Source organism: Camellia sinensis, chromosome 3 (assembly GCF_055761805.1).
Source record: "Camellia sinensis isolate YWXY chromosome 3, ASM5576180v1, whole genome shotgun sequence".
Taxonomy (NCBI): Eukaryota; Viridiplantae; Streptophyta; class Magnoliopsida; order Ericales; family Theaceae; genus Camellia; species Camellia sinensis.
In genome coordinates, this window is record NC_138963.1 from 107,250,065 (window position 1) to 107,311,012 (window position 60,948).

Genomic DNA, 60,948 nt, shown 5'->3' on the forward strand with positions numbered 1-60,948 from the left:
AATTACAAGTATTTCTGAGTGATTTGAAGAAGTAGCAATCAATATTTGTTTTACTGATCGCCAGGATATAGCAGTATGCCCATAGGTAAAAACATATCATGTTTGTGATTTGGATTTATGTGGATCAGAAAGATATCCAATATCTGCATATCTGATTAACCGTGGCTTGGATTTATTTGAATAAAATAAACCTACATCTACTGTTCCACGAAGATAACGTAATATTTTTTTTACTCTATTCTGATGCATTCAGGTTGGTGCGAAACTATATCTTGCTAATAAATTTACAGTGAATGCAACATCAGGCTTGGTACAATTTGTAAGATACATGAGAGCACCAATTGCACTAAGGTATGGTACTTCAGAACCAAGGAGTTCTTTATTAACTTCTCAAGGTCGAAAAAGATCCTTTTTCGTATTAAGAGATCGAACAACCATTGGAGTACTCAAAGGATGAGCTTTATCCATATAAAAGTTCTTCAAGACTTTTTTTGTGTATGTTGATTGATGTACAAGAATCCCGTTTGGTGAATGTTTGATCTGCAGGCTAAGACAAAATTTTGTTTTACTAAGATTTTTTATTTCAAATTCCTTCTTTAAATATTCTACAGTTTTTGTAAGTTCTCCTAGAGTTCCTACAAGATTTAAATCATCAACATATACTGCAACAATTGCAAATCCAGATTTTGATTTCTTAATTAAAATTCATGGACAAATCGAATCATTCACATATCCTTCTTTCAACAGATATACACTGAGCCGATTATACTACATGCATCTGGATTATTTCGACCCATATAGAGATCTTTGTAGCTTGATTAAATAAACACTTATGGATTTTGAATTAAATGCTTCTCGCATTTTAAATCCTTCAGAGAATATCATATATATATATATATATATATCACTATCTAGTGATCCATATAAATATGTTGTAATTACATCCATTAGACGCATATCTAAATTTTCTATGATTACCAAACTAATCAAAAATCTGAATGTAATTGCATCTATTACGAGTGAATATGTTTCCTCATAATCAATATCAGGTCTCTTTAAAAAAAACCTTGCGCAACAAGTCGTGCTTTATATCTTACAATTTCATTTTACTCATTGTGTTTTTGAACAAAAACCCATTTATATCCCACAGGTTGTATCCCTTTAGGGATTTGAACTACAATCCAAATACTTCACGTTTTGTAAGCGAGTTTAACTCTATTTGTATTGTTTCTTTTCACATTGGCCAATCATTTCTCTGTTGACATTCCTCGACAGTTTGTGGTTTATTGTCATCATTACTTTTGATAATGTTTTCAGTATTACTTCTAGTAATGTCAAGAGCAACTTTAAATAAAAATATGTTGTCAACAACAATTTGATTTATATCCCAAACTTCTTCTGTACTCATATAATGTATTACGATCTCATTATTTTTAGGTACCTTTTCCACTTTAGGAAATAACTCTTAGGAGATTTCTCTTTTAGAGGTTCTTCTGTAGGTTCATAAATAGGAGATTTGAATAGACTTACTATAGCCTGTTTTGTGGTTCTAACCTCTTCAGGGATGCTTTCATTTATTGGGTATGTTCTCTCCAAGAGATCTATTTATGGTTTCTTCTAGAGTACCAACTGTTTGTTTTTAAGCTTTCCTCTTTCAAGGAACTTGTCTTTTGCACCGATGGGTCTTCCATGCTTCTGGCGTGCCTTAGACTCATTTGCTACTATACCCACCAATTGTCTGACAAGAAAATCAATTCTTACTGGGGTAGTAGCTGCTAGTATGTAAGATTTTGTCACATCTTTTGTGTCGATGAATGTATCTGGTAATTGATTTGCAATACTTTACAAATGAATGATCCTTTGAACTTCTAATTCACATTGATTAGTACGAGGATCAATATAAGATAACATCAAAGTATTCCAAGTGATTTCTTGTTGAGCTTCAGGCTGCGACTTGTCTCCCTCTAATGATGGGAAATTCGCTTCATCAAAATGACAATCCTCAAATCGTTCCTTAAACACATCACCAGTCAAAGGTTCTAGATATCTAATAATTGATGGAGAATCAAAACCAATATAAATTCCAAGCCTACGTTGTAGACCTGTCTTAGTGAGCTGTGAAGGTGCAATAGGAACATAAAAGTGCAACCAAACATTCTAAAGTGACTAACATTTGGTGGTTGACCAAATACAAGCTGTAATGGTGAGTACTCATGATATGCAGTTGGTCTAACATGATTTAAAGATATTACATGCAATATAGCATAACTCCATGCTGAAACAGGTAATTTGCTTTTCATAAATAAAGGTCGAGCAATCAACTAAAGTCTCTTAATGAAATATTCAGTTAAACCATTTTGGGTATGAGTGTGTGCAACAGGGTGTTCAATATCAATGTCAATGGACATGTAATAATTATCAAATGGTCAGGATGTAAATTCACTAGCATTATCAAGACGAATTGTCTTGATAGGATGGTTTGGAAAATGTGCTCGCAATCTAATTATTTGAGTAAGGAGTCTAGCAAATGCAACATTACATGTAGAAAGTAAATAAACATGTGACCATCTGGTTGATGCATCTATTAAAACCATCAAATAACAAAATGGTCCACAAGAATGGTGTATGGGTCCACATATATCCCCTTGAAGTCTTTGCAAAAAGAATGGAGATTTAATAATTATTTTTGTGGGTGATGGTCTGGTAATTAATTTCCCTTGTGAACAAGAAGAATATAAATAATGAATGGTAAAAGAATCTTCTGGTCTTTTAATGAATGTCCATGTGAATTTTTATTATTCGACACATCATTATAGATTCTGGATGCCCAAGTCGATTATGCCATAGCATAAATATTTTTGGGTCAGAGCACTTCTAGAGCATGACAATATGTGACTCAATCGTTTTTATTGTCGTATAATGTAATTCAGATGAAAATGCAAGAAGTTTTTCTAATACTAGCTTTTGTGTAGAATTAGTTGAAGTGATCGATAAATATTCTTCCTGACCTTTATTTATAGTTTCAATATGATAACCATTACGACATATATCTTTGAAACTTAACAGATTTCTTCTGGATCTCATAGAATACAAAGCTTTATCAATTCAAATTTTTGTTCCATTTGGCAACATAATACTAGCTCTTCCAGAGCTCTCAATTAGGTTTACAGAACTTGAAATTGTATTGACATTACCTTTTTCCATGACTAATTGTATAAAATATTTTGCATCACGTAAGATTGTGTGTATGATTACAATGTCCATTAGACAAATATCATCACCAATCATTTTGGAGTTAGTCAATGCATCAATGAAAGTCGTGCCTATAAAAAAAATTGAAATTCATTATTCAAAACTTAAAGTAAGAAACTACAAACTATTAAGCCCAAAATTACAAACTTCAAAATCATAATCAAAATAGAACAATACATCATGATATCTAGAAAATCAAGCTAATCAATGTAAACATTTTCATCACCAATTAAATTGTCACAACCCAAACCTGCCCCTAAAAGTTTGGTCCATGACAGGCCTGTACATCGGCCTCAAAACAAAATTTCATGAATATTTATTCAAATATGGGGCCTTAAGTGGAAGCAAATACCAACAAAAAGATAATGCCCATTGAGCTTGTGCATACATGAAGACTTAGATTAATTTAAGCATTTAAATACACTTTCCATATATACTCATAATCACAGAACTTATATAGATCTCACACACAAATACATAAGATTTAATAAAATACATAATTCTCTAATAAAAGTTAAAGCCTCGACATAGAGGCGTAACCCAGGCGGCTTGACAAAGAGATGGACCTCGATACAACTCTAGTGTGGTCCCTGATGGCTCACCTACATATATATAAAATAAAGGTGTGAACTAACGCCTAGTGAATAATATTAAAGTAAATAGGTTAATGAATGGTGTCCTTAACATTAGGAAAACATATTTCACAATTTAGAAACGTATCATAAATCTTTTCAAAACAAACATGTATCGTATCATAATCCATACCTTTTCGAATGGAATATATAATTGAACTATTACAAAACATTTTACGTGGTACGTGGTACGTGGTACGCCCACTTAGACAAAAGGTGAGAAGTACATTTTAAAATAGGACATCCATTCATGCATATAAAATAACACATCATAACATGAGTCATATAGCGATGTCAAAACCTTTGTGTTCATATGATATGTTCTGAACGACCTCGGGTCCATGTATAACAAAACGGCCTCGGGACCAATCATATATGAAAATGACCTTCGGTCCAAACGTATCATATCGTATCATTATATCTGATCATGGAGTAGATGGAACATCGACATGTCTCCACCTCTCCTTGGGCCCAATTCATGTATGTATGGATCCAAGAGGTGACTCCCACTGTAGCACTTAGTTCCGTACAGCACTTTGTTCCATACCAAAAATCAATAGGTCTTAAAGACCGAACAATTCATATCATACCAAAACATAAATGGAACAGATAAACAGAATGGCCTTGGGCCCACCATATCATATTATAAATAATTCGCGTTTCTTGTTCATAATTCATTTCGTATTTCTTGGAAACTTGTGCATTTTAACAAAATACGATATTTAGAGAATCATGGCATACATAAATCAAAATAGATAATGAAAAACATATCTTTACTATACTATTACTCACAGTGATGGGCTCCTAGTAGTACTGGGACGATGTCCTCGTCTTGATCTACAAACACAATGCACATAGCGCAATATATGAATATAACCGATCCCTTACTTTGCTCTTTAACCAATTAGTTATGTTGGTTCTAAACTCATAGGTCTTCAATGGGTCATAATTCATATCAAGGAAAATCGGAAGAAATGAAAGGAAACTGGGTTAGGAGAGAAAATGGCATGAAATGGTTGGATAGAAAGTGAACAACCCTCATGAATTTGGACATATCTATTTGTGTACTTTGAATTTTGGAGTGAGACCACCACCATTAGAAATTATACTTTCGGGGCTTGAATTTAGGCTCAAGAATCACTTAAAATTGAATTCGGATGAGAGAGAGATGCTTATTTGAAGTTGAGCTGAAATAGGGAAGTGCCGCACATGCGGAACTAAATCCGCACGTGCGGGAAATCCAGGGCACGTGCAGGAGCACGTTGTAGACATCCCATTTTTGACCGTACTCAAGACTTGGACGTCATCATTTGAACATTCGATGATCATCCATGCTCGTGTTCGTTTTGAGTTCTCGAAGGTCTCGGCTACGTGCCTTGCCTCAAGATCTCTCAACTTGTCTGTTTTGTGCTTGGTTGTGGACCAAACACTTGTGTTTTTGCTTCTAAGGAAAGAGGGTGGCTTGTTTTCCATACCCTCAACCCACCGGCCAAGGCTTGAAGCCATCGGCCCTGTTTGGTCAGCCGGCACTTATGTTGGTCGATCGGCCTTTTTTGGTGGCCGAACCCTATTCATCTGCTTTATGCAGATATTTTGTGCCAGCTGGCACAGCTGGCATCCACAATTAACCCCCTCCATACACATGTATGGAGGGATTTTCCCTTTGCTTAGCTTCTCCAAGAAGCTTTACAAATTGGATTTCTATAAGAGGGGAGGCCCTCCTCCCTTCTCAGAGGTTCTGAAAATTAGGGTTAGAAAAAGTTGTATCTCTCGCTATCTCTATATCTCCCTATCTCTATCATTTGTGTGTGTATTTGTGACCTAAAGTGTTTTTGTTCACACTATTGCACACAAACACCTAGCATTACACCATCCTTGGTTGCTGAGGTTCTAAAGAGTTGTTGTTAGGGTTGTTGGAGTGGTTTTGATCAGAGAAAGTTGCTAGTATTGTGTTCTTGAAGGTGTTCTTCAAGGGTGAGCATTCTTGCATTAGATACCCCTTTCTTGCTTAGGCTTTTAGCCCTTCTTACTTATTGTTTTAAGCTTAGCTATTAACTGATAAAAGTTCTGTTTTTACTTGCTTATAAACTTTGTTTAAGGTCATTTTGAGGTTTGGGGTTGTTTATCCCCTCCAAGGCCTTGTTAGGCCTTGTTTTAGGCCATCCCTTTTGGCCCTTGCTTTGAGCTTTGCATGGTCTCTCTACCACTGAAATCCAAAGGATTTTCAGTGGTGGAGAGGTGGTTTTGGTGTCCTAAATAGGCCCTCTCCTTGTCATCTTGAATACTAGCATAAGTGGCTTATGTTGGTGGCTTGTATGCCTAGCTTGTTTTAGCTTCACTTCAGCAAGTATTTGGTGTTGTTTTCCCATGATTTACCTCTATTTAAAGTTGGTTTAGTGGTCTCTTGCATGCACCATATACTTACCTTGCAATCCCCCATTTGCCTTAACATGTATCTAGCATTTAGACTACCATGCTTGCATGTTTTGGCTTAACTCCATGAAGCTTCTAGCTTTGTTTTAACATGCTTGAGCTCTATTTTTCATTGTTTTGGTCATGCTTATATTATTTTGTATAGCTACCATGCAATCGAGCTTGTTAGCTTTGGATGTTTGAGTCACTAGCATGCTCTATTCGGATCATTTCAGTGGTTTGGCATCACTTGTAATATTATTTCAATCCATATAGTATGCTCATGTACTTGCATTTGACACTCCTTTAATGCTTTAAAGGGTTTGTGTTTTATGCCTCATGAATGTGTCATTGTGTATGCCACCATGCTTAGGTCTTTGGGATGCCATCTAAGTGAGTTTTTGGGCTTACTTTGACATGCCATAACTCTTTTTTTCATTGCTTAAATCATGCCATGTTTGGTTTTGACAGGCGTAGTGTAATACCCTCTTTGGTAGCCTTGCATGCCTCATGTTTTAGCGTTGTGTTCTAGCTTGTGTTGGCTAGTTTCGAGCTTGCTTTCGGTCTTGTTTGGACCTACCTTAGGATTGTTTTAGGTCCTCTTGGCCCTTTGGGGCTTGCTTTGTATAGCCATGGTTTGAACCCTTAGGCTAGTTTCAAGCTTTAAGCTTTCTTGCATGCTTTGCTTTGTACTTTGGTCGGTTTGGCACCTCTCCTAACATGATTTCAGAGCTTAACATGTTTGCCTAATATCCATGTTTGTCTCTTTTTAAGCGTTCTTAAAAATTGCTCTATAATGCTTAAGGTAATAGACTAAGTAGCATGCATGTTTATATGTGTATTTCATGCCTTTGTTTCATCACTTTGGCCACTGATTTGGACCTATTTGAGAGCTGTCCATTTTGGTTTAAGACCCTCATCGTATGTTGTTGCATGCTTGCCTTGCACATTGTTGCATACTTGGCCTGTTGCATGTTATTGCATGCTTGAGTTATATCACATTTGGCATGCCCCTTTTGTTAAGTTGCTTTGCATGTTTGCATGTATTGTCCCTTGCATGTTGTTGCATGCTTGCCCCACATGTTGTTACATGCTTGCCTATCCTTGAATGTTGCCACATGCCTTGCATGTTTGCATGCTTGTTCAGGTTGCATTGCATTTGGCATACTTATTACCATTAGTCTTGTATGGCATTGTATGCTTGCATGCTCATGTTGCATTAGATTTGTATCATGCTTGAGTTGTTTGCATGCTTAGGTTGCATTGTATTATGTGTGCATTCCATTGCCTCTTGATCAAGCATGATAGAGGTTGGGGTCCCTTATGTGTTTTGTGCATTTCATTCCATATTGAATTGCACATTCGGCTCCTTTGGCCATCATGCATCGAAATGCGTGATTGGTGGTCCGAGGGTCAAGGACTACACTCCTTTGAGTTTCAAACATGATAAGGAGGGTGGTCGTGAAAAAATTGCCTTGTAAATGTATTGCCATGCTCTGTTTGTCCTCTGCTGCAGCAACACAGCATTCTACAAGAAGATATGGCCGGTCGGCTACTTTCAGTGCCAGTCGGCTAAACATTGTTGGCCGAGAGCTTTACATTTGGTCGATGACCAATTTCCCATGGCCGATGGCCCCATCTCTTGGCCGATGGACTCTCAGAAAGTCCCCAAGTTGGTTCAGAAGTGTCACAGAAGTTGGCACAGTTTTCAGAGGTACAGAGCAGTGTAAACAGAGGCAACATGTGACATGGCGATGGATTTTCGAGTGAAGTCGTTCGAGCATGATGCATCCCTCTTCTCGAGGCTGTTTTTACTGTTTTCATAGCTTGGTTGATTTGCTTAATTAGTTAAGTGTTGTGTAATAATTAATTAGCTTGTTAGTTAGTTAATTATGTAATCTGTATTATTCTTTCAGTCCCTCTGTCGAGAGGGCGCAATTGTGTAATAAGCGTGCGTGTGTGTGATGCATGTCTTCCAACCTCCACTTCTTTCTTCCTTTTACTTAACCGCTTACGATGGTTAGTTCTAGGGCATGTCTCAATTAGCATCCTTATGCTATGCATGTTTGCATCATTCATTTGTATTGCATGCACCGGGCTCGGCGTATCATACTAACTGCATTGTATTTCAATTCTAAGTTGAATACATGTATCGAATTGTCGCATCTCACATGCCATTTTAGACTAGCCGAGCCTATTCTAGTTGTATTTTGTATGTGATGCATTAGCCATCTTAACATAGACTTGGATCATACATTGATTACTAACATGTTCTTTGTTTTGGCTCGGAGTACACTATGAGTGTTTACGCTTTAGCATACTGCATATGTGTGAGTGTTGCCATGATAGCATGCTTGCCATGAGACTAATTGCTTATGTGATATAACTACCTGAATGCCTATGGGTGAAGGTTGGATTCCTTGAATTAGGACAATTCATTGAAATCCGTGTTTTAGCATACTCGTGAGTAGCAAACTTCAAACCATTTCCAAACAAACAGATATGCAATGCTTTGTTCCAAATTAGGCGATCTAGTCTATGCTTGTGTGTTGTGCGCATCACATAGTAATTCTAGCTAATTAACTAGAATAAGAACACATATGTTTTCAAAACAAAATATCATGCTTAGTACAGGCCGATCTTCGGATCGGGCGAGCGGGGGTGCTCATAGATGACCTTCCCCAATCGTACCCAAGTTCTCGAGCCGAGAAAACTTTGGTGATGACGGACACGTGGCCTTAGGCAACGAGTCAGGGTTTCTTAAATTTCCAAAAAAAAAAATATTTAGGTGGCGACTCTGTATCTGGCAAAGCAGTCCATGTTTAACACTTCTTTCTTAAAAATCAGTTTTCCAAAACGATTTGCCGGATTTGGACTCTTTGGTGATTTATCGGTCTTGCATTGCACTTTGCAAGATTAGATTCAGAACCGTGACATTTTGAGTCCGAACTATAGTAGCATGAGGCCCTCGGGGCGCGTCTACAGTTTCTGACTCATATAAAAGCGCATAACAATGCAAGAGATGGAGTGCCCTATAACGCATATAGACGTGCATAACAATGCAAGAGATGGTGCGCTTATTACGAACATGACAAAGTATTGCAATGCAACGTATTTAAAGCAGTTTTCGAATCTCGCAAGATACCAAAGGATACGAAAAAGGATACACCTTTTTCTAACCCTAATTTCAGAACCTCTGAGAAGAGAGGAGGGCCTCCCCTCTTATAGAAATCCAATTTGCAGAGCTTCTTGGAGAAGCTAAGCAAAGGGCAAATCCCTCCAAACACGTGTATGGAGGGGGTTAATTGTGGATGCCAGCTGTGCTAACTAGCACAAAATATCTGCATAAAGTAGATGAGCAAGACAATGCCGATTATAGGGAATGTCGGACTACGCAAATAACGAGCAAGACAATGCCGGTTATAGGGAATGCAAGACTACGTAAATAATGAGCAAGACAATGCCGGTTATAGGGAATCGAGTAGCGACCTGTCCTAGTTTGGAATAGTCACTATGGATTCCGAATATGCACTAGGTCGAATGGTCAAAAAAAAATGGGTGCCCCGATAAAAATCGGGGTTTGTGTTCCCGTCATGGCAGAGCCCGCAACCGGTCAGCCTTATGGCACGCTTCTCAAAGCATGCCTCCTGCAAACCGTTTAGGAATAGCATACGGAAAACACGGTGTCCTAAGCGCACCAATGCAAATGCAATGCAAAGAGACACATAAATCTAGTCAAAACAAGATATCATGAGTTCAAGTCAAGTTCTCTAACTCCCCAGCAGAGTCGGCAGAAACTGTAGACGCGCCCCGAGGGCCTCATGCTACTACAGTTCGAACTCAAATGTCACAGTTCTAAATCTAATCTTGCAAAGTGCAATGCAAGACCGATAAATCACCAAAGAGTCCAAATCCGGCAAATCGTTTTGGAAAACTGATTTGTAAGAAAGAAGTGTCAAACATGGATTGCTTTGCCAGATACAGAGTTACCACCTAAATATTTTGTTTTGGGGGAATTTAGGAAACCCTGACTCGTTGCCTAAGGCCACGTGTCCGTCATCACCAAAGTTGCCTCGGCTCGGGAACTTGGGTACGATTGGGGAAGGTCATCTATGAGCACCCCCGCTCGTCCGATCCGAAGATCGGCCTGTACTAAGCATGATATTTTGTTTTGAAAACATATGTGTTCTTATTCCGGTTAATTAGCTAGAATTACTATGTGATGCGCACAACACACAAGTATAGACTAGATCGCCTAATTTGGAACAAAGCATTGCATATCCGTTTGTTTGGAAATGGTTTGAAGTTTGCTACTCACAAGTAGGCTAAAACATGGATTTCAATGAATTGTCCCAATTCAAGCAATCCAACCTTCACCCACAGGCATTCAAGCAGTTATATCACATAAGCAATTTGCCTCATGGCAAGCATGCTGTCATGTTAACACTCACACTCATGCAAGATGTTAAAGCATAAACACTCACAGTGTACTCCGAGCCAAAACAAGAAACTAGTTAGAAATCATGCATGATCCTAGTTCATGTTAAAATGGCTAATGCATCGCATGCAAAGTGCAACTAGAAATAGGCTCAGTTATTCTAAAATGGCATGTGTGATGCGACAATTGAATGCATGTATTCAACTCGGAATTGAAGTACAATGCAGTTAGTATGATGCGCCAAGCCCGGTGCGTGCAATACAAATAGATGGATGCAAACATGCATAGCATAAGGATGCTAATTGAAACGTGCCCTAGAACTAACCATCGAAAGCAGGTAAGTAAAAGGGAGAAAGAAGTGGAGGTTGGAAGACATGTACCACACACACGCACGCTTATTACACAATTGCGCCCTCTCGACGGAGGAACCGAAAGAATAATACAAATTAACTAATCAACTAACTAACAAGCTAATTAATTAATTACACAACACTTTGCTAATTAAACAAATTAATTAAGCTACAAAAGCAATAAAGAGGCCTCGAGAAGAGGGATGCATGCATGCTCAGACGGCTTCGCTCGGAAATCTATCGCCATGCTTCACGTTGCCTCTGTTTGCACTGCTCTGCACCTCTGAAAACTGTGCCAACTTCTGTGACACTTTTAAACTACCTTGGGGAAATGTTGAGAGTCCATCGGCCAAGGGATAGAGTCATCGGCCAAGTGATAGTGGTCATCGACCATATGTAAGGATCTCAGCCAACAATGTTTAGCCGACCGGCACTGAAGATGGTCGGTCGACCATCTCTTTCTGCAGAATGTTATGTTGCTGCAGCAGAAGACAAACAGAGCATGGCAATACATTTGCAAGACAATGTCTGCACCACCACCCTCCCTATCATGTCATGAGCTTAAGGGAGTATGGTTCTCGACCCTCGGACCACCAATCACGCATTCCAATGCATGATGGCCAAAAGAGCCAAGTGTGCAATTTAATGTCAAATGAAATACACAAAAACACATAAGGAGCCCCAACCTCTATCATGGTTGATCAAGAGGCAAGGGATGTATGCTTAACCTAGACATGCAAGCAAGCTAATGCAACATGAGCATGCAAACAAGCAATGTGCAATAGGCATATAACCTAAACAAGTAAGCATGCAAGGCATGTAACAACAATGCCAATGACAAACATGTAACAACATGTGAGGCAAACATGTGACAACATGTAAAGGGACAAGTATGCAACAAGCATGCAACATACTAGCATGCAACAACATACAAGGTACTAATTGCGCAACAAGCATACAACAACATGCAAGGCAAGCATACAACAACATGCAAAGGACGGACTTAAACCAAAATGGACAGCACTCAAATAGGCCCAGATCAGTGGCCAAAGTGATGAAACATAGGCATGAAATACACAAATAAACATGCATGCCAATGGTCCATTACCTTAAGCATTGTAGAGCAACTTTTAAGAATGCTTAAAGAGAGACAAACATGGATATTAGGCAAACATATTAAGCTCTGAAATCATGTTAGGAGAGGTGCCAAACCAACCAAAGCATGCAAGAAAGCTTAAAGCTTAAAACTAGCCTAAGGGTTCAAAACAAGGCTATACAAAGCAAGCCCCAAAGGGCCAAGAGGACCTAAAACAGTCCTAAGGCAGATCCAAACAAGACCGAAAGCAAGCTCGAAACTAGCCAACACAAGCTAGAACACAATGCCAAAACATGAGGTATGCAAGGCTACCAAAGAGGGTATTACACTACGCCTGTCAAAACCAAACATGGCATGATTTAAGCAATGAAAAACAAAGTTATGGCATGTCAAAGTAAGCCCAAAAACTCACTTAGATGGCATCCCAAAGACCTAAGCATGGTGGCAAACACAATGACACATTCATGAGGCATAAAATACAAACCCTTTAAAGGATTAAAGGAGTGACAAATGCAAGTACATGAGCATACTATATGGACTGAAATAATATTACAAGTGGTGCCAAACCACTGAAATGATCCGAATAGAGCATGTTAGTGACTCAAACATCCAAAGCTAACAAGCTAGATTGCATGGTAGCTATACAAAACAATGTAAGCATGACTAAAACAATGAAAAATAGAGCTCAAGCATGTTAAAACAAGGCTAGAAGCTTCATGGAGATGAGCCAAAACATGCAAGCATGGTAGTCTAAATGCTTGATACATGTTAAGGCAAATGGGGGGATTGCAAGGTAAGTATATGGTGCATGCAAGAGACCACTAAACCAACTTTAAATAAAGGTAAATCAAGCAAAACAACACCAAATACTTGCTGAAATGAAGTTAAAACAAGCTAGGCATACAAGCCACCAACATAAGCCACTTATGCTAGTATTCAAGATGACAAGGAGAGGGGATGACCCTCTCCTATTTAGGACACCAAAACCACCTCTCCACCACTGAAAATCCTCTGGATTTTAGTGGTAGAGAGACCATGCAATGCTCAAAGCAAGGCCCAAAAAGGATGGCCTAAAATAATGCCTAACAAGGCCTTGGAGGGGGTAAACAACCCCAAACCTCAAAATGACCTTAAACAAAGTTCAAAAACAAGTAAAAACAGAACTTTTATCAATTAATAGCTAAGCTTAAAACAAAAAGAAAGAAGGACTAAAAGCTTAAGCAAGAAAGGGTATCTAAAGCAAGAATGCTCACCCTTGAAGAACACCTTCAAGAACACAACACCAGCACCTTTCTCTGCCACTCCAAGAACCCTAACAAAAACTCCTTAGAACCTCAGCAACCAATGATGATGTAATGCTAGGTGTTTGTGTGCAATAGTGTGAACAAAAACACTTTGGGTCACAAATACACACACAAATGATAGAGATAGGGAGATATAGAGATAGAGAGAGATACAACTTTTTCTAATCCTAATTTTTAGAACCTCTGAGAAGGGAGGAGGGCCTCCCCTCTTATAGAAATCCAATTTGCAAAGCTTCTTGGAGAAGCTAAGCAAAGGGCAAATCCCTCCATACACGTGTGTGGAGGGGGTTAATTGTGGATGCCAGTTGTGCTGGTTAGCACAAAATATCTGCATAAAGTAGATGACTAGGGTTCGGCCACCAAAAAAGGACGATCGACCAACATAAGTGCCAACCGACCAAATATAGTGCCGATCAGCCAATACTTTTGGCCAATGGCTTCAAGCCTTGGCCGGTGGGTTGAGGGTATGGCAAACAGGCCACCCTCTTCCCTTAGAAGCAAAAACACAAGTGTTTAGTCCACAACCAAGCACAAAAGAGACAAGTTGAGAGATCTTGAGGCAAGGTGCGTAGCCGAGACCTCCAAGAACTCAAAACGAACACGAGCATAGATGATCATCGAATGTTCAAATGATGACGTCCAAGTCTTGAGGACGGTCAAAAATGGGGTGTCTACAGTTGCCCCTCTTTGACAGAACTCGAAAGTCATAAAGATGACGAGAGTGAATGTCAAAACCTAGAGACGACCCATTTTTGACAAGGCCGAAGACTTAGACAAGCATGCAAGATAGCAAGATATGTGCCCGAAGGCAGGGGCAAGATGCAAGTGACATGCAGGGTGCCGAACATAACTTATGATCATGCAAAGAAAGTTGTAACGAAGCAAAACATGTAATAGTTTTAAGCAGGCAAATACAAATCTAACTACATTACATGCAGAAAGGATGTAAGAGAATTATACAATTCTCACTACGTCTCACACGGAGTACGCGATACCTGTCTGGTTCATCTGGTCGCGCCAGCTTCAAATGAACCGTACGTACAATATCATGCTTGTCTAGTTCGTCTGGTCGCACCAGCTTCAAATGAACTGTACATACAATATCGTGCCTGCAAAAGAAAGAAACTTAACAGGTACAATATTGTTAGAAACATGCATAACAATGCAATTTAAAACTGCATGACAGCGCAAGTAAAGTGTGCATAACAATGCAGGTAGAACATGCGAAACGACGCGAGTAAAAGACGTACATAACAATGTAAATAACGACCGTAACAACGCAAGTTAAGGGTATGCGAAACAACGCAAGTTAGAGAAGTTTGCAAAACAATGCAAGTTAGATGAGTTTGCAAAACAATGCAAGTTAAATAAGTGCAAGACAATGCAGGTAACGAGCAAGACAATGCCGGTTATAGGGAATATAAGACTACGCAAATAACGAGCAAGATAATGCCAGTTATAGGGAATGCAAGACTACACAAATAACGAGCAAGACAATGTTGGTTATAGGGAATGCAGGACTAGACAAATAACGAGCAAGACAATGCCGGTTATAGGGAATGCAGGACTACGCAAATAACGAGCAAGACAATGCCGGATATAGGTTTTCAAAACAATGCAAGTGAAGTATACATAACGATGCAATGCACTAAGAAGTGCAGGTAAGGTGCACAAAATAGTGCGAACAATGCAATGCACAAAATAAGTGCAGGTAAAGTGCGCAAAATAGTGCGAGAAATGCACTAACAGGTGCATATGATGTGCGCAAAATAGCACGATGCGCAAAATAGCGTGAAATGATGCAATGCACTAACAAGTGCATATGATGTGCGCAAGATAGCGCGATGAGCAAAATAGCGCGAATACAATGCGATGCACTAACAGGTGCATATGATGTGCGCAAAATAGTGCGATGCGATGATGTGATACGCATTCCTTACGGGTAGACACCCCATTTTTGACCGACCTTAAGACTTGGGCGCTACTGATGGTTTACTTGATGGTAAAAGATGTGCAAAGCAAAAAAGTTCGATTTCTTTGGCAAGGAGAGTCAAATTCTAACCTCACACCCCATTTTTGGACCAAAGCTATTTTGAATGGTTTTTAGACCTTAAAACCCTCTCTTTCAAAATATTTTTGAAATAAAGTTCCTACGATGTTCCGAGGCTCGCATTTTGTCAAATGTTGCGCTTTTCGGTAAACCGAGCAAGGACAAAGTGGAAATTAATGAAATAGAGATGAAATCTCTGAAAAATCTTTCAAAACACCTTTCTTAGGGGTTTGGAGTTGAAGAAAATAGGAGAAGAGGGAAGAAACCAAGTTGAGGAAGAAGTTGGGTATGAATCGCTAAGAGAGAGTCAAGCAGCCCTCGCTAAATCAGGCCTATCCTTTTAAATACTTGGATTTCAACTATGAGGCCACCACCGTTGGAAAGCTTAATTTTGGGGCTTCATTTTTCACTTAAGAATCTCCTAAAGCCGTGTCCGGATGGGGGAGATATGATTGGTTGTAGTTGGGCATCATTCCGGTTGGACCGAAACTAAGCAACCTTCACTAAAAGAGGGATATCTCTTAGCACACTTGGAATTTTGAGGTGAGGCCCCTCGAGCCTCGGCCTCTCCCTAGTCATCTTCCATCAAGTCATGACGCTACTCAGTACTGTGCGTACCATCAGTAAACCGGTCACAGCACCGACAATTGCTTCCGTCTTCGCCACGAGGTACAGGACTTGATTGACAACGAGGTCATTCTCCCACCAAGCTCAGCAAAGTCTATTGTCACTGGATTAGTGAACCTGGAGGATAATGTGATGTGATCAGAGGATGAACCACCTACGAGCGGCACTCAGTTTACTTCAGATGTGGCGTATGGCACACACTATTTTGAGCATTTGCGAATGCTAGCTTTTGTACTTTCTGACTTGGGTTTTCAGTCAATTTTGTTGTTTTGTATATAGTCAGTCTTTTTTGAACTATGTCAGTTAGGTCTGTCTTGTTGTATCGAGTCAGTCCTGTTGCATAGGAGTCAAGTGATTCCGGGGGGCGTTACCTCGGATATCACTATTTTGTTTTGTGTTTGTCTTTTTGTTTTCTTTCGAGTCTGTTTCTGACTTGGAGCCAGTTGTGCCAATAGATCTGAATGAAACAGCAATGTTTTTCACACTTTTGTGTTTCCTTCTGCCTTGCGCTGGTTGTGCCAGATGTTTGAATGAAACGGCAAGGCATTTTCACCTACTTCTTCTGTGCCTTTAAGTCATTGCATTAACCTAAGTTTTTCAAAACTTTTTGAACACTGTGGTGAAAACAAAGAGGAAGGAATTCCTCGGGATTTGCAAAAATTGATCAATTGAGAGAAAAAGAGGCCTACTAAGCCCTTAATGAATGAGATCATGTTTGTTAAACATGAGTACTGAGAAGGATCCTGGCTTGATCCAGATTGGTTCTACATTGTCTTCAGCGCGAGCGATTACTCACTTTCTTAAAAAGATTTCAAAAAATGTTTTACGCCGTCCTGCGAAGACCTATATGGAATCGCTCTTGAGATTGTGCAGCTTAGGATCGCTCTCAGCCTCGAGACTCAACCCCCTTACTTTCAAACCTTGAACCTGGATTCAGATTGTTCAACGATCAACCACAATGTGAGGCCTGTGTGGCTAGATTCGAAGCAGCCCTCGAACAAGAGGTAAGAAAGTCAGATCAAGAAGGTCAGACACCATCAGAAGAAAGCTTGCAAAGCTAGATCAGAAGCACCCCTCAAATTAGGGGCAAAAGAACTACAGATGTGCTCAAAGAGTGAAAAGTTGGGACATTTCTCAAGGTAACGAAGATCGGCAAGAATGCTAAATCCCATAAGGGAGGAAAGAAGAAACTATTGCTAAAGGACAACTGAGATCCTATCCATAACACTAGGGGCAAATTCAACCCCCCTATTGGATGGACTTCTACATCATCAACGAATATCAGCCATTCTTTTGGATACAGATGGCCTCAAGATCTTAAAACCATTTGACATGGACAAAGCTACACTTTTACCCATGAGAGGCTCGCTGGGCCGAAAATCCGGAAGGGCGACCTAGGCAAAAGTTAGAGCAATAAAAGAGAAAAGAAAAAATGCAAAGTTTGAAAAATAAAAAAAAAAAACAAAAAGAAGAAATGAAAAGAAAAGAAAAGAAAAACTGAGCTCACAAGGTTGAAAACCCAGAAGGGCGGCCTTGGCAAAAGTTAGAGCGTAAAATGAGAGGTTAATACACGAGTGTACCTTAACCCGAACTACGTAAGGCTTGATTCCCATGTTTGGGATACGTAGGCAACTTTATTCTGAAGTCCAGCCGTAAACACTTCCAAATTGATTGTGTCCATGCAATGGTTTTGATCATCTTAATTTTCTCTATATATCCGAGAGTGTGGTTATGTTCGTCACTCAGAGGATTGACTACAATACGCTGCGGTGCATTCAAACAAGGGGCGACTCTCCATTGCCCTACAATGGGGGTGTTTGTTTCAGCTTTTCAGAACCAACTTATGGCTTTTAGCTTTGAAAAAGTTATTTTGGACCGTTTGGTTAAACTTGTTTCAAACAGCTTCTGATTCTAATAGCTTATTTTAACTCAAAAAAAGCTGATTCTGAGAAGCTGCTCACCCCTTACTTCTGATTATCAGCTTCTGCTGTAGACATGTTAATTTATGATTATACTCTTAAATTTTTTTATTTTTTATTTTTTTAAAAATAGAAAAAGACTCAAATGGACTATAGATTATTATTAGTATTTTTTATGAGAAATGTAGACAAACAAAAAATAAAAATTAATTGAAAAAGCTATTTCACAGCTTATTTAACAAACACTACTCAGTAACTTAAATCTATAATCCAACAGCTACACCAAACAGATTAACAACTTCTGATTAAAGTCATAATCTATAATCTGTTAAGCTATAATCTATAAGCTGTTTTAACAGCTACACCAAACGGGGCCAATGTGCCGCGGTGCTATTCAAACAAGGGGCAACTTTCCGTTGCCATGCAGTGTCCTTCAGATAAGGGGCAGTTTTCCATTGTTATGAATCCGAGGTTGTGCATCTCAAGAGCAGGTTCCGTGCTCGTCTAGCAGTCGACGTTTGCAAAAACAGTTTTTGAGAATTTTTACTGAGGTTGGCTAGTTTTCTCAAAAATTATTTCATTCTTCCAAAACTGGACCATTTCTCGAACCCAAACAAAAGGAAAATTTTCAGTGCTCATAGCCTAACTTGCATGATTTTGAATCAGAAAAGTGAACAAGTATGTTAATCTAACTCTCATATTGGTCAAAATTGTTTTAGTAGAAAACCAACACAAAAAATGGTCAAAATGATGAACTAGGGGCACAGTTGAGTCAGGTGTTCTGTCTTTTCCCCATTGTCAACATACTTGCCAAGAAGGGCATTCTACCTGTCAAAAAAGGGCACAACTGAAGCCAAAAACAAAGGGCTGAAAGCTCTCTCATCCTCCGAGCAACGAGGTATCAAGCCAAGTGCGAAGCACAAATTGGAATGGATCAGGATATTCCACTCCCTCATCTGGACACATCTGATCACGTCTAAACTCCCCAGCAGAGCATCGTCAACCGATGTCAACTGCAAATCTGCTGCACACCCAGTTGTAGCGCAACCCCTCTGTGAGAAAGTTCACTGTGGTGCGCAGAAGAATGAGAATCTAGCAGAATGCTAGGGGCACGAGCCCACAACTTCCTCTTTATCCACCAATCATCCAAGGGATGGATAAAAAAATGAGAGATTGAAGAATAGAGAGATATGCGTTGAGAGAAAAAGTGAGAAAAAGGGCTTTTCAGAAAAACAGAGCCTGAGGGCCGAGTGATGTGAGAATCACAAATAAGAAAGGATGGAAACCAATACCCGAAGAAACTGACTCCTCGCGAACTGAGAGGTCTCTCGCCTTTGTAACACGTCTGAATGTCGTGTCTGTTGTTTAGTTTGTCTCGATTCTTGTTTTGAGTCATTTCGAGTGTTTCTCGATGGGTTTAGGTTGTTTACCTTTTGTCTTTCTTTATTGAGTCATTTTGACTACGGTCAATTGTAGACTCAATACTCGGTTGAGAACCCCTTTCTCATTCCTTAATTTTAAAAATAAAATATTTTTTTTTTTTTACTCAGAGTGCTGTGCCATTCTTCACATTTGTGCAAAACAGAATTCGTTCTTTCATAAAGCCGCAGGGTTCAACCCAGATCATGTCAGAACAGTAAAACCAGGACCTATTTGAAGTTATATGGGTTTCGGACTGCGAAGCGAAAGAAAAGAGGGAAAATGTCGGGCATCTGAGTGTGTCTCAACATCTGTAAGCTCCGTCTTTGCATCTCGTATGTTTAGATTGAGCTGTGTGTTCCCATGTGTTCAATATAAGCTGTGTGTTCTGAGTGAACTGTTTGTTCAGAATTCGCCGTGTGCAGAATAAACCAAACACTATGTCATGAGCTGTGTGTTCAGAGTGAGCAGTGTGCTGTATGAGCTGTATGCCGAATAAACAGAATACTGTGTTATGGGCTGTGTGTTCAGAATGAGCAATGTTCAGAATGGGCTGTGTGCTCAGAATGGGCTGTGCGTTCAGAGAAATAGAGTACTGTGTTATAGGCTGTATGTTCAGAATGAGCAGTGTGCTGTACGAACTGTGTGTTCAAAGTGAATCAAATACTGTGTTGACCGTTTCAGTATCAGAATCATGATTAGAAGTGCTCTCTCTGAGTACCAGTTCCTGCCAGAGGCACCCTAGTTGTGTTTGCGATGAGTTCCTAGGGGATTAATTGCGATGGTGAAAACTAGAGTTCGAATGGTTGTTGCCTAGAACACAAAGGATTGGAATTTTCGAGACTAAAGTCTGGTTTAAATGCCCAGGGGTGTATCCCCGGCTTGAAATCTGTATGAAAGCCCCATAGGTTGAGGCCGTGGGTATGCGCCTCGATCCTGGATACTGATCCAACCTAGTCTGTCACCCCGTTGAAGAATATGGAAAGTTGTGAGTATGATCAGGAAGAAAATCGACATATGTGGTTTCCCCAGTAAACGTTACTCCTTGTCAGCATTTCAGGACCTTTGTACTGCGAGTTGAAGGTAAGTGTTCAAGGAACACAAGGGGAGATCCCAATCGGAGTGGAGCGGTTTACCGCCACTCACCCTGTGAGGTGCTTTCTAAAAAGGAGTCGCTTTGTTTGTTTATTGCTTTCATTAGACATCATGCATTGTTTTGCTTTGTACTTATCTTGTTTCTTTCTCATTTATGCACAGTATTGTGTGTACTGTTCATTCAGAGAAGTTCCGGTTCAGTTTTGACTGATACCTTTCTCCTCTCGCATTCGGCATGCGTTTGGATCTACTCTTCTCCTCTCGCATTTGATACGTGTTTGGATGACCGTGCTTTCTTGCACAGTCTTTTCCTCTTTCGCGTTTGCTACGCTGAGAGGTTTTCCCCTTCGTCTCTCGCGTGTGATACGCTAAGAGGTTTACCTTTCTTCTCTTGCATGTGGTACGCTGAGAAATTGCCCCTTTCCTCTCTCGCGTGTGATACGCTGAGAGTTATGCATTGTTTTGCACTCTCTTTCTTTCTGAAACACAGGGATATGTCCCTATGTTTCTCTTTCCTTCTTTTTTCGAAATAGCAGGGATATGTCCCTATGTTTCTCCTTCTTTCCGGAACACGGGGATATGTCCCTATGTTTCTCCTTTTCTGGTTTAGAGCATTTGGAATACATTCCAATACTCATACCATGTCGAAACACTCGGATATGTCCCTATTTTCTTCTTCTTTGGTTAAGAGCACTTGGAATACGTTCCAGTGTTTGTACCACTCCTTTCTCTCTCTCGCGTGTGATACGCTAAGAGATATCCTGCTCCTTACGCGATTTTAGCGTGTTTGGAATTTATCTCAGGACACGTGACACGCGGGCCTAGGCTGGTTTTATCTCAAGTTGTGTTTGGTACACGCCTGGGCGGGTTATTTTGGACCTCCTCTCACAATTTCAGCGTCGTTTGAGTGTCCCATTCCTTACGAGATTTCAGCGTGTTTGGAATTTATCTCAAGACAAGTGATGCACGGGCCTGGGCGGATTTTATCTCAGGTTGTGTTTGGTACACGCCTAGGCGGGTTATTTTTGGACCTCCTCTCACGATTTCAGCGTGGTTTGAGTGTCCCATTCCTTACGCGATTTCAGCATGTTTGGAATTTATCTCAGGACACGTGATGCGCGGGCCTGGGTGGGTTTTATCTCAGGTTGTGTTTGGTATACGCCTGGGCGGGTTGTTTTTGGACCTCCTCTCACGATTTCAGCGTGGTTTGAGTATCCCATTCCTTACGCGATTTCAACGTGTTTGGAATTTATCTCAGGACGCGTGATGCGCGAGCCTAGACGGGTTTTATCTCAGGTTGCGTTGTATACGCGAGCCTGGGCGGGTTGTTTTGGACCTCCTCTCACGATTTTAGCGTGGTTTAAGTGTCCCATTCCTTACACGATTTCAGCGTGTTTGGAATTTATCTCAGGACGCATGATGCGCGGGCCTGGGCGGGTTTTATCTCAGGTTACGTTGTATACGCGGGCCTGGGTGGGTTGTTTTGGACCTCCTCTCACGATTTCAGCGTGGTTTGAGTGTTCCATTCCTTACGCGATTTCAGCGTGTTTGGAATTTATCTCAGGACGCGTGATGCACGGGCCTGGGCAGATTTATCTTACGTTGCGTTGTATACGTGGGCCTGGGCTGGTTATTTTGGACCTCCTCTCATGATTTCAGCGTGGTTTGAGTGTCCTATTCCTTACGCGATTTCAGCGTGTTTGGAATTTATCTCAGGACGCGTGATGCGTGGGCCTGGGCAGGTTTTATCTCAGGTTGCGTTGTATACGCGGGCCTAGGCAGGTTGTTTTAGACCTCCTCTCACAATTTCAGCGTGGTTTGAGTGTCCCCATTCCTCACACGTTTTCGACGTGTTTGGGATTTGTTTTTCCTCCTCTCGTGATTCCAGCATGGTTGGAGTTTGTCACCCTTTGCATCTACTGTATTATTTTGCATCATTGCATCGCATCGCATCGCGTTATTTTGCGCACATCATTTGCACCGGTTAGTGCATTGCATTTCATTTCACGCTATTTTGCGCACATCGTATGCACCTGTTAGTGCATCGCATTTCATTTCGCGCTATTTTGCGCACATCATATGTACCTGTTAGTGTATCGCATTGCATTTGCGCTATCTTGCGCACATCATATGCACCTGTTAGTGCATCGCATTGCATTTGCACTATTTTGCGCATCACGCTATCTTGCGCACATCATATGCACCTGTTAGTGCATTGCATCATTTCGCGCTATTTTGCGCATCGCGCTATTTTGCGCACATCATATGCACCTGTTAGTGCATTGCCCGAGCTATTTTACACACTTTACCTGCACCTGTTTTGTGCATTGCATTGTTTGCGCTATTTTGCGCACCTTACCTGCACTTCTTAGTGCATTGCATCGTTATGTATACTTCACTTGCATTGTTTTGCATTTCCTATAACCGGCATTGTCTTGCTCGTTATTTGCGTAGTCCTGCATTCCCTATAACCGGCATTGTCTTGCTCGTTATTTGCATAGTCTTGCATTCCCTATAACCAGCATTGTCTTGCTCGTTATTTGCGTAGTCTTGCATTTCCTATAACCGACATTATCTTACTCGTTATTTGCGTAGTCTTACATTCCCTATAACCGGCATTGTCTTGCTCGTTACCTGTATTGTCTTGCACTTATCTAACTTGCATTGTTTTGCAAACTCATCTAACTTGCATTGTTTTGCAAACTTCTCTAACTTGCGTTGTTTCGCATACCCTTAACTTACGTTGTTACGTTCGTTATTTACATTGTTATGTACGTCTTTAACTCGCGTCGTTTCGCATGTTCTACTTGCATTGTTATGCACACTTTACTCGCGTTGTCACGCAGTTTTAAATTGCATTGTTATGCATGTTTCTAACAATATTGTACTTGTTAAGTTTCATTCTTTTGCAGGCACGATATTGTATGTATGGTTCATTTGAAGCTGGCGCGACCAGACGAACCAGACAGGCACGATATTGTACGTACGGTTCATTTGAAGCTGGCGTGACCAGACGAACCAAACAGGTATTGCGTACTCCATCTGAGACGTAGCGAGAATTGTATAATTCTCTTACATCCTTTCTGCCTGTAATGTAATTAGATTTGTATTTGCCTGCTTAAAACTGTTACATGTTTTGCTTCGTTGCAGCTTTCTTTGCATGATCATAAGTTATGTTCGGCACCCTGCATGTCACTTGCATGTTGCCCCTGCCTTCGGGCACATATCTTGCTATCTTGCATGCTTGTCTAAGTCTTTCGCCTTGTCAAAAATGGGTCGTCTCTGGGCTTTGACATTCACTCCCGTCATCTTTATGACTTTCGAGTTCTGTCAAAAAGGGGCAACTGTAGACACCCCATTTTTTACCGTCCTCAAGACTTGGACGTCATCGTTTGAACATTCGATGATCATCCATGCTCGTGTTCATTTTGAGTTCTCGGAGGTCTCGGCTACGTGCCTTGCCTTGCCTCAAGATCTCTCAACTTGTCTGTTTTATGCTTGGTTGTGGACCAAACACTTGTGTTTTTGCTTCTAAGGGAAGAGGGTGGCTTATTTGCCATACCCTCAACCCACCGGCCAAGGCTTGAAGTCATCGGCCCTGTTTTCTTTCCATCGGCCAAAAGTATTGGCCGATCGGCACTATATTTGGTCGGCCGGCACTTATGTTAGTCGATCGGCCTTTTTTGGTGGCCGAACCCTGTTCATCTGCTTTATACAGATATTTTGTGCCAGCTGGCACAGCTGGCATCCACAATTAACCCCCTCCATACATGTGTATAGAGGGATTTGCCCTTTGCTTAGCTTCTCCAAGAAGCTTTGCAAATTGGATTTCTATAAGAGGGGAGGCCCTCCTCCCTTCTCAGAGGTTCTGAAAATTAGGGTTAGAAAAAGATGTATCTCTCTCTATCTCTATATCTCCCTATCTCTATCATTTGTCTGTGTATTTGTGACCTAAAGTGTTTTTGTTCACACTATTGCACACAAACACCTAGCATTACACCATCCTTGGTTGCTGAGGTTCTAAGGAGTTGTTGTTAGGGTTTTTGGAGTGGTTTTGATCAGAGAAAGGTGTTGGTATTGTGTTCTTGAAGGTGTTCTTCAAGGGTGAGCATTCTTGCTTTAGATACCCCTTTCTTGCTTAGGCTTTTAGCCCTTCTTACTTATTGTTTTAAGCTTAGCTATTAACTGATAAAAGTTCTGTTTTTACTTGTTTTTGAACTTTGTTTAAGGTCATTTTGAGGTTTGGGGTCGTTTACCCCCCCAAGGCCTTGTTAGGCCTTGTTTTAGGCCATCCCTTTTGGCCCTTTTTTTGAGCTTTGCATGGCCTCTCTACCACTGAAATCTAGAGGATTTTCAATGGTGGAGAGGTGGTTTTGTTGTCCTAAATAGGAGAGGGTCATCCCCTCTCCTTGTCATCTTGAATACTAGCATAAGTGGCTTATGTTGGTGGCTTGTATGCCTAGCTTGTTTTAGCTTCACTTCAGCAAGTATTTGGTGTTGTTTTCCCATGATTTACCTCTGTTTAAAGTTGGTTTAGTGGTCCCTTGCATGCACCATATACTTACCTTGCAATCCCCCCATTTGCCTTAACATGTATCTAGCATTTAGACTACCATGCTTGCATGTTTTGGCTCAACTCCATGAAGCTTCTAGCTTTGTTTTAACATGCTTGAGCTCTGTTTTTCATTGTTTTGGTCATGCTTATATTGTTTTGTATAGCTACCATGCAATCGAGCTTGTTAGCTTTGGATGTTTGAGTCACTAGCATGCTCTATTCGGATCATTTCAGTGGTTTGGCATCACTTGTAATATTATTTCAATCCATATAGTATGCTCATGTACTTGCATTTGTCACTCCTTTAATGCTTTAAAGGATTTGTGTTTTATACCTCATGAATGTGTCATTGTGTATGCCACCATGCTTAGGTCTTTGGGATGCCATCTAATTGAGTTTTTGGGCTTACTTTGACATGCCATAACTCTGTTTTTCATTGCTTAAATCATGCCATGTTTGGTTTTGACAGGTGTATTGTAATACCCTCTTTGGTAGCCTTGCATGCCTCATGTTTTGGCGTTGTGTTCTAGCTTGTGTTGGCCAGTTTCGAGCTTGCTTTCGGTCTTGTTTGGACCTGCCTTAGGATTGTTTTAGGTCCTCTTGGCCCTTTGGGGCTTGCTTTGTATAGCCATGGTTTGAACCCTTAGGCTAGTTTCAAGCTTTAAGTTTTCTTGCATGCTTTGCTTTTGTACTTTGGTCGGTTTGGCACCTCTCCTAACATGATTTCAGAGCTTAACATGTTTGCCTAATATCCATGTTTGTTTCTCTTTAAACGTTCTTAAAAGTTGCTCTACAATGCTTAAGGTAATAGGCTAATTAGCGTGCATGTTTATATGTGTATTTCATGCCTTTGTTTCATCACTTTGGCCACTGATTTGGACCTATTTGAAAGCTATCCATTTTGGTTTAAGACCCTTATCGCATGTTATTACATGCTTGCCTTGCACGTTGTTGCATACTTGGCCTATTGCATGTTGTTGCATGTTGTTGCATGCTTGAGTTATATCACATTTGGCATGCCCCTTTTGTTAAGTTGCTTTGCATGTTTGCATGTATTGTCCCTTGCATGTTGTTGCATGCTTGCCCCACATGTTGTTGCATGCTTACCCCACATGTTGTTACATGCTTGCCTATCCTTGAATGTTGCCACATGCCTTGCATGTTTGCATGCTTGTTCAGGTTGCATTGCATTTGGCATGCTTATTACCATTAGTCTTGTATGGCATGGTATGCTTGCATGCTCATGTTGCATTAGATTTGTATCATGCTTGAGTTGTTTGCATGCTTGCTTGCATGCTTAGGTTGCATTGTATTATGTGTGCATTCCCTTGCCTCTTGATCAAGCATGATAGAGGTTGGGGTCCCTTATGTGTTTTGTGCATTTCATTCCATATTGAATTGCACATTCGGCTCCTTTGGCCATCATGCATCGAAATGCGTGATTGGTGGTCCGAGGATCGAGGACTATACTCCTTTGAGTCTCAAACATGATAAGGAGGGTGGTCGTGCAAACATTGCCTTGTAAATGTATTGCTATGCTCTGTTTGTCCTCTGCTGTAGCAACACAGCATTCTGCAGGAAGATATGGCCGGTCGGCTACTTTCAATGCCGGTCGGCTAAACATTGTTGGCCGAGAGCTTTACATCTGGTCAATGACCAATTTCCCATAGCCGATGGACGCTCAAAAAGTCCCCAAGCTGGTTCAGAAGTGTCACAAAAGTTGGCACAGTTTTCAGAGGTACAGAGCAATGTAAACAGAGGCAACATGTGACATGGTGATGGATTTCCGAGCGAAGCCGTCCGAGCATGCATGCATCCCTCTTCCCGAGGCTGTTTTTACTGTTTTCATAGCTTAGTTGATTTGCTTAATTAGTTAAGTGTTGTGTAATAATTAATTAATTTGTTCATTAGTTAATTATGTAATTTGTATTATTCTTTTGGTCCCTCCGTCGAGAGGGCGCAATTGTGTAATAAGCGTGCGTGTGTGTGATGCATGTCTTCCAACCTCCACTTCTTTCTCTCTTTTACTTAACCGCTTATGATGGTTAGTTCTAGGGCACGTTTCAATTAGCATCCTTATGCTATGCATGTTTGCATCATTCATCTGTATTGCATGCACTGGGCTCGGCGCATCATACTAACTGCATTGTATTTCAATTCTAAGTTGAATACATGTATCGAATTGTCACATCTCACATGCCATTTTAGACTAGCCGAGCCTATTCTAGTTGCATTTTGTATGTGATGCATTAGCCATCTTAACATAGACTTGGATCATACATTGATTACTAACATGTTCTTTGTTTTGGCTCGGAGTACACTGTGAGTGTTTACGCTTTAGCATACTGCATGTGTGTGAGTGCTGCCATGATAGGATGCTTGCCATGAGGCTATTTGCTTAATTGATATAACTGCTTGAATGCCTGTAGATGAAGGTTAGATTGCTTGAATTGGGACAATTCATTGAAATCCGTGTTTTAGCCTACTCGTGAGTTGCAAACTTCAAACCATTTTTCAAACAAACGGATATGCAATGCTTTGTTCCAAATTAGGCGATCTAGTCTATACTTGTTTTGCTGTGCGCATCACATAGTAATTCTAGCTAATTAACCAGAATAAGCACATATATGTTTTCAAAACAAAATATCATGCTTAGTACAGGCCGATCTTTGGATCGGGCGAACGGGGGTGCTCATAGATGACCTTCCCCAATCGTACCCAAGTTCCCGAGCCGAGGCAACTTTAGTAATGACGGACACGTGGCCTTACGCAACAAGTCAGGGTTTCCTAAATTCTCCCAAAACAAGATATTTAGGTGGCGACTCTGTATCTGGCAAAGCAGTCCATGTTTGGCATTTCTTTCTTAAAAATCAGTTTTCCAAAACGATTTGCCGAATTTGGACTCTTTGGTGATTTATCGGTCTTGCATTGCACTTTGCAAGATTAGATTCAGAACCGTGATATTTTGAGTCTGAACTGTAGAAGCATGAGGCCCTCGGGGCGTGTCTACACACGTGCTTTTATTTCAGAATGTAACTTTGTGGGGGACACTATTGGCCGCACGTGCGGGAAATCCTAGGACACGTGCAAGACTGGGTAAAAATCAATCCGAAAATGGCTTCTTGACTTGGAACCCCTTATTTTCAAAATTAAACTTCAATTTCATGTAAATCAAAGCCCAAAACTCTTTAACACATGTTAAATTTCACATCCTTAGCTTCCATCAAAAATCATAACTCCAAAACAATACTCAATTTCCCATTTACAAGAACAAGGTTGATAATCAAAACACAAAATCATAAAGTATACATGGTTGGGAGTTCCAAGCTCACTTACATGGTGAAATCCTCTTTAGCCTCTTAAGAACCATAAACCTCTTACAAGAAATCAAGTTGTGAACATAAATTCATGCTATGTACAAAGATTCAACATCTTCTTGCTTAATGAAACAAAACACATACATATAATCATATATAACCCTTGAAACTCACTCTTTAGCTTATCATCTTCAAGTATTGAGAGGGGAAATCTTACCTTAAGCCTTTAATACCACTTGTTCTTGCATAATCATGGTGAATTCAAGCTAAATCTGGGATTTTCCTCTTCATTTCTACACTTTCTCCCTTCTTCTCTTTGAGTTCTCTCTCTCCTTCATGTCTCTTCCTCTTCCTCAGATATTTTTGGGCTCAAAAGTGATGAGTTCAACTTATATATATATATATATATATATAAGCTTATCACAATTAAGGAGCCAAACACACCCTTACGAATCGTACGAAATCAAATTTCAATTAAACTTCCCAGATAACTCCAAAAATCATGCTGATCATAATTATGTACTCCGTTCTGGTTTCTGAAGCCTCTAAGGCCTTCAATTTGCAGTACTAAGTTAACTACCCAAACATACGTTAACGAATCAAACAAAATAAAATTTCAATTAATTTTCTCAAATAGCTCTAAAAATTCTCATTAGCATAACCATGTACTCATTTACGGTTTCTGAACCCTTAAAAGTCGGCAATTTCAGTTCCAAGGTCGTAACTCAACAGATAATTCTTTAATCCAAACATATGTAATTAAATTAAGGCACATTAACCCATAATTATATAAAGATAATTCTTGATACGCATTTTGGGATTGTTACATAAATGATCAATTTTTCCTTCAGTATCTTCAAAGAAATCAGAAACATCAAAATGATTAATATCAATGGGTTCTTAATGATTTGTAAAATGCACCTAAATTCATTTTTCTTTTTCTTTTATTGAGATATGACAAAGATCCACCATATGTTTAGGCGTACGACAAGTATGCAACCAATGCCTTGCCATGCCACATCTGTAACAAGTATTTTCATGATTCTTGGGAGGTTTATTCTGTTAACCTTTTTCCTTTTCTTGTGATGTTCTAGAATTATTCCACTTCTAACAGAATGGCATGTTATTCCACTTTTGGTGGAATGGCATGGTATTTTTCTAAACATATCCACCACGGATTCAGTAATTATTTCTACCTCGGCCACGTCCAAAACCATGACCTCCCTCGTCCACAACTATGACATGCAATCTCATTCACTTCAGGGAATGGAGCAGAACCAGTTGGACAGGATGGATAATTTCTTAATAACAATTGATTAGTTTGTTCAGTCACAAGAAGACATGAAATCAGTTCATAAAACTTTGAAAAACGACGCTCTCTATATTGCTACTGCAATAGTACATTATCAGCGTAAAATGTGGAGAATGTTTTTTCAAGCATATCTTCTTCAGTAATTTTTTCTTCACATAATTTTAATCGAGAAATTATTTTAAATAAAGCAAAGTTGTACTCACTAACTGATTTATAATCTTGTAATCTTAGGTGCAACCAATCATAACGGGCTCTTCAGAGGATTACGGTCTTTCTGGTGCTCGTATCTCTCCTTCAAATTATTCCACAGAATTAGTGGATCTTTTACCATGAGATACTCATTTTTTACTTCTTGGAGATGATGGCGAATAAATATCAGTGCCTTTGTGCGATGCTACAAGGATGCTTCATTTTCGTGTTTTATGGTATCTCCAAAATTCATTGCCTCAAGGTGAATCTCAACATCAAGAATCCATGATAAATAATTTTTTCCAGAAATGTCGAGAACTGAGAATTCCAATTTTAAAAAATTTGACATGTTTACTAAATTTAACAAAACAATATATAGTATCACGTAAATATATTAAGAAAATATAAAATTAGCTTTAGAATTTATTTATACTTACTGCAACCACCCAGTAGCTTTGTCTTCTCAACTAGTTAGAATCTCGTGCTGATAACATATTATAAAACTAAAGAAAATAAAGAAGAAAGAGCCACAATGAAAAAAGAAATAAAGGATCACACATATAATACACAATTTCTCTATATCTTTATTACCATGCAAACTCACCTATTTATAGGTGATAAAACATTCGCTATTCACCATTATTCATCACACCATGTGGTTTATTACATGGCATACCACACTTTCCACATGATAAAACTTTTCCCTTTTTGCATTTTGACCCAAAACTCATTAAAATTCAAATTGCATCTCTTTTGATGGTTATCCAAATATTTCACGATATATATATGTATTATTAAGTTCCTTCTAGGAATTTTTTATGTTTTTTTAGGAAAAAGGATAATTCTGTTGATGTCCAATTAAGGTGCAAGAAGGACAATAAAAAACGAAAGACCAACGCTAAGAGAGCATCATTACTTGTAATCACATGCTAAGCCAAGGCCCCTGTAAAAGGAAAGCAACCAACATTCAAACTACCTAAGACCAGAAACATGCCCATTTACCATCCCAAAAACCACCTACACAACTAAACGAACTAGCAGATTCCACTTCAAAGCTAGGCAGTAGAAAAAAACAGAATTGAGAAATTCTTAAACCATTTGCAAATATCAAAGAATCAAAGGAGAGAAACCATAATGATCAAAAACAACAAACCAATGCATGCTCCACACTCCAATTTTTATTTTTGTCATTGTCTGTCATTTACTGCTTTGGATATTTGATAAGTTCATATAACTTAGAATCCTAATTATTGTGAGTGGATGAAATGTTGTCCCCTACCCCACCAGGCCCCCAACCAAAAATAAATAAATGAAAGGCTGAATTAGCCATATCAAATTTTACTCTTTTGTGCATTATAATCAACAAAGTCTTCTCAATATCCATACATTAATCACCCACATCAATTCAACTCAACAACTCTGTCCCAACTGGTATAAAACAAAGAGGGAGTAGTATGATCTGCGAGAGAGGAAGCGAGAAGGGGAGAAATTATTTTACACACTTGGTAATCTGAAACAGATACAAACGATCATATCAGACGTAAACATGGCAACCATCTGAACAAGTGGAACTTGTACACTCCCATATGAACACATCCAAAAAGCATGGTTGATAAATTACACACAAACAAAAAAAAATCAACCGAGTAGCTGCCAAGGGTAGTTAAAATTGTTACTCTTACAATATCAGTATAGATAAAGGTTGGTCCAAGAGGAAAGAAACAACAAATGATTGGGACGCAAAAGTTGAAATTTTTCCTTAAAACATAAATACTTATACATGTTCCACTGAAGTTCTTTCTCATTACCCTAGTAGAGATGATTCTTGTGTGCTTCCTACAAACCTTGTGTGCATGCTACAAAACTTGTGCGCCTCACATCTTTATAGCTTTTGTGATTGGCTGGTTCACCTATACTTCTTGGCTTTCGCCAGCTTTTTCTTCTTTTTCTTCACTGCCTTCGGTACTTTAGTCTTGCGAGCTTCCCTCTTCTCTTCTTTGACCTTCTTCTTGTTCTCTTTCCTAGCAGCTCTTTTATCAACAGGTGCCTGTGTCCCATTTTCAGGTGCAGATTCTTGCCCTTCTCGATCACTTGAGTTCTCTTCATCATCATTGTCATCGTCATCGTCGTCGTCGTCGTCGGCATCATCATCATCATCATCATCCATTCCATTTTGCGGTCCACTATCATGCAAGTTAGAATCCGCTGGATCGATAGCAGAATCTTGTTTCAGGTTCTGCTCCTGGAGATGCTGCTTTTCTGCTGGAGATGGTTGCGTCATAGAAAGAGCCTCCTTGAGTCCTGTAATAGTCTGATAGTACATATTTCCAGTATCCTTGCCACTAGTAATCCGATCTATATCCTCCTCAACATTCTTCACACTATCCAGTGTTTTTGGAATAAATGACTACCAAGAGATAACAAAATAAAAATTAATAAATAAATAAAATCAAATTAAGATTTGAGTCAATAAGGCTCTTAAGACCAAGTATTCTCACATCTCAAAGTTTCCCTTGAATATATCAACATCATAGGTGTGAAATTAAACAGAACAAGGTCAAAACAAAGCCCGCTTGGCGGCAAATAAGACCATGTGGAAGGATCACTTAAGCAAATTCTTAAGAAGTAAAATAATGTATTTAAAAAAAAGGTAAGAAAAACTCTTTTCCTACAAGATGATACTGCTGTACAGATTACCTGCACAAATACAGAGTCCGCAATTTCATCCTCCTGTGAAATCACATCCCCTCTGGCCAAAATTTTTTGTTGAACCTGAAACAAGTTTAGAAATAACACGACAAAAAATTACACGCGCAGTATGAATGAAGATCTCTCGAAAGTTCAAAACTAGAGTCTTGGAAAAATATAATACCTCTTCCAAATAACTGTCCACAGATTCGTCAGTAATAGAAGGATCAACTATGAAATCAAACAATTCTCGAATTGTCATAACAGCTACACCATGTTTTCTAAAGAAATCCTGCATGGCACAACATGCTCAAGTCAACAAATTGATGATTACAGGTAGCATTCTCATTCAATACAGCATCATAACTATTCCCAGGTGGAAACAACTCACTGAGATATGAACACAATCTTCACGAAGAAAATCGAGGGCATGAGGATGGTCAAGATCAACTGATTGGGAAACATCAATAATATACAAATGACCCTGACAAACATAACGAATATTGTTTAATGTTGTTCATTATTTGATATGCAATTGTCAACGGAAAAATGCAACAAAGTTCCTCACCTCAAAATATAGTATGTTGTATTCACTTAGGTCTCCATGGACCAGCTTGCACTTCTGATATAAAGTTCGCATTACCAGAATCATCTAAAGGAGATGACGAAAAAGTTATTAACAATCATCAAACTAAACATGATACATAACTATCCTATTTTAGAAGCCTGACATGGCATAGGAATAAATGCATCCAATATTATAAAGCATACTGCATACTACCAATTTGCAACAAAAAGGATGCGATTTCATTACAGTAAAGAATTCCTATGAGAGCCATTAATTTAGTCTCATTGTAAACACACATACACCTGCAAATGACTAAGTTCCATATATTAGGTGACCTAATGGTAATGAATCTATGTGCAGTGTCCAATGGATATGTCCAACAAGAAAGGGCATAATATATTTCTTTTTCGGCCAGGACTTCCCTCAGGATACCTTCTTCATATAATTCTATATTTGAAATTGTGAGAAGTCCATAGATCAGATCTAGGACAATTAATTAACCCACTGTCTTGGGAGGGGATTCCCTCAATAATCTGCAGATTAACAGCCTAGTAGTGGAACCCCTCCCAATCCAAAGTTCAATTTTCAAATTGTGGACTTGAGCATGTCCTGGGTAAATTATGCTAGTTGTTTTCCGAAAAACTACACAACCTGACCTAAGCCATCATGCGGCTTGCCACCTTGTTCCTTTATTAGCCTTGCAAGCTAGTAAATTTCTCAAAAAATAAGTAGCCATGTAGGCTAGTAAATTTCTGCAGCTTACTACAGGTAATTAATAGCCAAAGTTCAGCAAAAGTGTCAGTACACACATAACAAACCTTTAATTAATGTCCCCAGATAGATATGAACAGTGAAAAGGTAATGTGAGAAACTATTAGCAACAATATGAGTACACACACGACAGACCTTCAATTAATGTCCCCAGATAGATATGAGGAGTGAAGAAGTAATGTGAGAAACTCCAAATAGTTGGAATTTAGGCTTAGCTAAATATTGAATTCATCAAAAAGATCTGGACAGACCTCCAAATAACCTTCACGTAACTTGTCAAGAGACAAAGCAGCATCTTTAAGTCGAGGTGCTGCCCAACCTGCCTTGCCTGTTGCATGCAAAATTTACAAGGAACTTCAACCACTGAGAGTTGATATCATTTTCTAAACACAAAAGCCTAGACATTCTCCCAACAAATTAATAAGAATAACAAAGATTTCTTCAAAATTGCAAAAATTCAAAGCATTTTGAGTGTCATTAGTGAAGGCATGAATAAAAGAAATGCCTCAACCTTTAACCTTCACCAACTGTTATCTCAACCGTCCGTTTCCTATAATCAAGTGAAGTTAAGGCTGTATGGACCCCAAAGATCATGCATATTGCCTAGGTGGGATTTTAGGCAATTCAGAGGCATCTGAGATTGTAAACCACAGTTAGGATATCACTTCTGGTTTAAATTGACCTAGAGTGTGATCCATAGGCTAAAGACAGGTATCAGTCAACACTACTGAAGAGTTTAATAATATTGTATTAAAAAATATTTTTTTCACTCTGGCATCCATGTACCTAAAATCTACATGATAATTAGTGTATAAAACCACAATACCTATGAACTCCATGACCAAAACATGAAGCCTCAAAAGAAGAGGAGTTGGGCACCTAATTCCTGCTGCCTTTAGCCTGCAGTTCATTGCAACCATATCATCAATCAGAGAAACCATATCAGGGGTAAAAAATTTCAAAGTTCAAATACATCCATATAGGGGTGCAACTTGGGTAGGCTCAACTCGAGTAACTTGAGCCTAGCTTGAAAATTTTGAGAGTTTGGGCAACATATTTTGAATTTGGTGCAGGCTTCAGAAAAAAAAAAAATTTAGAAGCCTGAATTAAATTCGGGACGGACTTGGGCAAAGACACCAAACAACCCGAGCAACCCAAAGCTCAAATTGTATATATAAATATATAAAAATATTAAATATACAAGTAAATTATTAGTCATTAGATGATAAAAAATAATTTGAATCGTTAAATCATATTCACTATGTACATTATATATACAAATAACACAACACAAAACCTCGGAAAAAGATTGAGACCCTCAAAAAGACTCCTACAATCTACCCACAATGACATGGCATGCTTCATGTCAACTTTTGAATTGTCCTAAACTCAACCATGTAAGGCCCAACTTCCTTGTCATGTCATTGTGAGTTCTAAATTGTGAGTCTCTAGCATTCTTCTAAAGCACACTTTTCTTTTCTCACTCAGAAATGCCAAAGACCATCGCAACAGAGCATTGATTCCTCAATACTCATATCTCTCTCATCATATAAATTATTTATTTTGATATTATTAACAATTTTATCAAAAAAAAATGATAATAGAGTCTAATTTTAACAAATTAAACCACTTAAAAAACTCAAATTTATGGGCAATTCAAGCCTACCTTAGGTCGGGCTTGGGCAAACAACCTCAAGTTGCAACTCCAAATTGGGCAAGCTTAGACAACTTCTCAACCCGATCGAACCCGCCCAAGTTGCACGCCTTCATCCATAGTTGTTATGATAAACATTTCAATATAACTAGTAGCTTTTCAAAATATTCCAATCAGCTCAAATCCATCTTGATATATTTTACAGAACTAGGGATTCTAACTTATCCGCTCCCACATATTGGAAAAGAACAACTAAAAGTTCCAAGGTTTCATTTTCCCAAGCGACCCCAAGACAACACCCCTTTCCACAAAAGAAGCCAAAATGCTACTAGAAAAAGGTGCTAAACTCCAAACTCGAGACAATGTCAGCAAGAATATTTCCTCTAGCTCTATTCCCTCACAAATATTTGGAAAATACTTTATTGCAATTACTAGATGGATTCCATAAATAAATAAAAAATTTAAAAAAAAATTGTCTGAATAGACCACTTTCACAAGTCAAACCTAATATAGATTGAAAATTTACTTACTAGTTTATAACTTAAAAGAACAACTTTAATGGTAAACCTGAAGTAAGAAAATTCTCAAGAAAAACATTAGAGAAGTCTTAAACAACAATATACTACAACATCTATTCCAACAACTCTTATTATTATGAAATTGCTGATTGTGGGAATAGGCCAACCACATTCCTCTAATGCAAGGTACGAGCCAGGACTTCCCCTCTTTTCAAATAACCAGTAAAGCAAGCAATTGCAAGGCATAACCAATGGAAGGTACAACCCAGGGGCTTCCTTCATAAAGAGGCATCTTTTACCAACATTTTTAACAATGAGATGGCCTTTTATTACTCCAATCAAAACTTAGGAACAATTTTGCCAGAAAACGTACAAGGAAGAAGTTTAGTGCAAACTTAAGATGATACTTCCCAGAAATGCATTTCATGTCTAAACGACAATCTGACACTATTACCCATTCCCTCTTCCATGAGAACTCTAATTGCAATATTGTTGATCACCAAAATAGTCTTTTTGTTTGTCATCATAAAAGTTAGAAAGCAAATAATATAACAAGTTAGTGGAAAGCATTTGCAAGTAATGAACAACAGAAGACAACCTTTAGCATTCAGACAAGAACGAGAAACTGCTATGGTTTGCAGCAAGGAGCATATGCAAGCGTGAACAATTGAAAAGAGCATAGAGAATTCAACAGCTCTAACATGGATTCACAGGCATGACAAATCCCAAAGCCTTGAAGCCCAAGAGATGCAAAAGCAAATCAAAGAACTTTTTTTTTTTTTTTTTTGTGATAAATAAAGAATGATTAGGGTTTGGTATAACTAAAAGTAACTAAACATAATCTAAAAGCAAGAAAAAAAAAAATAACTATCAAAAAAATTAAAAAATTAATAAGTCCTTTGACATTTACAATAGAAGGAAAAAGGGTTTAAAACAATTCATACTTCACCAGCATGGTCATAGTCCAAAAGCTTGAAGCTATATGCATATACAAACAAACAAATATACCTCATAAGGTTCCGCATTTCTTTCTCAGCCCATGTCTTAACCATCTTCCTGGGATTGTGCCTGCAGTACCCATGTCTGAAACGGTAATCACCTTGTACATACCGATCTCTGTCCCTGAAGTTGTTAGATTAGAACCAAAAAAAAAAAAAAAAAAGAATCATGTTAGTATGACATAGGCTTGACATGTACTATCTGGAAAGTGGTACTCCGCTGCTAGCTGGAGTTGTGATGACAATACCAATAATATACAGAATGAAGGCGGCCCATTGTACAACCAGAAGCAACAATACATAAAACAACGCCTAATTAGTACACATTAATGTGTGTTTGGGAGGGGAAAGAAGAGAATATTGTTTTGGAAACACTTCCACTAAAATAGAAGCCTCTAGGCAACAAAATGTAACATAAAAACATCTAAAGATGTCCTGAAGACCAGCTCCCATAATTTCCATAAGATAACTCCAAGCCAACAGCTAGGACAGCTGACACTGCTGTTTGAACACATTTGAACTTACCAAAACACAATAAATTAAAAATCCTTAATGAGCTTCCTGGACCTACATATAGTCAATTTCTAAACTCTTCTCATACAAAAATGACATGTCACTCGAAAAGGCAGATAATCAAGAGCACATGAGAAAAAAAGAAATCTCTAAAGTCTCATCTATGCCAAGTATGTTCAAAGAAAAATAACAAAGCAAATGAAGAATGCCCATTTGAGTGGTGGAGACAGGATTACACTATCAAGATATTTCAGTTCTGCATACAAGTCAATCTCTTAAACTTAAAGAGTTTAAATATGCTCTAAAATAAAAAGACATGCTACAGTGATTGCAACTTAAAAGATCATAGAACATACTTGAATACAAGAACAGAAGTTTTGTACACTTTAATTGCCAGTTCCTGACCATCAGACTTCGTAGCATGATATACATTTGCCTGTTAAACAAATAACTCAGAATGAAGAGAAACTTGGATGCATAAGATGATTAAGACAAAAGCAGCTTGAAGGTCTTAGTGCATTACATACTTCTTTCCCAGTTGAAATACATCCATTCATATCATGAAATACTCCACGATTTAGCATTTTGAATAAGACCATGCGAGTTCTAGGATCAATTGCCTGAAAGACAAATCGATAATTTAGCTATAAAAACGATGTCCATAGATGTGACTTACACAAGCACCACAGGTATGATAAGCCATTCAAAAGCAAATAGAAAAGTGAAACAAAGAATGAGTGGGCGAACCATGAACTATGCTTGATATAATAGGCATATACAAGGAAAACATGTTATGAAAGCACGCTTGCACACATAAAAAATAGCGTAGTAGCATCAGTTAATAAAACTTTTCTATTAAACATTAAAACAAAAGGGTTAATTATCCAATTCATGTCTAAATTCTGCATTACATTAAACGCAACTAATGGTGAACCAAGATACCAAACCAAACAAAACCAAACTAAGTCTTAAATCCCATCAAATGGAGTCGGTTACATAAATCCTTCTTCTCCACGCGGCCCTATCAAAGGCCATTTCATTAGTCAAATTAAGTAGATCCATATCTCTATTTACAACGTTAACCAACGTTAATCTAGGCCTATCCTGTCCCCTAACACTTCCATCTACCGTTACAGCATCGCATCTCTTCACTACTGCATCTGTTGATCTCCGTTAAATATGACCAAACCATCTCAATCGATTTTCTCTCAATTCATCTTCTATCAGTTCTACTCTTACACATTCCCGAATACACTCATTCCTAATTATGTCTTGTCTAATCTTGCCACACATCCACCCTAGCATTCTCCTCTCAACCACACTCATCTTATTTACATGTTGTTTCTTGATTGCCCAACACTCCATCCCATACAACATCGCTGGTCTAACCACCATTCTATAAAACTTACCTTTAAGTCTAGTGGGTATTCGTTTATCGCACAGTACCCCAGACGCACTTCTCCACTAGCACCATCCCGCCTTAATCCTATGGGCCACATCCGCATCAATCTCCCCCGTTGTTGTGATAATCGACCCTAAATAACGAAAATGTTCACTCTTAGACAGTTCTTGATTCTCAATCTTCACTTCTCCTCTGCTTTCATTGTTACTGTTACTAAATTTGCACTCCATGTACTCTGTCTTAATTCTACTTATCTGGAATCCTTTAGATTCAAGAGCTTTTCTCCAAATCTCCAACTTTGTATTAACTCATTCTCTAGTCTCATCCACTAGCACTATATCGTCTGCAAAAAGCATACACCATGGCACGTCATCCAGGATTATTTTTGTCAACTCATCCATAACTAAAGCAAAAAGACAAGGACTTAAGGTAGATCCTTGGTGTAACCCTACAGTGATAGGAAATTCATTTGTCTCTCCAGCAGGCGATCTAATAATGGTCACCACCCTTTCATACATGTCCCTAATCACATCAATGTAATCTTTTATCACCCCTTTATTTGCTAACACCCACCATATTATATCCCGGGACAATCTATCATATGCTTTCTCAAGGTCGATAAATACCATATGAATGTCTTTTTTCTTTTCTCTATACTTTTTTATTACTCTCCTCAAAAGATAGATCGCTTCCATCGTTGACCTGCCAGGCATAAACCCAAATTGATTATCTGACACCTCCGTTATATCTCACAATCTGCGTTCTATCACCCTCTCCCACACTTTCATTATATGACATGTAGGAGCCGAAATATTGTTGGTATATGTGCAATAAAGCCGAATGACGGTATGAGGACAGTCAATGACGAAATTTGTATTCGGCTCCATCTTGGACAATCGCAAGACTGAATAGACTAATCGGCCGAAAAACCAATTGAACAAAAGCTGAATAAATAAACGTGCAATGGATTGAGGATGGGCCCGAACCTGAGGCTCAAAAAAAAAATATAAGTAGAGGAGCATCAGCCAAAAAAAGGTATGTGGGAACAAGTAAGATTAACTTGAGATACAAGCAACCAAGAGAGTATACACTGACTTATCCGTCAGAGTGCTAATTCCGGCACCCCGACCGGAGTGTTCAATCCTTTTCAGGTGACTAGCTAAGGATCAAGAGCGTCCTACAGGATTCAGAGAGTATTTTCAAACCACTTCTCCACATGACACATTAGCTTGATTCCTCTATAGTTGTTGCAATTATGGACATCACATTTATTCTTATAGATTGAAACTAAAATACTCTTCCTCTACTCATCTGGCATGTTCCTAGTCAATAAAATTTCGCTAAACAACCTAGTCAACCAAGCAACCCCCTTTTTACCCAAACACTTCCAAGCTTCAATAAGGATATCATCTGGTCCTAAAGCCCTATTTGATTTTATCTTCTTAAGTACAATCTCCACTTCAAAGTTCATAATCCTGCAATAGAAACTATAATCTTGATTTATCATGTTATTGGCTATTTTTTCCCCTATTGTCGTACCTCCATGTTCTGCATTTAATAGTTTCTCAAAATAGTTCTTCAATCTTTCCTTAATCTCTTCATCCCTCACCAATACCTTATAATCCTCACTCTTGATGCACTTGACTTGATTAAAATCTCTTGTTTTCCTCTCCCGCATCTTAGCAAGTTTGTATACCCCCTTCTCTCCCTCCTTACCATCTAGTTTAGTGTATAGATCATCATAAGCTGTCAACTTAGCCTCTCTCACTACTTTTTTTACCTCCTTATTAGCCAATCTATAACACTTAAGGTTTTTCTCACTTCTATCATTTTGCCACTTTTTAAAACACTCTTTTTTTGCCTTAACTACCGCTTGAACCTCTTCCCTCCACCACCAAGTTTTCCTAGAGCTGGGTCCCGTTCCTTTCGACTCTCCAAGCACTTCCCTTGAGACTCTCCTCATACAATTGGCCATCGAGTTCCACATCTAATTTATCCCTTTTTAGGTCCCACCATCTCATCCTATGATGCCCACCATCCTTCCTAGCTTGGTATTGCCCTCTAAAACATAAATCTAGTACCAAAATCCTATGTTGGGAGGTCAGGCTCTCTCCAGGAATCACCTTATAATCATTGCATTTTAGGCAATCCACTTTTCTTACTAAGAAGTAATCTATTTGATTCTTAACTGACCCACTCTTAAAGATTATCTAATGCTCCTTCCTCTTTTTATACATAGTATTGACCACCACCAAGTCAGAAGTCAACGCAAAATCTAAAATACTCTCTTCAGCCTCATTTCTATCACCAAAACCGTATCCACCATACACCCTTTCATAGCCTAGTTTATCTATGCCTACATGGCCATTAAAATCTCCACCTATAACCAGGTTCTCTGCTACGGGTATCTCCTATAAGATCTCATCCGTTTGCTCCCAAAAAACCCTCTTAGTCTGATCATCTAATCCTACTTGAGGGACAATGCACCAATAACGCTCACTATATTCCCTCCAATAACTAGTTTAACTAACATAATCCTATCCCCTTTTCTAATGACCGCCACTACATTCTCCACAAAACCTTTGACAATTAAGATTCCTACCCGATTCCTGCGTCTATCCTTACCACTATAATACAGTTTAAAACCGGTATCCTCAATTTCCCTAGCCTTCTCACCCGTCCACTTAGTTTTCTTGTACGCAAGTTATACCAACTCTCCTTCTAATCATAACATCTACTAACTCCATCGTCTTACCAGTTAAGGTTCCTATATTCCAAGTGGCTACCCTAAACCTATAGTCTTGGACTAGTTTCTTTACCTGCGCTCGTCCAGAAAAACGCAGGAACCTTTACCCATTTTTCACTGCACCTAGGCGTCGATGCGGCGCCCCTTGCTCACTTTTCGAAACATCCGAAGGCAAGCACAACGCGTCATTTAAGGGTAACGACCTAGCATTCAAAATCTATATATACATAATACATTACATTCATCACCGGGGGTGTAGATGCATCGTGCATACAAAAAACAGATGCAAGGATGATAAATCAAATAATTACACAAAATATAATCAGCCTAACAGTGATAATTGTTAAAAACAAAAGAAAAAAAATTACAATCCCAAAAAAGAAAAAAAGAAAATTAAGAAGTCAGATTGAAATCATATGATTGCATAGGAATGAAGGATGCAAATGACATCAATTGTTATTAACCTGCTCAACGGTTGCACGGTCTGCTTTCTCTGTAGTTCTAGTTTTACCAATGGCCATCTCCCGAACACTTCCACGAATTGCAGTTGTCACAGAGTTAGACATGCCCACATCCAGCCTCCCTTCCCACTCCTGCACCATCAAGTAACTTGTAAGAAGCCACAATACACTGAAGCAAACACACACTCATGAAGTTAAATTAAAATAGCAATATCAAAAATTGCTATTATCCATGTGACTTGCTCCCAATAACTAGGGGCATAATAGATCAGAATTACCAACTCAATCGTAACAACGGCAAATAAAATTAAATAAATAAAGATATTAACTCCATTGGTGCCTACAGAATCTATCGCACTGTTTCAACAGATCCATGTAAAACTATTTGCATAACATATTTTAACCACCTTTCAGAAAATAACTCCTTCGACAACCTTTCTAGACTTTGAATTGTTCCTCAAAAATTAAGGGTTGTTTGGGATGACCTAAATAAGTACCCTTTTTGTCTTTTTAAGAAAAGATGTGCAGAAAAGTAGAGAAGTGATGTGATGAAAAAAAGATAAAAAGATAAAAAGCTGAATTATTTTGCAAATGCCAAACTTGGCCTTAATAAGCATACCAGACTATAAATGCTAAGTTGTAGTGGGAACTCTAAAATGATACTCACCTATACTCAAGTTTGAGATAAATCAATATCCTAGCCCTCCAATTGGTTGCTAGTAGGAGTAAGGAAAACAAGATTAAACAAATTTTCAAAAAGCAAGCCTTGCGTCTTTCCAGTTATAAAAAATAGGAAGGTCACCTCCACTACACCAAACAGTTTACAAACCGCAATTAACTGGTAGTTTCTATTTTCCTGTGATAAAGAATGAGGATTCTAAGGTTAAAGGATTATAATTTCTTTTCTTCTCTTACATTTTCTCAACACCAAAATAGAGCTCCTGCAAAACATATGGAGAGTTATTAATGAACGAGTAGGTATTTGTATACCTCTAAAGGAGAAGCTCTGATGTGATTTGAGAACTTTTGGTTCCGATTTGAGAGAGGCTGAAGCGAAGATGTATTGAGGCGAGAATGAAGTCCTCCATGAGCATTGGGACGCCTTGTTTGGAGAGTAAAAGCTCCCTCTACGGCTTCATCATCATCCTTGGAGTCCAAGTAGTCCAACACGTCTCCAATTTCAGAGTCTGATGACCATGAAAGGTCTTCCTCTTCTTCTTCATCTTCAATTTCTTCAACTATCACAGCCCCTTCTTCCGCCGCTTTTTCTACGACTATTGACATCCTTACCACATCAAAAGAGCTCCTGGTTACTTTTTCGCAAACTTTCTTTTCCTCGTTGTGTTGAAAGAAAAGCTTTCCACTTTCCAATTTGAAAATCTGCATTTCATGTAAAATCAAACATCTTCTGGAAGCTTATACAGTTGCAGAGACAGTTGATACCTTAATAATCAAGCAATAAATCCAAGGACATTCCCAGGGTATCTTCTCTATTAACAAATAGTGTCTTATCTTATGACAAGAAAGATCACTGTAAAATCCAGATTATCAAAATGAACTTATATGATACAAAAGCTATTTCTGTCCCATTTGATTCATGTGATATACATGTCTATTTGTGTGTGCGTACATGTGTTAGGTTTTGTATGGTACAGAAGGGTAATGTTTTTAAAAAATGCATTAAATTCTCGATGTAAGGAATTTTACACTGAAGTATTTTTCCATGTAAAACTTTTTACTTGAATAAAAAATTCATTTTATTTTCTGATGTTGGCTAGCAAAAGTAGCATTCATTTTGCAAGGTTCTGTAATTGACTCATACTGTCAGAGTTTCAAACACATGGCATACAGGTCAAAATGATGGTACACTTTCATGTTTTGATTGAAAGTAAAACCATCAAACTTGTCAAATTCTTAGTTGCAGGAATCGTCCTACCAGGTGACGAATCTTCCCCGCGTTTCTTAGAAAGAAACGTGTAGGAATCGCGTTTCCATCGAGAGAGAAACGCGATCCTGGCCACGATGGGATCGTTGGTAAAGAACAAAAACCCTAGGAGAGAGAGACAGAGGAGAGAGAGTGTGAAGGAAGAGAGTGAGAAGACAAACCTTCGACTCCAGTATGTAGTGCTCTCGCCTCGCGATCTGCTCGCGATCTACTCCTCTTCGCTCTCGCCTTCGATCGCCATGGCCATCGCCTTCGATCTGCTTCTTCTTCTTCTGTCTCTCTCTCGTCTCTCTCTCTCTTTCTTGTCGAGTTGTGTTTGTCTTTCCCCCTCTCGTTTCTTAATAAATAATATAATAAATCTAATTAAATCAAATATAATAAAAAATATATAATAAGATTTATAAAATAAATCATCTGTTTTTTAACCTATTTTATTATTTTATTGATTTTTATTTATAATATATATCAATTAAAAATTAAAAATATATATATAAATAAATTAAAAATATTATCTATAAAAATAATATCTAAGATAAAAATAATAAATATATTTAAAAATAACTATTTAACTCACCTTTATATAATAAATATATTTTAGAAATAACTACTAAAAAATAATATATATATATATATATATTACCGCTTCCTGAGGCGCTTCCAACCTAAGAAACTTCTATCAGCTCACGCTTCCCCGCTCCCGCCCCCTGCCCCGCTCCTGCTCCCGCTCCCGCTCCGTGCAACTAAGGTCAAATTATATGTAAAAACAAAATTTTAGAACATTAATTGTATTGCTTCAATAAAAATCAATTTGTAAAACCCTAAAGAAAAAAGAATTCCCGCTTTCGAGTCATTTTGTAAAATTCCAAAAAATTTAGATAAATCTACATTTAAAAACAATTCAAAATCCAATGGTGTCAATTGAAAACAAACCACTGACCAATTGAAACGCAATAAACCAAACCAAACCAAACCAAACCAGGTCAAACCTTAAGTCCTATCAAATGGGATCAGCTATATGAATCCTTCTTCTCCAAGCGGTCGTATCAAAGGCCATTTCTTTAGTCAAATTAAGTAGATTCATATCTCTATTTACAACGCTAGCCAACGTTAATCTAAGCCTACCTTGTCCCCTAACACTTCCACCTACCGTTACAGCATCGCATCTCTTCACTACTGCCTCTGTTGGTCTCCATTAAATATGACCAAACCAACTCAATCGATTCTCTCTCAACTTATCTTCTATCGGTGCTACTCTTACCCATTCCCGAATATATTCATTCCTAATTTTGTTTTGTCTAGTCTTGCCACACATCCACCTTAGCATCCTCATCTCAGCTACACTCATCGTATCTACATATTATTTCGTGGTTGCCCAACACTCCGTCCCATACAACATCGCAGATCTAATAGCCATTCTACAGAACTTACCTTTTAATCTAGTGGGTATTCGTTTATCGCACAGTACCCCAGACGCACTTCTCCACTTACATCATCCCGCCTTAATCCTATGGGCCACATCCGCATCAATTTCCCCCGCTGTTGTGATAATCGACCCTGGATAACAAAAATGTTCTCTCTTATGCAGTTCTTGGTTCTCAATCTTCACTTATCCTCTGCTTTCATTGTTACTGTTATTAAATTTACACTCAATGTACTCTGTCTTAGTTCTGCTTATCTAGAATGGATATTGCATATCAACAAATAGCAACATACGAAGATCAGTGACTAAATTCCCATGATAATTTTAAAGCTAAGAGAAAATATCAACTTATCAATAATTGGTCAAACACAAGAGAGTACTTGAAGATCATTGAGGTTTTTGGCTGCCTCATATATGTGACTTGGATAGAAAAAATAAAACATTTCTAGAAATCTAATAAAAACAACTGAATTCCATTAGAAAGGAATATCTTAAGATAATTATAAATGACGGTTAGTCTCTTGAAATCCAAGATTGGCACCATAAATAGTGAGGAATAATTTTAAAGCAAATAAGTCAAAAATAAATAAATAGGGTAAATTACACTTTAACTCCCTGCGGTTGGCCCAAAAAGCATGGAACCCCCTATAGTTTTATTTATACACTTAAACCCCTAAACTTAACACCAAACTGTAATTTCTAACAGATCCGTTTCTTTAAACAGAGCATGGGTTTCACGAGCATAAAAGTGTAGTGCAACGCTATGTAGCACTTTCTCCCACCAAAAACGTTACACTCTTGGACCAAAACACCCCTTCTTTCTCCCCCATTATATAAATATGCAGCACCATCACCTTCCATGCAAATCCACCACCATCACCTTTTATTTCTGCTCTCATCTCACTACCATTACCTTCCATGGAAAATCACAACCAACCAACATTACCACCATCACCTTCCATGCGAAACAACAACTAACCAACACCACCACCAATACCAACACCATTTTTGCGCTCTCTACAAAATAGTTCAAACTCACTTTCTCTTTTCTTCTTATATTTCTTATCATCACCACTTCTCTCTCTAAAAATTATACTTTCTCCTTATGATTCAAATTAGTAACGAACCCAATCCATGGAGTTCAACAATTAACAAGTGTAAACATTTAGGTAGCATTTGGTAGGATTTTAGAATTATGATTTGATAATAGAGTTGTATTTTGAGTTTATGAGTTTTGGAATTATGATTTAAAAAGAGAAAATTTGTTTGGTTATGAGTTTTGAAAAGAGTTTTGAATTTAGTGTTGAATTGAGTTTTAAATTTTTGATGTGACATATGAAATGAGAAAAGTTGTTCCGGTTAACCGACACAATTGTATTGTTCCGGTCAACCGGCCAGACATCTAGGAGGATGTCTGGGTGGACGACCGAGTAGACCAAAAATTCAAAAAATGTCTGGTTTACCAAACATGTTGTCTAAATGTGTTTTGAAATTGATTTGGAATCATAATTTGAAAACTCTTATAAAAAATAGGAATAGAATGTAAGGGTAGAATTAGGTTGCGTTTGGTGAAATTTTAGAATTATGATTTGAGAATAGAGTTGTATTTTGAATTTGTGAGTTTTGAAATTATATTTTGAAAAGAGAAAATTTGTTTGGTTATGAGTTTTGAAAAAAGTTTTCAATTGAGTTTAAAATTTTTAATGTGACATATGAAATGAGAAAAGTTGTTTGGTTATGAGTTTTGAAAAGAGTTTTAAAAACTTAATTCAAAAACTTATAACTCATAACTAAATACACAACTCAAAACTCTATTGAAAATTCTATTCAAAATTCATAACCAAACTCTTTTTAAAATTCAATTCAAAAAAAAATAATTTGTCATTTTAGTCTAAAAAAATAATTTTTATATTTAAAAAATATCAAAAACAAATATATTTTTTTTCCAAATAGCAGAGTACTGTTTCGGTCAATCGGCCGGACATTAGGGGGGATGTCCGGGAGGACGACCCAAAGAGCAAATTCAAAAATCAAAAGCCCACACTGCCAAATATGCATTGGAATGTGTTTTCAAATGAGACATTGGAATTAATTTTTGAAAACTTCAACCAAATATAGAATTGGAATGTAGGGGTAGAATTATAATTTGAAAGCTATACCAAACACGACCTTAGTTTTGGAAAGTTTTACCAAACACAGTCTTAGATTTTTGAAATAGCATTGATGGAATTCATACTAACAAAACCCACTTTATCTTCTCCAAATCGCATGCACGCATGAACATACCAAAACATATCAGATTTTCATATTCAAACACACCACTTCAACCCCTTATATCTACTTCGTCATAACTCCGTTTTGCCTCATTTTTGCGTCGTTGGATTCACCTTACGGCCTAATTTTCATATCACTCCTCACATGCCTCATTCCGCTTCTTTTCACATGCTTTCGAATCTTTGAAAGTTGACCAAAAATAAGATTTTTCTTCCCATTTCCGACATTTCTTCAACCCATCTTTCAGACTCCATAATTTTCTCGATTCTTAACGGTTTTACCCCGTTCTTTCACCAATCTCTTCACCTTGCTTCATACTTCATTCTTAACGGAGCCTCCCTGTAGTCTTCCTCAAATGGGTAGTTTCGACATACCGAAATTTGTCCGAAAACCAACTTCACGCATTCCAAAGAAATATCTCCAAATCTATTTCTTTCTTTTTCGTCATCCTCCCTCTTCTACTGCTTCATCTATAGCTCTTTGTGAAGGGTGGTTCTTGGTTTTGACAAAGCTGGGCAATGGTGGTCATGACGGTCCAGTAATGACGACGAAGCTCGCGGTGATGATGGTCGTGGAGCTTGATGGTAGTGGTTATAGAACTTGGTTGTGAAAATGGGTGAAGGTGGATTTTGTGTTGAAAGGCGGTGGTGATGATGGTGGTCACAATGAGAGAGAGAGAGAAAGAGAGAGATACACGAAGCAATACAAATGAAAAGACTGAGTGTAAAATATCTAGGGGCATTTATGACTTTTTATTACTTCAGTTACGTCCGACCGAAATTATAGTTTGGTATTAAGTTTAGGGGGTTTAATTGTTACAAATAAGACTACAGGGAGACTCCGTATTTTTTGGGCAAACCACAGGGCGTTAAAGTGTAATTTACCCAATTAAATAACACATCAATAATAATGGGTATTCTTCAAAAATCCACCAATTGGAATTTAGAACCCAGTACAGCTCAAAAACTAACCGCCCAAAACAAAAAGCTAAATTAGGAATTAAAATCCATAAATTAGGTTCCTCAATAAAATCAAGAATTTTGAGAAACATACATAAAACAGGATATGAAAATTCAGCTAGAAATATACTTCCAGAGTTCTTAGACAGCTATCACAATTATAGAAGCATCGTACCTATAATGCACAAAACCCCAACTATCACAATTACATAAGCATCATACATATAACTATCACAATTACAGCTAAAAAACTAACCATCCAAAATGACTAGATAGACATAACAAGAAGCTAAATTAGAAATCAAAGCCAATTAAAACCCATAAATTAAGTTCCTAATTACATAAAACATTGGGTGCTCACGGATTGGTTTTGAGCGGTTCAAACTGCTGGTTGGACCCATGAGTCCAATGGCCTGCGGTTTGGGAAAAGTGAACCTACAATCGCCCATAGTATAGTTTACGGTTTGTGCAAGTAGGGTTCGCGAGCAGTTTGTGGATTGCACTTTTTCCTTATAAAATTTATTTTTGGGCCTTTCCCCCCATTTGCTAAATATTCTTTTGGGCCACAAAAAAATGAACATAAATAATTCTAAGCTATATATTATGAGCAAATTTGAAAAATGAAATTCTTTGTTAATTTTTATTCTTTACGTAATCTTTTTTAGACTTGTGTATTGTCCACATCATTCAAAAACATAAATAATTAATAAACTATTACCTTAGAACATTCCCCAATGAAGATCAAACACTCAATAACAGCAAAAACCCAAAACTGTGTTACCTACAATTAGAGAGTCAATCCAACTAAACCCTAAAATAAACTAAACTTGCCCTCCTCAATCCACAATCAGTGCCCTGGTCCAATTTGTCCGAAATTCTGAAATTTGAGACCTTCCCAGTGATCCTTGATCCGAATCAACTTTTTTTTGGATAAAATAAAAGATTTTGATCGAATCAACTCTTTCTTTGCTTTCATGACAGAACCAAAGGAAAGAAGGAGGCGAACTGACCTTAACGAGTGAGAGAGATGAGAGGCTACTCTGCTCCTTGCCGAAGGTGTTGCAGCCGCCGGCCGCCGCGCACTGCCGATTGCCGGTCGCCACACACACACACACACACACAGATGAGAGAGCGAGAGAACGAGAGTGAGAGGAAAGGCTGCTGAGAGAAGAGAAGATTAGGGTTTAGAAGCAAAAAATATATAATCTGATCTGACGGTCCAGAATTCAAGACTCAGAAGCCAGAACAAACCATTTCACCCAAAAAAACAAACTAATAAAATAAAGTGGATGAGCAAGCACAAGTAAATACACACAAAACAAATCACACTCCCAAAAAGAAAATCTTCCGAGAAGCTAATACGTTTATATATATATATATATATATAAATGCATACATACCCGAGAGTGAATCGAAGAAGCTAATACGTTTCTGAGAGTGAAGGAAGAACTTTTATAAATCGACCATTGAAGTAGAGAAAGAGTGCGAGAGAGAACCACACGAAATCACAGAACTCACTCTCTCTCATAAACCCTAACGGAGAAACCCCCGAGCACGTTGGGTGTCTAACGGGTCGGGTCTTATTGTTCAACCGGTTTAAATCCATTAATAAGCCTACACCACCTTTGTTGAGGAATAATTTACGGTTTTTTAGGGCCAGTCCCTAAAGTGAAATTAGGGATTATTTAGCAAACTAGTTAAAAGTTAATTTTTTATTTTTAGTTTATTTGAGGTCATATTATTTTTTATATTTTTTATCTATATAAAGATTAAAAAAAAAGTCAAAAAAAATTTAAAAAGTCAACTTTTAACTAACTTCCCAAAACATTCCTTAATTATTATTAAATTTTATCGTCCATTTAAATGTATTAATAACTCTTCAATGGTTTATATTATCCTCATTAAATCTCTTCTCTTTTTTTCTTTTCTCTCTCTAATATTTCTCAAATCTTTTTGCTTTCTCTCAACTCCCTTTCTCACTCACTCTCTCTCTCTCTCTCTCACTCTCTCTCTCTCTCTCTCATCTTTCATGTCTCAACCATTTTTAAAACTTACACCATCACCACCACACACCATCACCACATCTACTGCCACTATCCATAGCCAGTCATCGTCGTCACCACTCCCACCGATCACCAACCGCTTTCACTATCGTAAATCTACACTCTACTATCTCCGATCTACACTTTATCATTGTCAATCTACAACCACCGTCGCCGATATCCTACCACCTTTATCGATCTACCACCACCATCATCGATCTACACTCTATCTTCTCTGACTACGCTTTATATCTCTGATCTACAATTTTTCTTTTCCAATCTACACTCCACCATCACCAATTTATATTTTATCATCAATGATCCTCTAGAACAACTTCGACAATCATCTGGGATCTAACAAATCTTCCCGGTTAGAGATTTTTTGCTTTTTAATTTGGTTTTGTTTGGGTTGGTTTTTAGCATTTTTTTTTTTGGGGTTTTGTTTTGAATTTGTAAGATGATGATGATGATGATAATGATGAAAGATACAGAGATTTTTCATATCGCACTTCTTTTTCTTATTCTCTCTGTGAAATGTGAAATGTGAAATATGAATAAAATATACTTACATTTCACCTAATTTCATACATTTTTCCTTTCCTTTTCCAAATTCCTCTCTAAATCCCCCAATCAAATACAACGTAACTACGTTAGGTGACGGTTTAAATCCATTAATAAGCCTACACAACATTTTTTTAGGAATAATTTAGGGTTTTTTACAAACAGTCCCGTAACGTGAACTTAATTATTATTAAATTTTATTAACCTTTTAAATGTATTAATATTAATAACTCTTCAACTATTCATATTATCCTCATTAAATCTCTTCTCTTCTCTTCTCCCTAATATTTTCCAGATCTTTTTGTTTTCTCTCAACTCTCTTTCTCACTTATTCTTTTTCTCTCTCTTTCTCTTTTTCATCTTTCATCTCTCAACAATTTCTGAAACTTACACCATCATCACACACCGTCACCATACCTACTGCCACCATCCACTGTCGGCCGTCATCGGTACCACCGCCACTGGCTGCCACTACCACCAGTCACCAACCACCTTCACTATCGTAGTTCTACACTTTACTATCTTCGATCTACACTTTATCATTGTCAATCTACACTTTATCTTGCAGGTGACGATAACATCAAGTTGGTGGCGAAGAAATACTTGGCATTTAGGCGAGCCACCCGATGGTCTGGTATGTAGTGGGTTTAGGGACTTATTGTTCGAGTAGGAATATTTTAGTTTTTCTCGTTCCTTTCTCTTTGATAAGAATAGGGATTTGAAATGATACAAATTCCTCTTCATTCTCTATCGTCATCAATCTACCACCACTATCATTGATCTACACTCTATCTTCTGCGACTACACTTTATATCTCTGATCTACATTTTAACTTTTCTGATCTACACTCCACCATCACCAATTTATACTCTATCATCAAAGATCCTCTAGAAAAACATCAACAATCATCAAGAGATCTAAAAAATCTTCTCGGTTAGAGATTTTTTGCTTTTTAATTTGATTTTGTTTGGGTTTGGTTTTTAGCATTTTATTTTATTTTATTTTTTTGGTTTTGTTTTGAATTTGTAAGATGATGATGATGATGATGATGATGATGGTGATGATGATGATAATGATAATGATGAAAGATACAGAGATTTTTCAGATCACACCTCTTTTTCTTATTCTCTCTGTCAATTGCTTGTAAACCAATGTTTGAAGAAATTTGTGTCAGTGATAAATTTATCACTGAGAAAACTATTTTCTATATGTACGTATATGAATTTACTTTTTTGAATGAATAAGTGAAAGAGTGTGCATGTATGCAAGTGTGATAGTGAAAGAGAGTAAGTGATTAACTGATTTGATAAATATTGATACAGTAATAAATTTATCAATCTTACTTCTTTTTTTTTTATATATAAGTGTGTAAATGTGTTTCTTTAAATGAATAAAGCAGGGATGGTATATTTATATAAGTGGGTGTTTGGGAAGTGACTATTTTTTAGGCTTTTTGGCTATTTGCCTATTTGGCTATTTTAGTTTTTATGTTTGGAAAGATGGGGTGAATTTTTTTGTTGGATTATTATAGTAGAAAATGTGTTTGAAATGATGATGTGATACCAAATGATCAAAGTACCCCTAAAGACAAAAGACAAAAATATATAATAATAATAATAATAATTGTTATTGCTGAATTGCCAGTGAGGACACTTCCAACGGCTACTTGTACAATTTATTATTATACAAATATTTGTTTGTAAGAAATTCACAATCTATATATTAGGAATTAAAAGTAAATTTACAAATTTGTATGTAATTGGTATACTAACTAGTATACCAACATACCTTATGAAATTATTACTGACCTCACTAATTATACAAATTATAAATACCCAAAATTTTTAAAATTATTACTAACCATCTGTCAGTACATTAATTGGTATATGAATTGGTGCATATAGCATTATTTATTTGTAAGCTAATTTACTTGTAATTGTAAAATAAGAATTTAAAAAATGACAAATTTCTAACAAATTTGACTTTTAATTCTAAAACTATGAATTAAAATAAATTACAAATTTGGGCAACATTTGAATTTTAAATATAAAATTTAGGAATTAGGAAAATTACAAAATTGTAGCAAATTTCAATTGTTCTTACATAAATTACAAATGAAAATAAAATTATTAGTCAAATTTCCTAGAACTTTGACTTTTAATTATAGAAATTATGAATTACAATTAATGACAAATTTGTAAGAAATTTTACTTTTAATGTTTAAAAATTACAAATTAAATTATTAAATTGGCAACTTGTTAGAAATTTGACTGTTAATGTTTAAAAATGACAAATGCAAATAATTTACAAGTAGCCAAAAAAAAAAATTCCAAATTTTCAGTATAGAAATTGCAAACTAGATTAAAAAAAAAATAATTACTATTTTTGTAAGAAATTTGACTTTGCATCAACTTTTGAACTTTGCATTAGGTTCAAATTTGAAAAAAGTTGACTTTGAATTATACAAATTACGAATATAAAAAAAATACAACTTTGTATTAAATTTAACTTTTAATTCTTAAATTTACGAGTTAAAGTAAATTACAAATGTCTAAGAAACCTGACTTACAGATATAAAATTTACGAATTACAAACATTTTCAAATTTTTAAGAAACTTAACTTTTCATTCTAAAATTTATGAATTTACATGCAAATCGTAATTCCCTCCGAAATATGACTTTTACTTATAAAAATTACGAATTACAAAGTAATATAAAAACATAGAACAATATCGTTTCCCATAATTTAAGTCCGTAACGATTCTTACAGTTTTTGCAACAAATTTGCGTCCATAATTAAAAGTCATGCTACGTGGGTCAAATTATGACATCGTACAACAAATTTCGAATTAAAAACAACGATTTCACAATAGTCCTTGATTGTGTATATAAAATAAATGGTCACGGATGCAAACGCAAACTCTCCTCATATCCACATCCGTATCTCCAACCATGAGGCCATCGTCCAGATTTTCTCCTCCATCTCCAACGGCGGGCATGTTATCCGGAACTGATGAACATCCGACATGTTCGTTGTGGGTGTGTAGACGTCCCCGAACGCCCCGGGAGGATGAGTCCCGTTCTGCTCATTTAGGCTCACTACAGTTCGGACTCTCAAATTGTCACGGTTCTTAATCTGAACCAAAGAGTCCAAATCCGGCAAATCGTTTTGAAAAAACAGATTCTTTTGAAAGAAGTGTCAAACATGGACTGCTTTACCAGATACAGAGTCGCCACCTAAATATTTTATTTTTGGGAAATTTAGGAAACCCTGACTCGTTGCCTAAGGCCACGTGTCCGTCATCACCAAAGTTGCCTCGGCTCGGGAACTTGGGTACGATTGGGGAAGGTCACTTCGTGAGCACCCCCGCTCGCCCGATCAAAGATCGGCCTCTACTAACCATGATATCTAGTTTTGAAAACATTACGCGTTCTTATTCCGGTTGTTAGCCTAGATTTACTATGTGATGCGCACAGCATACAAGTATAGACTGGATTGCCTGAATTGGAACAAAACATTTCATGTTTGTTTATTTTGAAAATGGTTTGATGGTGCTACCCGCAAGTAAGCTAAGACGTGGATTTGCCACCCCCGGGTGAGCTTTAGAAAATATGATTTTGCCACTATCTAGTGCGCTTAAAACTCACAGTTGATGAATTGTTCCAATCCAAATAACCCAACCTTCACCCGCATGCATTCTGGCAAATATATCACATAAGCAGATAGCCTCATGGTAAGCATGCTATCATGGCAGTCACTCACACGCATGCAAGGATGCTAAAGCATAAAAACTTACCGAGTATTCCTAGCCAAAACAGAAGCTATGTTAGAAATCCATGCATGATCTTAAATATACAGAAATGCCTAATGCAACACATACAAAAATGCAACTATAGCAGGCTCGGCTATTCTAAAGATGGCATATGGAATGCTATAGCTAACAAGTATTCAATTTGGAATTGAAATACAAATACAGTTAGTATGATGCGCAGAGCCCGGGACATGCAAAACAGATGAATAGATGCAAACATGCTATCATACTGTATGCTAATTGAAATATGTCCTAATCTAACCATCATAAGCAGGTAAATAAAAGGGAGAAAGACATGGGGTTGGAAGACATACATCATACACACGCACACTTATTACAATATTGCCCTCGCGCAGAGGGTCCGAATAAATATACAGTCCCAAATGAACAATACAGTCTGAATAAATATAAAATCCTAATTAATTAACAAATTAAACTAGGAAAGTAGTAAACTAGCATGCAAGCTAGGGATTGCCTCGACTCTGCTCTGGATGATGAATGATGCACGTTCGGGTTGCTTGGCACGGAAATCCATCGCGATGCCCCAATTAGCCTCTGTTTGCAATTGATGCCGGAATGCTGTGCAAGGCTTTTGAAAGCTGCTGATTTCTGATTTGCTGCAATAGAGAGCAGGAAAGGGGCATGGCAATGTATTTTCACATATGTATGCTTGACTACTCTTCAGGGAGTGTAGTCCTCGATCCTCGTGCCACCAATCACGCATATCGATGCATGATGGCCGAGGAGTCGATTTGCACGACTTAATATGAAATGAATGCACACATAAACACAACAAGACCGAGACTCCATCATGGATAATTCGGAGTGTCAGTGACTGGGAATTGAGACACGTTCCGTCACTCGAAATACGAAACGTCCCTCGTTTCCCGTGCTCGGGCTAACTCCTAACCCAAACACAATGCAATATGCATGACATGCATGAATGCAATTCTAACATGCAACCTAGCATACACAATGCTATGAAATGGCATACACAATGCGCGATGTAACATGACATACACGATGCTCTAACATACAACCTAGCATACGCAATGCTATGAATTAAAATGGCATACACAATGCATAATGGACTTACACCAACATGAATGGACCTTAGCCACACTCACATTAGTGGCCATAAGATGAAAAATGAGACACTCGAGATGCGTGCACACATGCACGCAAATCGAGGACCGATCCTAAGGCACAAATGCCGCTCTAACAAAGCATGGCAAGGCACAAAATATGTCATACAAACATGCAAATTCCAGCACTAAAATATGATGCTAAACAGCCCCGAAACATGGCAATATGGCACCCGAAGCACGAGATGAACCCCGAAACTCAAAACTAGGCATACGCAATGACCTATAGCTATACAAAGCATGCATTATTTGATCATGAAGCATGAAGACAGAGTCAAGGAAGTCCCAAAAAATAAACTTTCTTAGTTCGAAGCATGGCCAAAAGGTGCTAGCAAGATGGGCCAAAGTAGCATGCAATTTTGACTAACAAACATGGTTTACATGACATGTGTATGAAGCATATGGAATCTCACCAAACCAGCAAAAATCAGTAAATAAAACATTCCAAAACATGACCAAATAATCACTGAAATGTAGCCAACATGTGCAAAAATGAGGAGCTCCTTTAGAGGGCCATGCAAGGAGTTATTAGGCACATACAAGATAGACATTTGGCATGGCATAAAAAACTATGAAAATCAATTATAGTAGTCCCAAAACTCACCAAATTGACCCTAGAAAGTGACTCCAAAGCATGCAAGATAGGGTCTCTTTGAAAGGCCAAAATGACCACCAAACAAGTCAAGGTGAGAGGGGTCACCCCCCTCTGATTTGGAAGCTTAAAACAGTGTCTTAGCCACTGAAAATCTACTGGATTTTAGTGGCTAGAAGGCCAAACAAAGCATGCAACAAGGGCTTAGGTCTAAGACTCAAAATAGGAGACAATCAAGCATACAAGGAAGCATATGACCTCAAAAAAAAATGGAACCTTAAACAAAATTGAAGATGAGATTAAAAAAAGATATTTTTCAGTTTATGACAACTCTCAAAAACAAACACAAGTAGGGCTAATCTATCATGCAAAAAAGGCCCTAAAAGAGAGAATAGAGACAAGGGACAGCAGCTGGTATCAAACAGTGAAGAGTCCTTCAATAAAGTTGAAGAGAGGCTCAAAATAAGGCACTTTACAGTTTATGTCAAGCTTCGAAAATAATCACAAGTAGGCCTAAAATATCATGCAAGAAAAATGCCTAAAAGAGGGATAAAGAGACAAGTGATAGCTGCTGGCCTCAAACAGAGGAGAGCCCTTCAACAAAGTTGAAAAGGGGCTCAAAATAAGACATTTCACAGTTTATGACCAAGTCCGAAATAGCTCACAAATAAGCGTAAAATATCATGCAAAAATAGGCCTAAAAGAGAGTTTAAACACAAAGGGTGAGGAGGAGACCTCAAACAGAGAAAGACCCTTAATCAAACATGGAGATGAGCACAAAATATGACTATTTACAGTTTGAGTCAGAGCCCAAAAATTCTTGCAAGAAAGGCTTATAAATGAAGCAAGAAAAGACTAGTTTAGGGAAAAAGTGTGTTTACCCTTGAAGAGCAATGAACCAGCAGCCTTTGGGCCAAGAAGAGGAGCTCCTAGCCTCTAGAAATCAACTTCAAATGGCTGGAATGGAGTGTGGATGTGTGGAGCTATGGGTTGGTGTGTAAATGGTGCAAGACTTTTAGGGTTTTGAGGCTTGGAAGAGAGGGAGAGGGAGAGATGTAAGCAAGGCTCTAAACAAGAATTTGTAACCCTCAAAAATGGAGCTGGGGGGTCTGGTTTTATAGAGGGAGGAGTGGAGGAAAAGGAGGGGAAAATGAATTCAAATTTCCCCCCCATAAGTGCAGACCCTCGGGCAGGGGCTTTGTGCAAAACAGCTGGCACAGCTATAATGTACCAGGAGAGAGAAGAATGGTCGGCTAGGTTCAAGAGGTTCAGGTGGCCGGCCGGCCAGGGGTCAAAAAGGTCAATGAAGATTGCTGGCCGGCCACCTCAAAAAGGTGGCCTCCCATGTGTGCACAACACAACTATGTGGTCAAAACCCAGAAAATGTGAACCAGGAGAGAGAAAAGCCAACTTTTTAGAGGGGTTCAAAAGGGTCAGAGACAATTACTGGCCGGCCTATCAATATTGGTGGTCTTCCAGGTGTGTACAACACAAATATGTGGTTTAGGGCTAGAAAAAATGGCCTAAGGGTGGTCAACATTAGCTTTCTAGTGAGAAAAACGGGCGACGGAGAGCGATGAAGAAATAAAACTGGCTTTTCAAAACAATTACTGGCCTTCCACCCTCCTACAAGCTTTCTAACAATGAAAATAAGGTCTCCACCAAAAATGAACCAAAACGGATGCAAAACGGAGGTTCGGGGACCGAAACGCGCGGCCCGAGGCCCCGAAAAATGGGCTGTTAAGCATCGGAGGTGGCATTCGACCACGAAGTTGGTCTCTTGGGCCACAGTGTTCCCCAAAAAGAAGGAAATAAGGTGCACACAAAAAATTGGAGCTAACGGAGGTGGTTAGGCGGTCCCGAACCGAGGCACACGGCCGTCGGCTCCAAAAAACTGAAAATCGGGCCCCAAACGGGAAAAATGGCCTATGACCACGAAATGTAGCCTACGGCCACTGAGAGATGATCTACGAGACCTTTCCCTCCCTTCGGAAAGAGAAAACAGACCCTGGTTCGCAAACCGAGGCAAGGCACAAAAGAGTCCGAAAGTCCAGAGGCAAGGCTCGCAGCCGAGACTCTGAAACTTCTGAACGAGCACAATATGCAATATCATCGAGTGCTCAATCAGTGACGTCTGAGTCTTAAGGTTGGTCAAAAATGGGGTGTCTGCAGGGTGTTAGCAGCTATCTCGTGTCTACAGATGAAATTATTTAATGCCATTGATGCACCAAGCAATGGCACATTCACCGACGCAAAATCATAGTCCAGCATGTTTTTCAGGAACTTCCAGTGCGATTTTCACACTCCAAAAGTCCTTTCCACCACCCTCCACAATGACGCGCGCACCTCATTAAACAATTCTCTTGGGTTATCGGGTCATCCATGTTCCCTGGAACTATGCTTAGTGATACCAAAACCCTTTGAATGGTGTCAAATACCACTTTTTGTTTGGATATCCCGCATCCACAAGATAATATTTACCTATATTTGTTCAAGAACACTTTTATGTACATATGACAGAAACCCCAACTAGTACTCAATTTAAAATGTGTTACCTCCCTATGGGTACGAGAACGATACATGTTCGTCTTCAATTATTTCCTTGAAGATGCGACTATTATGCATGCTTCATTTCCAACCACAAGAGATGAAAATGAAGTACATGTTGAAGTCGCATACTACCAGTATGTTTTGGGTTGGATACGCTTTGCAACCATAATATGTGCCTGTTTCATGGGTAGGCAACATGGCTTGTATGTGAGTTCCATCCAACGCACCAATACAATGCTATCAAAATTCAGTACAATACACATGTTTCACGAACACCGCATTACAAAAATAAACTAGTAATGGCAACTGAAATACTCACCTTGAACGGTGCGTATTTGCCTTTTGACCGCAAATATGAATGCTTATTATTTTGATCTCTTGTGGGCTTACAATGGTCATCTGTGAACAACTTCATTGCATCCAACACTACATGGAAATGTCGAGACACAGTTTCTCCCAAGTATTGAAACCATTCCTGAATGTTTCGGTTAGTGTAGCCATCCAAGGTATGGATGAACATGGCAACACTTTCTTCAATGTGTAATCCATGGGGACTTGTAGGTACCCATAAATCGAAGTCCCTTCTTAATGTATCATACAACGTTTGAAATACATAACATATGCAACTTTTGTTCACACTTGCCTAAGTGCCCATCAAATAATTCTTGAATCCATGTATAACCGGTCAAAATGGAAGATCGACATGGGGTCTTTTCTATGTACTTCACTTAATATTCCATTGTATGTTGTGCTACTTCAACGATTATGTTGTTTTGTAGGTCTTCGTGTTCTTCAATAATTTTGATTATGTCATCATCATTATTTCAATGGTTACTAGATTGACTATACCACATTTCTCAATTCTTGAAGCCTACAATGCACACAACACACACATCAATTGTCAACTTGTAAAATAAGCACATTTAAAAATAACAATGACAAAAATGACGACACCCATACATACATCCACATCAGTATAACGAACAAAGAGAGTAATTCATTCCATAAAGTTCAACCATTAAAGTTGTCAATTCAGAAAATAAAGGAAAAACCGTGATTCCATAAAGCAATACTTTAGTGTAACTGCATAAAACGTTTAGAATGTAGCATTACTCGTCTTCGGGAAACGAGGAATGCTCATGCATGCACGGACTTTCTACCCAAAAAAGCCACTATTTCTGCTGCTGAATGCCTCTGTTACACGGTAGAACACTTGCACTATTTTCCACCTCCAGACCAACTCTGTTCTACTTCAAAAGTACACTGCCAGATTTTGCACAAGTGGCCGGCAGAGGACCTATCGTCCACTAATGATGGCCTACCGGCTACAAAAGGTGGCATGCCGGTCACTGATGACTAGAT

The 60,948-nt window shown here is 38.2% G+C and overlaps 1 protein-coding gene across 7 annotated transcripts; it reads right to left on the bottom strand.

The window, feature by feature from the left end:
* Nucleotides 1-31,554: 31,554 nt before the first annotated feature.
* On the bottom strand, nt 31,555-50,492 carry LOC114266022 (uncharacterized). Of its 7 annotated transcripts, none has more exons than XM_082920505.1 (16): nt 50,285-50,492; nt 49,895-50,045; nt 44,872-44,971; nt 44,393-44,568; nt 43,277-43,666; nt 42,290-42,418; nt 38,205-38,297; nt 38,034-38,113; nt 37,175-37,288; nt 34,821-34,894; nt 34,246-34,322; nt 33,224-33,307; nt 33,047-33,139; nt 32,840-32,947; nt 32,665-32,739; nt 31,555-32,374 (listed from the first exon to the last, which is right to left on the bottom strand). In XM_082920505.1, exons 5-16 carry the CDS (start codon nt 43,568-43,570, stop codon nt 31,874-31,876), a joined length of 1,722 nt encoding a protein of 573 aa, XP_082776631.1. In that variant the 5' UTR covers nt 43,571-43,666; nt 44,393-44,568; nt 44,872-44,971; nt 49,895-50,045; nt 50,285-50,492; the 3' UTR covers nt 31,555-31,873. The 7 variants fall into 7 exon arrangements, with proteins under 7 accessions (XP_082776631.1, XP_082776632.1, XP_082776630.1 ...); XM_082920506.1 differs by having other exon boundaries at nt 49,895-50,042; nt 50,285-50,459; XM_082920504.1 differs by lacking the exon at nt 44,872-44,971.
* Nucleotides 50,493-60,948: the final 10,456 nt, after the last annotated feature.

Bases quoted from the DNA above. Each gene is read 5' to 3' on its own strand.
- LOC114266022 (XM_082920508.1), bottom strand. From the start codon at position 43,570: ATGTCAATAGTCGTAGAAAAAGCGGCGGAAGAAGGGGCTGTGATAGTT. The intron at 42,419-43,276 runs GTATACAAATAC...TTGATGGTGCAG, and splicing joins TCAGAGCTTCTCCTTTAGAG to GAGTGGGAAGGGAGGCTGGA. The intron at 38,298-42,289 runs GTTAATAACAAT...TTTGTCTTTCAG, and splicing joins ACCGTGCAACCGTTGAGCAG to GCAATTGATCCTAGAACTCG.